We start from the raw sequence: 71,687 nt of genomic DNA, 5'->3' as shown, positions 1-71,687 counted from the left end.
GAAATGGTGTGTGGCTCATATAGGTTGAGAAGGCCCGAGCTGGCCCAAACATCTGCCAGAACAGGACAGGATCAGTGATGTGGCCAGGAGGGTCCCAGTCATGGCACTGGCAGACAGTGGACCCGAAGAGGCCTCGGGTTAGGATCTGCATGGACGCAGAACTGAAGACCAGATGGGAACAAGGACATCTCAGAAGGTGCCACCGTGATGGACCGGACACAGAGCACCCAAATCCAGCCCCTTTCCTCAAGGTCTTGATTCTATCTACACCCCCCTGAACTTCCTCAAGAAAAGGAAATCAGGCTGGGTATGAACAGAAATATCACTCACAGGAGCACCTGGGTGGCTCAGTCAGTTAAGTGTCTGCCTTCGGCTCTGGTCATGATCCCAGGTTCCTGGGATCGAGCCCCGCATTGGTCTCCCTGCTCAGCAGAGAGTCTGCTTCTCCCTCTCTCCTGCCCCTGCTCATGCTCATGCTCGCTCGCACGCTCTCAAATAAATAAAATCTTAAAAAAAAAGAAATATCACTCACATAAGCTATGAAATCATGTTTATCAAACCTCCATGCAACCTCCAAGCCAACATTCAAAACAAAAAATAAACAACAGATTGGGGGAAATATTCAACAAATAAAGACAAAGGACTACTATTTTTAATGGAAGGAGTCCACACAAATGGACTAGGAAAATTCAAAGACCCCAAACGGGAAGCGGGAGAGGAGAAATGGGCACCAAACAGGTGCAGTGAATATCTTGGGTGGTGGGGGTGGAATTATGGAAGATTTTTACATTTCTGTAATGTTCAAGTTATTACAAACTGTCACAATTTAGTTATAATCAAAGCCAGTCTTTGAGTGTTTACGGTCAGACATTACATTCTATTTGCATAAACTACATCAGCTTGTCTCAATGGTCTTTGGAAGCACATTCCATCTTTTCCCTGTGTGAGAAAAATGAAGCACAGGGCACCACAGTTAGTGGTAGAGTTAGAATTCAAACCCAGAACCGCACTCTAGCCTCTGTCTTGACCAGTATGTTACATTGGCATATATATGCCAAAGCAGCATACTCACCATTGTATATTTTATATATATGTTTTATATACATTTATCTATAAATATATTTATAAAACATTCTATGCACTGGAGGCATATATATAAACATGTGTTTTAATTTGCAGTTAAAATATTTAGGACAACTATAGACATTAAAAATGCCAATGACATATTACCTGAAAGGTGACCCACGAAATGTGTGTACATAGTGATATGTAATTTTCTACATACATAACATACATCTCTGAAGAGGCTCTCATCATGACATGGAAGACCGTGATCTTTTCTCTTTGTCAAAGTGCATAAAATAAGTACCACAAGCCAAGGGTTGAATCCGTTTATATGCAATCCCAGTGTCCAGCCTAGACCAGCTCCCTCTCCTTCCTATACCACCACCAACCACCGCCCCCCCCCCCCACCCTGCCGGCTCATCCCGCCATGCTATCATGGTCAGGGTCATTGTTCACTTCCCCCAAAGTCCACTAGGAATTTGTGAGGGAACTGAGTATCAGAGAGGTGAAGTATCTTGGCCAAGGCTGCACAGCTAGGAAGAAGCAAGCATGGACTTAAACCGAGCTTCTCCAGGTTTCACTCTAGTTTTTCTGACCCCTATTATAGTTGCGGTTTCCAGTTCATCATACCACTTCTTTCTCAGTCTAGGAATTGAGAGTTTTTGAGAGCGAGCGAGCAAGCTTGTGCACAAAGCATGCACAAGCAGCGGAGGGGCAGAAGGAGAGAGAGAGAGAATCTTAAGCAGACTCCATACCCAGCTCGGAGCCTGACGTGGGGCTCAGTCTCACGACTCTGAAATCATGACTTGAGCTGAAACCAAAAGTTGGTCACTTAACTGACTGAGCCATCCAGGTGCCTCGGAAGTTGTTTTTTTTTTTTAATATACTTTTTATTTTGGGATAAGTTTGGACCTCCAGGAAAGCTGCAAGGATAGCACAGGTTCTGTATACCCTTCACCCAGGTTACCTTAACGTTAGCATCTTTCGTAACCATGGCACATGTCAAATTTAAGAAATCGCTGTTACTATGATTATTAACCAAACTCCAGATTTTATCCAGATTTCACCAGTTTTCCTACCAAGATCCTTTTTCTGTTCTAGGATCCATTCCAAGATACTACATTTAGTTGAATTTTTTTTTTCTCTAATTTTTCTTTCATACACTAAAACCATCAAAACCCACTCTAATTCCAGTGGAAAAGACTACATGAACCTGCCTGTGGTTTCCCAAGTGTGCTCAAGGAAATTTTTGCTTTTTCAATAGCCATCTTCAAGAATATACAATCCAGTCAGCTCTTCCAAGTACAAGGAACAAAGAACCCCTCAGCTTAGCTCAAGGAAGGCTGTGGGGGAGAGCTCATGGGGGTTCATGGACAGGCAGCAAAGACTCAAGGCTGGGGATTGGAAGAGCACTCAGGAATGGAGTCCATTATTCCTGGTTTGTCTCTGAGTCTCTCTCTCCCCCCTGCTCCCCACCTCCCCATCTTTGCCTCCTTCCACCCCTCCCTTCTCTCTCCTAACCCACTTCCTCAGCTTCATTGTCCTACAAATGCCCACATTGGCCATCTGGGCCCACAATCCTCAGGATTCAGCCTGTGCCACCAACTGTAATTCACTCCAATTAAACCCCAGCTCATATATTCCAGCTAAACCCTGACTCTCATGGGTGCTGGTCAATGAAGGGTGGTAAAACTTGGGTCTCCTTTCCAACCTAATCAACCTTGTAAGACATTTATTACAATGTTCTGTTTACTGTGGCATAAAAAAAAACATTTTATAATGCAAGTTACCACTAATCTTCGACAATAGATCCATTAGAATCCACTCAAAAAATAGAGAAAAGGGATCAAAATGGAATTTTTAATTGAGGGTAAACTAGACAAGAATAAAATCTCTAGGGATTGTTAAATATAGCTTGCGGAGACTATCTCAAAGGATTTTGGGGAAACTGCATGGGATTCAAACATTTCTCAGAATTTCAGTGGAAACAGAATTGAGCTAATGTCCGAGAAAAGAAAGTCCACAGCTAATCCAAATCTGCTAATTAATCTAATAGAACATACTGGCTTTTGATGGTTTTCCCCTTTGGGAGAGGAAAAAATAACCCTGCTTATAAATCAATGTTTCCTAGAACAGACAGACTGAAATTTACTACAGTTCTTCAGGGATTTAAGGCTCCAATAAACCAACAAGAAAGTTCTTCATTGAATGTACTTACACGCCCTGTTCTGCCATTGACACTTTCCACACTTCCTGTCTCTCCCTCCCTCCTTCTCCTTCACTCCTACCTGAGGGCCTACCACATGCCACATACTCTTAGGTTTTGATGAAATACCAGCAAACAATAAGTAACAAAGGGGTTCAGAACAGACCACCTCAAGATATGCTGCTTTAGAATATTATTTTGAGCTGAAGTCACTTGAAAAACGACAGGTACAAGGAAAGCACTCTGACCTTTCCTTTTCTTCCTGAAAACAGGAGATGAAACTCCCAGTGTGAAAGATGCCCTCCTAATACCAGGAGGAAAAAGAAAATTTTTATCACCAAAGACGGCGTCGAGGTTGAGGGAAATTTGTACATACAGGACTTATAACTCTTATCTTCTTCTAGTCTCTCCATGTATTTGTTACTTTTCCACAATTGTCACTCTTTTTTCCAACTTAGTATATAAGTGCACTTGGGCCTAGATACTGCTTTGGGTCTGTGTTTTCCTGTGAAGACTCCTCTGTACAGGCAAATTTTTTTTTTTAAGATTTTATTTATTTGAGAGAGAGAATGAGAGAGAGAGAGCATGAGAGGGGGGAGGGTCAGAGGGAGAAGCAGACTCCCTGCTGAGCAGGGAGCCCGATGCGGGACTCGATCCCGGGACTCCAGGATCATGACCTGAGCCGAAGGCAGTCGCTTAACCAACTGAGCCACCCAGGGGCCCCAGGCAAACTTTTATTAAAATGAAATTTGTACGCTCTTCTCCTCTTAATCTATAAAAGACAATCCCAGCCGAAGCCCTAGGAGGATAGAAGAGAAATTTTACCCCCTACAGTAGTAAATAAACTAGAATATTAGATGTGTAACATGTTTGGGGAAATATAAAGCAAGGAAGGGGCCAGGGAGTGCTGGGGAGGGACACTGCTACTTTAAATAGAGGGTCAGGGAAGGCTCATAAGAAGGGGATACTTGAGCAAAGCCTGCAGCAGGTGAGGGAGAAAGGCTTGCCGGTGTTTGGGGCAAAAGCAAATGGGAAAGTGCTGGGAGTTTGAGAGCAACAAAGATCAGACCTGGCATTAGCAAGAGGCGGGCTGTACAAATGCAGGGTTGAATCCTGCCTTGTGTCCAAGTTTTTATACTTTGTGTACCATGGATTATTTTGCATTAATTTTGGTATTTCATTAAAATGTTCTTTATCTTGATTACTGAATTTTTTGGCACCTCAAGGCTGATGCCTCATGAGCTTCAGTCTGGTCCAGGCCCTGCAGTGGATGGAGGGGGTGAGGGGAGCCTGGGGGAGAGTAGTAGGAAATGAGGTCAGAGAGAAGGGGAGGTGGGGATTCTGAGGAGCTTGGTTTTTACAGAGTGGGACTGGAAGTTGCTGCCAAAACATATTACTACAAATCTAGTGGCTTAAACAACATACATTTGTATCTTACAGTTCTATAGATCAGAAGCCCAACACTGTCTTACCAGGATAAAACCAAGCTATCCTTACCCTGGAAGCTCTGTGGGAGATCCTGTTTCGTTGCTCTCTGAGGGGTGCTAGAGGAATTCAGTTCCATGAAGTTGTACACCTGAGGTCCCCTGTTCTTGCTGGGGGCTTGGTGGCCCCTTCCTGCATTTTCAAAGCCAGTATCGGAGGATCAAGTTCTCTCAGTCTTCGGCTTTCCTCTTCCACTTTTAAGGACCCATGTGATTAGATTGGGCCCACCTGGTAATCCAGGACCATTTCCCCGCCCCCATCCCGTAAACACACCTGCAAAGTCCCTTTTGTCATTCAAGATACCATACTCACAGGTACTGGGGATTAGGACGTGGACATCTTTGGGGTACCATCATTGTGCCCATCACCAGGGCTTTGAGCAATGGAGCAATGATCCCTCCAGCTACTCTGCTGAAAACAGTTGGGGGAGGGGGAAGGGCAGGGAGGATCAGAGCCGAAACAGGGAAACTGGTAAAGACGCTGACGCAGTGGTAATTCAGAGGAGAAATGATGGTGGCTTCGACAACGGGATGGCAGGTGTTACGGGTCAACTTAATTAGGCTACAGTCAGCAGTTATTCAATCAAACACTAATCTGGGTGTTGCTGTGAAGATATTTTGTAGATGTGATGAAAGTCCCTAGTGGGTTGACTTGAAGTAAGCGAAATTATCCTAGATTCAGGGTGGGCCTGATTCAATCAGTGAAGATCCCTCTGAGCAGACCTCAGAACCTGAGGAGGTTCTCGGATGAGGAACCAACTCTGCCGGTGGACAACAGCTTCACCTGGCGCCTCAGCATTCTTGCTTGCCTTGCCTGAGGGCCCACCCTGCGGACTTCAGACTCTCCTAACCAGCCCAACAATTATATAAGCTGACTCCTTGCAATGAATCTCTTACTATGCCTCTCCAACTGGTTCTATTTCTCTTATTGAACCACATATGGGTATAGATACTGACTTTTATGATTTAGATGGTTATCTATATAGATACCTACTGATACAGATACTGAAGAAATTTTGAATGTGGAGCCGACGGGACATGCTAGTGGACTGGAAGTAGGAAGGGAGAAAGAGAGGAATCAGGGATGATTCCAGGATTTCCTCCCTGAGCAGCTAGAAGGATGGCTCACTTGTCTCCTTCTAAGATAGGGAATCACTCCATCATGAAAGCCACTCCAAGAGCCCATTCAATTTCCCCCCAAGGCAGCCCCTTTCAGAGAGGGGACATGCACAGGCAGGAATGGGTAGGTGAACCTGGCCAGCCCTGAGGTAGGCAGGCTCCCATCCAAAGGGGGAAATAGAGAATAAAGTCACCGCTGTGCTCATGCCACTCATCTAGAAATATTGTGGTTTTCCATTGCATTCTGGAAGGGCAGGTCTCTTTACTGTTCTCTACTCTGAACCTCACCTCCCCCGCTGGTTTTTGCTCTGTGGGAACCAGTTAGCTAAACCCTGAGCCAAAAACAAGCAAGGAGAGCTGAATAGAGACTTTATGAATAAATGTTGCTCTGTGGGCTGCTTTTTTCCTTGTGAAGGAACAGGGTGTGCTTGAAAGTAAAAAGTGAGTTGTTGTGTTTTTTTTTTTAATCTTCCTGGAAGGCAGAAAAGAAAAAGATAAAAAGGAAAGAACAACATTTATTTGTCACTTGGTACTGCTCTGGTTAACACAATGGTTGAGTCCCTGACCCCTCTCCAGGCCTCCCAACCTGGCACTGAATAAAATTGAAGAAATGAAAAGAACTTTTCTAAGAGTCTGGCAGCTCAGACAGATACTGAGGTGGCAGAGCTGTGTGGTACCAGCCCACACGCAGAGGCCCCCATTTCCTCCTACCTTCCAGAACGCAGCAACCAGGGCTCCACGAATCTGCAATCCTGTTCAGCAAACCTCCACTGTGCATCAACCGTTCACAGAGAATCTGAACCCCCACCCCTGAAGGGGGCAGGGTGGGGTCAGTTTCTAGCCTAGTCATTGCCAATATAAATGTTTGAGGGGCTCTCTGATAAGTAAATCAATAGAGCATCTTTAATCCGAAGGAGGCCAAATATTGTGCTTCTTTGGTTTCATGCAAAAGGCAAAAGATTTCATGTCAGGAAGTACTTGGTTATGCCAGCTAGTTTCCAGAGCCTCTTCCTCCTTCTCCCTCTCTTCTGTATTGGCCCACCACTAGTCAGAACCTGATCCTTCCTCCCAGAGAAGTATCAGGCATTTGTTGTTCCTTCAAAAGCCAAGTTCTCGAGTTTCTGGTGGACTTCCGGTGATTCCTGCAGGGTCTTTGCTTTCTCTCTCCTCGAACGTTCACTGGCTGAGGTAAAACCAGATGAAGTCCTTATCACCTCAGACCCATACTGCAAAGAAAGTGAAAAATTTTTGTCCCATTGCCCCCTGCCCTTGATCTCTACAGGAAAAGGAAAAAGCCCCCAAGGAGTCAGGTTTGGAATGAAAACATGCACCACACAAGATTTTTGTGAGGATTAAGTAACTTGGGCCAAAATATTTTGGAAGCAGCCAAGGGCTCTACAGATTAGATATACAGAAGTATTGGCTGAAAGCCAACCTAGATGGACAAGCATAATGCAGATGTAAGAAGCTGAAGCAGACTCAGTCCCTGGTGGGTGGTAGCCAGACAAAGGATGTACAATCATGGTTTCATGGAAAAAGAAGTCTCCCAAGAGAAAGAGACAAGATGAGATTCTTGGCCCAGCAAACAAGCTCAAGAAGAGGAGAAATGGCAAGTAGCAAAGATATAAGATCTGTGGGTTTTTCTTTCTACTAGGGCTATAGATGTATGAGAGACACACTCCATGCTAAGGGCACACCCCAGGGGCCTGTGGGACAAGCAACCCCCAGAGTCCTTGCCACCTCTGTCTCAGTGCATAGGGTAAAGGACATCCAGAGCATGGGATCTTGGGAGTGAAGGGAATTTGGGCTTCTATATGGTGTTTCCAGACAAGATATTTGTTACTTTCTCTTAAACTCCTTTTCTGATGATCTTGTGATATGCGTGCTAACAAGAGGATTGAGCTGACTGTGTCTGTCCCACATTTCAGCTATTCCCAGAAATGCTTGGCAAAGGAAAATGTAGGTGGAAAGTGTGACAGCAAAATGCCTTGGAAACCTGGGGAAGGGCACATTGCTGGGAGGATGAAAACAAAGCTAATGTTTGATTGATGACTTGCTGTGGGCCAGGCACTGTTCTAAGTATTTTCAATGTATTAGCTCATTGGATCCAATTTTAGGAGGCAGGATGATTATTTTCCCATTTAATGGATGATGTAACTGAGGCATAGAGAAGTTAATTTGCCCAAGGTCACAGAGGTAAACCAGGTTTCAAATATGGATTACTTAACTGTATAATCTTCCATAAAGTGGGTATAGCATATTTCCCTAACCTGTCTCCAGTTAGAAAATGGGGAAGAACATGCTAGCAAGGGCGAGATACATTTGTTTTGACTAGGGTAACCTATAGCATTACAACTTTGAATGTTGAAATGTTTTTGGCCACTGCACCATTAAGGATGCTTTTGGTGACAAGTAATGGCATATCTAACCAAAATTAATTAAACAATAAAGATATTTATTACTTCATATACCAATAAGTTGGATTCAGTCCAATTTTAAAAGATTGGGTCAATGATGTCATCAGGAACCAGGTATCTTCCATCTCTTGGCTTTGTCCTTCTTCAGTATGTCAATCCTGTCTGCCTCATACTAACAAGATGGCTGCAGCAGTTCCAGGCACCCCATGTCAACAAGATTATATCCAGTGGAGAAAGAGTTTCCCATCAGACTCTTAGCAGACTTTACAGGTTAATTGGACTAAGCTAGGTCTCATATCTATGCTCCAACTACAAGGAATCTGAGAATGGGAGTAGCTAGAACTCACAGCTCTGGTGAAAGGACAAACTCTTCCAACAAGCAAGAAGGAGGTGGGATGAGGGGGTGTTGTGCCACTGATTTGGGCACCTACTTAGTGTTTTTATGTTTTACTTTCCTTCATTTCTTAGGTAGATGCACAAAGGACAGACCAAGGTCATGACTTAATGCAAATTGCTAAATCATAGCCAAAACAACCCATAGCTAGCTCCAGGCATGTTTCTGACCTGAGGCTGGACTTAAGATCTACACAGCTCGAAACAGCCACGTTATTCTCTGAAGAGACTGTGTCAACAGTGAAACCACATCTGCCCCAGCGTCCCTAGGGGGTTATGGTGACGGCAGCCTAGGGTCCCTGAGTTTAGTCCAATCCTGCCTCCTCCCCGCCTTTTTGGAAAGAATCTCTATGTTTCTCTCTCATTATTCTTCAATCTCATATCCTCCTGCTCACTCTAAAGAAAAGCTGACCAATGTAGGAAAGACTTAAATTGGGTTATTCCCTCCTAATAGAATTTTTTGAATACTAGAAATGAAGTTCCTAGCGGTCACTAGAGAGAAGTGCTGCTATTTCCAGCACCAGAGTGACAGCAATCGTGCCTGTTAGAATTAAGTTCAGCTGCAACAGGGATATTAAACATGGCTTACACGTGACTGGGGTGAGCTTCTCTCTCATGGAAAAGTCCTGATTCAGGGCTGGTGAGAAGGCTCCAGAGCTAGGGCAGAGCTAAGGCATGATCTATTACCTTATAGGGTTGTCATACAAATTAAATAAGGTAATTTATTTGGTGTCTAGCACATCATGCACTCTCTCTTTTGGTTCGATAATAAAAGTAATAACAAATAATAGTGATTGAGCTTTATCTATGTGCCAGGCCCTGGATAAGGGCTCTCTACATACCAGCTCATTAGTCTTCACAATAGCTCTATGAGGAAGGAACAGTCATTGTCCTAGTTTTATAGATGGGGACACTGAGAGATTAACTGTCTTGATAAAGATTGCCTAGTTAGGTAGTTAATGCAGAGCTGTGATTCAAACCCAGGCTGTCTGATTCCTGAGCCCAAAGGCCTAACCACCAGGCTATACCACCACCTCCCTGTCAAAACCCTCCCACCATCCATCTCCTTCACTCCCCTGGCTGTAAGGCAGTCACAAGGTACTTGGGAAAACAGAGCACGTACAAACAAAGAGCAAATTTATAATATAAGGCAGTGGGATCTAGGTGTCAAATGAGGGGTATAAGTCAGACAAAGGAGAAGATTGACTTCCCTGAAGTGGGCATGGAAGGTGTCACAGTGGAGAGGGTGGTCAAGTTGGGGTATAATGGACATACAGGATTTAGAAGAGTGGAGGAGGATGGGCCAGGCATGAGGAATGGAGTGGGTAAGACTTGGAGGTGGGAAAGGAAATAGCATGGTTAAGGAATAACAAGGCAACAATCTTGGCTAAATCATAGGATTCTTACAGAAGAATCCTGGGAGAGCAGTTTGGAAATAAAGATTGGAATTAGATTAAGAAGGAATTTGAAGGTCATTCTGAATAGCTGAACTACAGTCAGTAGACACTGGGTAATCACAGGGTGTGTGTGGCGGTGGCAGGGGTGGGGGGTTTGAGTGGTGAAATCATGTGATAGAAGCAGTTTCTTTAGGGATAATGTGGTGACTGCAGGAGGGGTGACTTAGAGACGTGGAGGCTGGGACTCTAGTTAAGAGGCTTTTGAAATGATCTAGACATGAAGTAATGAGAACTTGAAATGGAGTGTTAGCACAAAGCATGAATGGAATGGCAGGGATGTGAGAGACACCACTGGAACAGAATTGAGGGGCTTACTGACTAGGTCTGGGAGTGAGGGAACAGGAGGGGTCGGGGATGCCTGCCAAAGCTGGGGTGGTGGGAGAACATTGTTGTTAATAAGAGCTCTAACTCTTCTAGTTAGGCGGGAACTCCATTTGCCATCCATCCTCTGCAAGGTGTCTGTATCCACTTAGCATCTTCACATACTTGGCATTTAACAAAGGCACCTGGAGCAGATGGCATCTTCTCTTTCTTCTTTGCTGCCAAATGTTACTTCTACCAGGGAAGACTCTAAATCAGAGGGGAAAGCATAGACTTTGGGTCAAAGAGATAGGAATTTATTTTTAATTTATTTTTTTTAAATGAACGTACTTTCTCTTTTTTGGTTTAAGATTTTATTTATTTATTTGACAGAGAGAGATTGAGAACGAGCAGGGGGAGTGGCAGGCAGAGGGAGAGGGAGAAGCAGGCTCCCCGCTGAGCAGGGAGCCCGATGTGGGGTTCAATCCCAGGATCCTGGGATCATGACCTGAGCCGAAGGCCACCCAGGTGCCCCAGAGATAGGAATTTAAATCCGCTCTATCCATCACCAGCATGGTAACCTTTCTTAATTTCTTTGAGATTCAGTTCTCTTTAAAATAGGGGTGATAATACTTACTTGATGGGGTGCTGGGGGGATAAGATAACAGAAAGCATTTAGTACTGTGCCTGACACATGGTAGATGCTCAGTAATAATGGCTAATGTGCTGAGCTTACTATGGGCATGTTCTAACCACTTGACTTATCTTCACTGTTCATTACTCACAACAGTCCTATGAGGAGATACCACTATTACCTCCAACTCACAGAGAAAGAAATGAGGTATGGAGAAGATACAGAACGCAGTAAGGTCACAGGGACAAATATGAGGCTGAACCAGGGTTTGAACCCAAGCAGTCCAGCTTCAGAATCTGTATTCTTCACCACTACCCTGCCCTTAAAAGAATATTGTTTATGGGACGCCTGGGTGGCTCAGTCGATTAAGAATATTGTTTGCAATCGCTCGGCATCAGGGAAATCCAAATCAAAACCTCAATGAGATACCACCTCACACCAGTCAGAATGGCTAAAATTAACAAGTCAGGAAACGACAGATGTTGGCGGGGATGCGGAGAAAGGGGAACACTCCTACACTGTTGGTGGGAATGCAAGCTGGTGCAACCACTCTGGAAAACAGTATGGAGGTTCCTCAAAAAGTTGAAAATAGAGCTACCCTACGATCCAGCAATTGCACTACTGGGTATTTACCCCAAAGATACAAATGTAGGGATCTGAAAGGGTACGTGCACCCCGATGTATATAGCAGCAATGTCCACAATAGCCAAACTGTGGAAAGAGCCAAGATGTCCATCGACAGATGAATGGATAAAGAAGATGTGGCATATATACACAATGGAATATTATGCAGCCATCAAAAGGAATGAGATCTTGCCATTTGCAACGACGTGGATGGAACTGGAGGGTATTATGCTGAGCGAAATAAGTGAAACAGAGAAAGACATGTATCATATGACCTCACTGATATGAGGAACTCTTAATCTCAGGAAACAAACTGAGGGTTGCTGGAGTGGGGGGTGGAGTGGGAGGGATGGGGTGACTGGGTGATAGACACTGGGGAGGGTATGTGCTCTGGTAAGTGCTGTGAATTGTGCAAGACTGTTGAATCTCAGATCTGTACCTCTGATACAAATAATGCAATATATGTTAAGAAAAAAAAAGAAGAAGAAGATAGCAGGAGGGGAAGAATGAAGGGGGGGAAATCGGAGGGGGAGACAAACCATGAGAGACGATGGACTCTGAAAAACAAACTGAGGGTTCTAGAGGGGAGGAGGGTGGGAGGATGGGTTAGCCTGGTGATGGGTATTAAAGAGGGCACATTCAGCATGGAGCACTGGGTGTTATGCACAAACAATGAATCATGGAACACTACATCTAAAACTAATGTAATGTATGGTGATTAACATAACAATAAAAAATTTTTTTAAAAAAGAATATTGTTTGCAAAAAATTAGTGCGAAGCTATTGTTAGCACTAAAGGGATGCAAGAGTAGCAAAAACCTTCCCTCTAAGGGGAATATTAAAATACATAGCCAGAACGACAAGATTACCAACATGAGAGAATGGCAACTGGTCATAGTTTGGAGTTGGTCCTTTAGGGCCCCTTTGGTTGCTGGATCCTGGAGAAGGTGAATAAGGGAGAGGTTCCAGGGGAGGTGCAGAGTTCAGTGCCTGTGGTAGGTTCTCAGGAGGCTTAGGACAGTGGCTTTAAACAATTCATACAGAGATTTCAGTATCTTAACTTCCAGTATGGCAGTATGAGTGTGTCCAGCAAAATAACAGAACTGGTTATCTTTTACCAGTGTTCTCTAGTCAACCTGTGAACAAAACACAATGATTTTTTTAAAAAGATTTTATTTATTTATTTGACAGAGAGACACAGCGAGAGAGGGAACACAAGCAGTGGGAGTGGGGGAGGGAGAAGCAGGCTTTCCACTGAGCAGACAGCCCGAAGCAGAGCTTGATCCCAGGACCCAGGACCCCGGGATCACGACCCGAGCTGAAGGCAGACGCCCAACGACTGAGCTACCCAGGCACCCCAAAACACAATGATTTTTAAGGAAATTCTCAGTGTTGAATATTATGTGTTTTATTTATTATTAATACCATGTTCACATTATTAAAAAAAAAGATTTGAGGTGATTGTAGTAAAAACTCTTTAAAAATAAAATCATTAAGACATGTATAAATAATAAACATTGTGAATGTAAAAATTTTATACCTGAAAACCTAAACTAAGATGAACTGAGAAATGGGATGAGTTTCCTCGTATTGATTAGGAAAATAGACCTAAATGCTTAGATCCCTGTGCTTAGAATTCAGGTGTGCAGGACCAACATGGCATTTTGATATGAAGATGCGAAGCCTGAACTTATTTTCTTGCTTAGAAAGAGGTCCACATCATATGCTATTCCACCCGAGTATCCTACAATCAAAGCAAAATATACCTTACTAGCTATACTTCTGCCAAGTAAAGAGGCAATCACGGCTTTAAAGTGAGTGACTAAAGAGAAAAGAAGGGAAAGGGTATGCTTGGTACCTCGGCAGGGGAGCTTGTAATTTGCATTTGCTTTTTGCTTTAATGGCCTGCCTAAGAGTAAAATGCTGGTCTGGGTGGAGTCTTGAATTACCTTAAATAAGATAATTTGCATGCCACTAATTTTCCTGCACTCAAGTATAGGACCAGCCAGTGATATGCAATCTTCTCTCATCAGAGGAAAAACCAAGAACTCTGCAAATACTACAGAGTGTTATGGGGCCTACAAGTCTTCCTGGGGAAGCAGCCACATAAGATGTCTGGGAGTCTATCTGGCAGCACCTTCCTAATTTAGGAAAGACCGTAAAGTTTGCTATTATTGTTTGCTGGCTTAAGACTAGACCAAAGAATTTCAGAGGGCTTGTTTCCAGTGGAGTCTCTGATCAAGAAGATCACAGTTTTCTGAGACTAGAAGGAACACCTCCTATACCATTTTTAGTATTGATACATGTCCTGATTTTCCCAGACCTCACCACCCAGTGGGTAGAGATTGATTGCATTGGGATGCCCACCTGCTGATTGGGGCTTCATATCCCAAAGGTTCCTCTTCTGATTTCTGAGACTCTCCAGGGGGTGTTTTAGAAACACTGAGAACAGGCCTGCTTCCAGTGGTATCTGCTAGGCCTTGTCCTTGTTTGCTGGGCATCTGCTAATTCCTGCCTCATCTGCTGCTTCCCCAGTGACTGCAGAGCAGAGGGGAAAGTGGGCATCTGGCTTCTGGGAAGACGGGAAAGGGATGCAGTCGTGAGAATCTGTCCCTGGATTTGCACAAAATAAAGTTTTAGTTCATGACATGGCAGACACTTGGCTCTAGTCCTGATTTGTTATACCGCTTTTGCTCTACAGGTCACCTTGGTGCTTTTTGCTTCAAATTCCTTTACTAAAAATGGCAAGAATCCTCACATCTCATAAAGATGCAGCGGAAACTGGCTATTTAAGGCTTAGACGGTATTTTGAAAACATCAAGCACAAGATAAGTGCTTGGTCAGGAAAACCAAAGACGTGTGGCTTCCCTAATGAGGCAGCGGGAGGTGACTGTCTTTCTTTTTGCTCCCAACATCCAAAGGAAATACATTTTTAAATGTCTGCATAATATTAAGAGAGAACAATTTCACATTGCCCAAGTCAAGAAATTGTTCTTTGAGCCTCCTTAAATGAACTAAGTTGCTGCATAGATATGAGGCCCAGGTTCCAAAGAGGATAAGGTCTTGAAAAATCTTAGGCAATTTGAAGTTCTATAACTAGCGACATAGGATTATAGAGAATTTGGGAGGGAATGAGGTTCCATAACCAACATCTGATAATGACATTTAAAAATATTTATTTATTTATTTATGGACATTTTAATAAAAAACACCGTTAATCCTAAAATACTCTAATGACATCAATAGCTTTAATGAAAACCTTTCCTTAAAATTTGAAGGTGTTTAGGGACACCTGGGTGGCTCAGTCGGTTAAGCGTCTGCCTTCGGCTCAGGTCATGATCCCAGGGTCCTGGGATCGAGTCCTGCATCGGGCTCCCTGCTCCGTGGGGAGCCTGCTTCTCCCTCTGCCTCTGTCTCTCTCTCTGTCTCTCATGAATAAATAAATAAAATCTTAAAAAAAAAATTTGAAGGTGTTTAGGAGATAGGAGAGAATGGCAAGGGCCATGGAAAGAAGATAGAAAATTTGAAAATGTTACTTGCAGTTGGGTGCTACTCTCCCATTCATACTCTTAGAAACCAAATCAAAAGAAGCTCTTTCCTTCAGAAAATAAGAGACATGCTGTGGGTTGAATGCCCCCCCCTTCAAATTCACATGTCGAAGTCCTAACCCCAGTAGCTCAGCATGTAACCTTATTTGGAAATAAGGCCATTGCAGATATAATTAGTTAAGATGAGGTCACACTGGAGTAGGATGGGCCCCTAACCCAAAAGGACTGGTGTCCTTATAAAAAAGGGGAAATTTGGACAGAGACACATGCATCAGGGAGAATGCCATGTGAAGATGAAGGCAGAGATGGGAGGGATGCTTCCACAAGACAAGGGACAACAGAGAGTCCCAGCAAACTGCCAGAAACTAAAGGGGAGGCATGGATCAGTTGTTCTCTTACAGTTCTCAGGAAGAATCAACCCCACTGACACCGTTATCTGAGACTTCTAGCCTCCAGAACTGGGAGACATACATTTCTGTTGTATAAGCCCCCCAGTCTGTGGTACTTTGTTATGGGGGCCCCAACAAACTAATACATCACATTACACCCTATTGTTTGACCCTGAAGAATCAGAGGTAACGTGGAGAAGAAGGGGTCGAAGGTAGTGAACACTAGGTTTTTCAGTACATATTTCACTAATTTAGAGATCTATTGGGTTAACATCATTTTCTTAAAATACAAAAATTTCTTTTAAAGGTTAGGCTCATCAGTTATTCATATCTTATGGCGTATTGTATTTTCCAAAGATGGCCACAATATCTCCCACCCCACATCGCTCTTCTGGAAGCTTGCCATTTCTCTAGTAGGAATTAAGAATTCTCCACTAATTCCCCTTGAGTTAGGTGGCCTTGTGACTCACTTGTAACCAATGTGAGAATGTGATAGAAGTGATGCCACATGACTTCGAAGGCCGTGTCATAAAAGTTGATGCTGCTGCCTTGGGAGCTGAATTACTTGCACTGGTGCACTTGGCCGCCATGTTGTAAGGAAGCTCAACCAGCACTTGTGGAGAGACTGCATGGAGAGACCTTGAGACTACATGAGGGAGACCCCCAGTAAGACTGCAGCTTCTCCAGCTCCTCTGCTGTTCTAGCTCCAGCCACTGTCTGACTGCAATCATATGAGGGGCCCCAGAGCAGAATCTCCCCACTGAACCCTCCCTGCATTCCTGACCACAGAAACTGGAAGAGATAATAAAACGATTGTGGTTAATTTAAGTCACTAAGCTTTGGAGTGATTTATCATGCAGTACTAGTTAATGGTCATGGCTTAATGCATTACTCAGATAATCAAATTTCTTGACTTTTGAATTAATTCTTCCAGACTTTAATTTTCTTTAGAAAGGGGTGGGAAACACAGGAGAAAAATAACTTGGTAACCTAGAAACATCTACTTTGCAGGTTTCCCCAGTCTGGTGGACAGCTTTGTGTGCCACCGAAAGCCAGCAATATCGCTGTCCTTGGCATCCTGCCCCTCATTAATTTAGGATGTAAATATGAGGGAGGCACCATTGGATTTGAAACCAACGATTACACTAATATTTATGTAAATCAGTAAATTCCTTTCTTTTTTGCTTTTTTTAAAAAAAATTTTATTATGCTGTGTTAGTCACCATACAATACATCATTGGTTTTGTTTTGTTTTGTTTTTTAAAGATTTTTATTTATTTATTTGAGAGAGAGAATGAGATAGAGAGAGCATGAGAGGGGGGAGGGGGTGGGTCAGAGGGAGAAGTAGACCCCCTGCTGAGCAGGGAGCCCGATGCGGGACTCGATCCCGGGACTCCAGGATCATGACCTGAGCCGAAGGCAGTCGCTTAACCAACTGAGCCACCCAGGCGCCCTACATCATTGGTTTTTGATGTGGTGATCCATGATTCATTGTTTTCATATAATACCCAGTGCTCCATGTAGTATGTGCCCTCCTTAATACCCATCACCAGGCTAACCAATCACCCCTCCCCTCTCCCCTCTAAAACCCTGTTTGTTTCTCAGAGTCCATAGTCTCTCATGGTTCATCTCTCCCTCCAATCCACCCCCCCCGCATTTTTCCCTTCCTTCTCCTAATGTCCTCCATGCTATTCCTTATGTTCCACAAATAAGTGAAACCATATGATAATTGACTTTCTCTGCTTGACTTATTTCACTTAGCATAATCTCCTGCAGTCCCATCCATGTTGATGTAAAAGTTGGGTATTCATCCTTTCTGATGGCTGAATAATATTCCATTGTAGATATGGACCACATCTTCTTTATCCATTCATCTGTTGAAGGGCATCTCGGCTCTTTCCACAGTTTGGCTATTGGGGACGTTGCTGCTATGAACATTGGGGTGCATATGGCCCTTCTTTTCACTACATCTGTGTCTTTGGGGTAAATACCCAGGAGTGCAATTGCTGGGTCATAGGGTAGCTCTATTTTTAATTTTTTGAGGAACTTCCACACTGTTTTCCAAAGTGGCTGTACCAACTTGCATTCCCACCAACAGTGTAAGAGGGTTCCCCTTTCTCCACAACCTCTCCAACATTTGTTGTTTCTCTCCCTGTCCATTTCTGCCATTCTAACTGGTGTAAGGTGGTATCTCAATGTGGTTTTGATTTGGATTTCCCTGATGGCTAATGATGATGAACATTTTTTCATGTGTCTGTTAGTCATCTGTATGTCTTCTTCAGAGAAGTGTCTTTTCATATCTTCTGCCCACTTTTTGACTTGATTATTTGTTTTTTGGGTGTTGAGTTTGAGAAGTTCTTTATAGATCTTGGATACCAGCCCTTTATCTGTAGTGTCATTTGCAAATATCCTCTCCCATTCTGTGGGTTGCCTCTTTGTTTTGTTGACTGTTTCCTTTGCTGTGCAGAAGCTTTTTATCTTGATGAAGTCCCAAAAGTTCATTTTTGCTTTTGTTTCACTAGCTTTTGGAGATGTATCTTGAAAGAAGTTGCTGTGGGCCATGTCAAAGAGGTTACTGCCTATGTTCTCTTCTAGGATTTTGATGGATTCCTGTCTCACATTGAGGTCTTTCATCCACTTTGAGTTTATCTTTGTGAATGGTATTAGAGAATGGTCGAGTTTCATTCTTCTGCATGTGGCTGTCCAATTTTCCCAGCACCATTTATTGAAGAGACTGTCTTTTTTCCATTGCATGTTTTTTCCTGCTTTGTCAAAGATTATTTGACCATAGAGTTGAGAGTCAATATCTGGGTTCTCTATTTTGTTCCATTGGTCTATATGTCTGTTTTTGTGCCAGTACCATGCTATCTTGGTGATCACAGCTTTGTAATATAGCTTGAAATCAGGCAACGTGATGCCCCCAGCTTTGTTTTTCTTTTTCAACATTTCTTTGGCGATTCGGGGACTTTTCTGATTCCATACAAATTTTAGGATTGTTTGTTCCAGCACTTTGAAAAATGTCATTGGAATTTTGATCGGGATGGCATTGAAGGTATAGATTGCTCTGGGTAGCAAGACATTTTAACAATGTTTATTCTTCCGATCCATGAGCATGGAATATTTTTCCATCTTTTTGTGTCTTCTTCAATTTCTTTCATGAGTGTTCTGTAGTTCCTAGAGTATAGATCCTTTATCTCTTTGGTTAGGTTTATCCCAAGGTATCTTATGGTTTTTGGTGCTATTGTAAATGGAATTGTTTCTCTAATTTCTCTTTCTACAGTTGCGTTGTTACTGTATAAGAAAGCAACTGATTTCTGTGCATTGATTTTGTGCCATTGGTCTATATGGCCACATTACTGAATTGCTGTACAAGTTCTAGTAATTTGGGGGTGGAGTCTTTTGGGTTTTCCACATAAAGTATCATGTCGTCTGCGAAAAGAGAGAGTTTGACTTCTTCTTTGCCAATTTGAATACCTTTTATTTCTTTTTGCTGTCTGATTGCTGTTGCTAGGACTTCTAGTACTATGTTGAACAACAGTGGTGAGAGTGGGCATCCTTGACGTGTTCCTGATCTTAAGGGAAAGGCTCTCAGCTTTTCCCCATTGAGGATGATATTCGCTGTGGGTTTTTCATAGATGGATTTTATGAGCTTGAGGAATGTTCCCTCTATCCCTATACTCTGGAGAGTTTTAATCAGGAAAGGATGTTGTATTTTGTCAAATGCTTTTTCTGCATCAATTGAGAGGACCATATGGTTCTTCTCCCTCCTCTTATTAATGTGTTCTATCGCATTGATTGATTTACGAATGTTGAACCACCCTTGCATCCCGGGGATAAATCCCACTTGGTCGTGGTGGATGATCCTTTTAATGTATTGTTGGATCCTGTTAGCTAGGATTTTGTTGAGGATTTTGGAATCCATATTCATCAGGGATATCAGTCTGAAATTCTTTTTAATGGGGTCTTTCTCTGGTTTGGGGATTAAGGTAATGCCGGCCTCATAGAATGAGTTTGGAAGTTTTCCTTCTGTTTCTATTTTCTGAAACAGCTTCAGTAGAATAGGTATTATTTCTTCTATGAATGTTTGGTAGAATTCCCCAGGGAATCCATCAGGCCCTGGACTCTTGTTTTTTGGGAGGTTTTTGATCACTGCTTCAATCTCGTTACTGGTTATTGGCCTATTCAGGTTGTCAATTTCTTCCTGTTTCAGTCTTGGCAGCTTATAGGTTTCCAGGAAGGCCTCTGTTTCATCCAGATTGCTCAGTTTATTGGCATATCGTTGTTGATAATAATTTCTAATAATTGTTTCTATTTCCTTGGTGTTAGTCATGATCTCTCCCCTTTCATTCATAATTTTATTAATTTGGGTCCTTTCTCTTTTCTTTTGGATAAGTCTGGCCAGTGGTTTATCGATCTTATTAATTCTTTCAAAGAACCAACTTCTAGTTTCGTTGATCTGATCTACTGTGTTTCTGATTTCTAATTCATTGATTTCTGCTCTAATTTTAATTATTTCTCTTCTAATGCATGGCTTAGGCATCGTTTGTTGCTTTTTCTCTAGTTCTTTAAGGTGTAGAGTTAGTTGGTGAATTCGGAATTTTTCTATTTTTTTGAGTGAGGCTTGGATGGCTATGTATTTCCCCCTTAGCACTGCCTTTGCAGTAGCCCATAGGTTTTGGACCAATGTGTTTTCGTTCTCATTGATTTCCATGAATTGTTTAAGTTCTTCTTTGATTTCCTGGTTGACCCAAACATTCTTGAGCAGAGTGGTCTTTAGCTTCCAAGTGTTTGAATTTCTGCCAAATTTTTTCTTGTGATTGAGTTCCAGTTTTAAAGCATTGTGGTCTGAGAATATGCAGGGAATAATCTCAATCTTTTAGTATCAGTTGAGACCTGATTTGTGACCCAGTATGTGGTCTATTCTGGAGAAAGTTCCATGTGCACTTGAGAAGAATGAGTATTCTGTTGTTTTAGGGTGGAATGTTCTGTAAATATCTATGAGGTCCATCTGGTCCAATGTATCATTCAAAGTTCTTGTTTCCTTGTTGATTTTCTGCTTAGATGATCTGTCCATTTCTGAGAGTGGAGTCTCGAGGTCTCCTACAATTAACGTATGGTTATCAATATGACTCTTTATTTTGGTTAACAGTTGGCTTATGTAGATGGCTGCTCCCATGTTGGGGCATAGATATTTACAATTGTTAGATCTTCTTGTTGGATAGACCCTTTAAGAATGATATAGTGTCCTTCTGTTTCTCTAATTACAGACTTCAGTTTAAAATCTAATTTGTCTGATATAAGAATTGCTACCCCAGCTTTCTTTTGAGGTCTGCTGGCATGGAAGATAGATCTCCATCCCTTCACTTTCAGTCTGGATGTATCTTTAGGTTCAAAATGAGTCTCTTGTAGGCAGCATATGGATGGGTCCTGTCTTTTTATCCAATCTGCAACCCTGTGCCGTTTTATGGGAGCGTTTAGGCCATTCACGTCGAGAGTGATTATTGAAAGATATGAATTAATTGTCATCATGTTGCCTGTGAAGATGTTGTTTTTATAGATTGTCCCTGTAAATTTCTGTTATATATCACTCTTGGGGTCTTTCTCTTTTTATAGAACCCCCCTTAGTATTTCTTGCAGGGACAGCTTAGTGGTCACATATTCTTTCAGTTTCTGCTGGTCGTGGAAGCTCTGCATCTCTCCATCCATTCTAAATGAAAGCCTTGCCGGATAAAGTATTCTTGTCTGCATGTTCTTATCATTTAGTACCCTGCATATGTCTTGCCAGGCCTTTCTGGCTCACCAGGTTTCTGTGGATAGGTCTGACGTTATTCTCATGTTCCTCCCTCTGTATGTAAGGAATCTCTTCCCCCTAACTGCCCTTAAGATGGTTTCCTTGGTTCTAAGATTTGCAAGTTTTACTATTACATGCCGGAGTATTGGTCTGTTTTCCTTGATCTTGGGAGGGGTCCTCTCTGCCTCTAGGACACGAATGTTTGTTTCATTCCCCAGATTAGGGAAGTTCTCAGCTACGATTTGCTCAAATACATCTTCTAGTCCGCTCTCTCTCTCCACTCCCTCCGGGATTCCAATTATTCTGACATTGGAACGCTTCATGGTGTCACTTATTTCTCTGATTCTATTTTCACGGATTCTGAGTTGTTTTTCCCTGGCCTCCTCTTTTCCCTTTTTATCTATTATATTGTCTCCAGGTTGCTTATTCGCTCTTTTGCCTCAGTTACCCTAGCTGTTAGATTATCTAGATTGGATTGGATCTCATTGATAGCATTTTTAAGTTCTGCCAATTCACCTTTCATTTCTGCCCTTAGAGACTCTATGTTGCCATTAATTGATTTCTCCATTCTAGCCATTGTCTTCACAATTGCTAGCCTGAATTCCATCTCTGACATCTTGGTTATATCTGCATCCATTTGTAAATCTGCAGCATAAGTCATAGTCTCTGAGTCTTTTCTATTTTGGGGGTTCCTCCTCCTAGTCATTCTGTTGATGGGTGTTTGAGGGAATGTATAGAGTCCAAATTATTGACCAGAACCCAAGCAAGATACACCTGTTTTCTTGGGATCTTAGGGTTGCTGGCCTCTTGTTTTCCCAGCCTGTCTTCTGCGGGAGGGGCCTGCCGCGCTGTTACTCAGGCAACCCTGTTTGGGTGGAGTTGCCCTGCGCCCATGTGGCAGGGGATGGGCTCAGCGGGAATCAGTTTTTGGGGCTTTTGTTCTCTGGCGCCTTTCCCTGGCGGCTTTCCATGTCTTTTCCGTGAGTCAGAGCAGAAGAGACTGTTTCCAACCCCCTGCCTCAGAGCAGAGAGACCGCAGTCTGTCCTTCAGTGAGCCCTCCAGGCCACACCATCTCCGTTTCTGTCCGTGCTGCTATAAACTGCAGCGGCCTGGGTTGTGCGCCCCTCCGCAGCACCCCCAGTCCTGCCTCCAGGTCGGGGCATGTCTCTGCCCTTTGTGCTTCTGAAACCGCCAGCTGCACCCAGTTAGCAGGGGCGACCCCACCGCTCCGGGTTTCTGCCCCGGGGGCTGCAGTTCGCAGGCGCGACCCCGCAGCTTTGGGTTTCCGACCCGGGGACTGCCCTAAAGTCCTTTCCCCGCTGCTACTGGTCTGCAAGTCTGTGCCCATCCGCAGTGCGCGAGGCTGTCACTCACCGGCGGTGCAGGATCCCCACGTCCAGGCACCCTCCCGCTGCCGTTTATCCTTCGATATCTGCCCACAGAATCAGTGCTCCCCACTTCATACCTCCAAACCAACCTCTTGTGATATTCTGTTTGTAGAGACCCAGATCTTTTTACATCTCAGGCTGGTTTCGTGGGTGCTCAGAGTGGTCTGGTAGATATCCAGCTCAATTCCGGGGACCAGTTGAAAGGGTCCCCTACTCCTCCACCGTCTTTCCCCCCTCCCTAAATCAGTAAATTCCTGATTGGAGAGTTCTTTTTTTCTCCTCCCAAATGTGTCCTAATTACGCAAAATTGTGCCATCCACTGCCTTGGACTAGTTAGTTATCCCAGGTGCCAGAGTCTTGCATGTTGAGTTTTCCACTTCTGCAAAATTCTATTTTCAATCAGGATCTGGCACTAATTCTGATGTTTCTGACTTCATTTGTGGTGGGGGTGGGAGGGCTGGGATGGTAAAGACGATCACACTTTGAATAATCTCCAACCCTTGGCACCTTCCTAATAGGAGCCCCCTCGTGTTGTTAGTGCTGACATAGCTCTGCTCAACTAGGAAGGACCATTTTCCTCATTTTGTTCTGTTCAGAATAAGCCTGGATCCCTTTGACACCGTCATGTTCCAAATACTCCCTATCAGCCTGCGGCTTGTTTTCTATGGTGTCTTTGATTAAAGCCTTCTTCTATCAGGACATTTGAATATATAATTCCCTTGCCTCTCTTCTGTTGTGGGAGTTCTTGCTTGCTGCTTCTGGTCTCCAAGACAGCCCTCAGCCTCTACTGCCGGGGATCAAGACGCCTGTGAAATTCACTCTTGGGCTGCAAAAGGCTTGCAAGGGAGTCTTTGGAAAACATTAACTTCTTTCCTTTTTCAGCCCTGAAACAGTAGTTACTGGGAAATAGTCACTCAGAACACAGCTATTAGTTAAGAATCTCTGCGCACAATAGCTGAGGGGCAACAAGGATGCTGAAAAGAAAAGGCTTCATAATCCCTTATCTGTGACTCCTAAGTGGTGGCTGCTAAAAGTGACTTCTGCAAGCAGGCAGCAGCCTCTGCCATTTACACTTAGTCAGATAATCACAGGGCTGGGAGAGACCTTAACCCAGCTTTCTGCGTTAGCCAGGGCCTGCAAGGTTCTGGATTGTTCCAGAATCCTCAAGTGCTGTGCTCACACCTACACTTGGAAAGGTCAAAACACATGGGGGAGAGGAGCCCTCTCCTCCTTGGAACAGAGGCACAAACACATTACTTTTGTCACCCAATCCTCTCTTTTCTTCCTGAACAATCTGTGGGTGGATATCAACCCTACTCCTCAAATATCACATGAGGTGGTGATCATTATCTTCATTTCACATATGAGGAAACTAAGGTTCAAAGAGGTTAAATTACTGGGGTGCCTGGGTGGCTCAGTCGGTTAAGTGTCACTCTTGGTTTCGGCTCCAGTCGTGATCTCAGGGTTGTGAGATCCAGCCCCACATTGGGGTCTGTGCTCAGTGTGGAGTCTGCTTAAGACTCTCTCTCCCTCTGTCTCAGCCCCTTCCCCTTCAAATAAATAAATAAATCTTTAAAAAAAAAAAGAGTTTAAATTACTGACTACGATGTAAGAAAACTAGGACAGGGTGACAAACCATCCCAGTTTGCCCAGGACTGGGGGGTTTTCTAGGACATGGGATATCCAGTGCTAACCCAGGACAGTTCTGGGAAAACCAGGACCATTGGTCACCATAGGTCTGAGCCAGGTCCACACTGTCTCCAGAGCCTTCCCTCTGAATCCTGGTACCACCCTAAATTCTCTTCAGCCTGAGATTTGGCCTTGGGACAGATGGGGTAACTACGGGCAGCATCATGAAAAATGCAGAGTTTATTTCCATTTGAGTCAGGGAACAGAGTCAGTGGTATTGATGTGAAATGTGAACGAACAGTCAAGAAAATTCTGGAGACATCTTCAGTGCTAAAAGGTAAAAGGTAGTTTTATTATGACACAGGGACAGGACCTATGGGCAGAAAGACCTGGCTGGGGTTGTGAGGAGTGACTGATCATATAAGGTTTTCTATCCTATGGAGGGGAAGGTGATGTTAGGTCCTCAGGAAATTCTGTAAGTTTCTGGAGGTCTGGCTGTTGGTAAGACTGCTTTTTTTTTTTTTTCCCCCTTGTAAATCATTAAGACTGTTGTAAAGTGTTGGAGGCTCATATCCTGCGTGACTGTGATCTCTATTAGTTGACCATTGGTTTTTCCCCTTCCTTTGTTCTTAGGCAGTCAGGAGTGTCTGCAGAATGTCACAAATATCCCACCTGGGAGGGGTGTGTGGGGTGTTCTCTTGTGCTTTGCCCTCAGCCTGCCTTTTGCTCCCTCATCAGTTCATCTTTGGGAAGTCAACTCAGGACACCAGGCCCTCTTGTAGGTTATTCAGAACCCACTGGAAAGACTAGTCTGGGAGCTGACTCTCCAGAGAGGTAAAAGTCGTATGCGAGAGTGTGCACCACCATTTATGTAATTCACCACAACAGAAGCCGTTGTACAAGAGACCTTAAATCATTGCCCACTGCCCTGCCAAGGCCTCGTTACAGAAACCTCAGAGAAGGCCATAGTGGAGGGAGGTTTTTGCTGAAATGTGCAGAGCAGAATTGCGCTGAATTAGTTAACAAAATCAGACCAGAGCATATTTTTGCCAAAAGCAGAAAGTAAGAACTTTAGACATTTTTTTCAGGGATGATGTATGTACGGTGCTCCCTCCCTCCCTTCTTCACCCACAACCCCCCCAATCCCATCCTCCTAAAGTCCCCCACCTCGGGGGTTTCTCTTTTAAGATGTCTCTCTAGACTGTAGTGGAAAGTCAGGCACTGACCAAACACATGCTTGAAGCATGGTAACTGGAGCTGAGTCCTGGTTGTTCTCTCTGCTACACACACACACACACACACACACGCATGAATGCACACAGGCGCACGCTCACGTATGCGCACATATACACACAGCCAGGTGTTATCTCTAATTACTGGATCCCGGGAGGTTTGGGGAGGCCCAGGTTGTTGAGGAGGGGGACTAGGGAGCCTCAGGGAGTGGATCCTTACCAATGGTAGTGAGTGGAGGGTTTCAGTGTCACAATAGTTGCTCACATTGTACCTGATGCTTCCTCTCATTTCTCTCAGCCCTAAGTGGGGGGTCCATCCTCCCCGGTGGCTGCTGGGGGGTCCCTCCTCTCCACCCAGTGGCCCCTGACCCTCTCCCCTTGGAGGGCAGAAGATTAAAATGGAAAGGACCTCAGAGGGATCATCTAGTTCAACTCCCTCCTCATGCAGACTGAGGCATGGAGAGGGCATGGGAGTTTCTGGAGTCACATGCTGAGTCCACCTTGTGGCCTTGGAGGTGGAGGGGAAGAGACAGGAAGGAAAAGGTCTGTAGCTGTTAATCAAAACTTTTCTCTCCCTTCAGCTGATCCACAATTTTAGCCCAAAATATGTGCAACCCTTTTCCCACAGTATCAGACATACATTTTGTTTGTTTGTTTTTTGGTTTGTCTGCAAGCTTTATATTTCTGTTAGCTCCCCTTTTTCCTTTCTTCTTCCTCTGTGTTTCCAGGCAAAATCACTCCCAGAAGAAGTCAAGTATCTTAAATAGAGGGAGCTTGGGAGGGCGTACCCCTGGGGAGGAGGTGGGACCTGCTCTTGCTCTCCTCCTTGGAGCTCCAGTGAGTCACCCTGACAAGTGGCCGCAAAGGTCATGCTGTGTGGTGATTGGTAGCATGGACTGGGCCTGGGTTTGACACCCAGTCAGGCAAGTTTTTACCAAAGGATTTTGTTTTTCTTCACCCCAGCTCCCCACCTGCTGCTTTCTAAAAGCACAGGGCCCATCCCTGAAATTTCATGGGTGTGGGGACTCTCTTTCCTCACCCTGTGTATTAGGGGATGACAGTCAGGCTGAGGTGGCCCCAACCTGCAATACCTTCCTGTCACTCATGGAAGGTTAGCCTCTTAGGTGAGGCTCCACCCCTCTTGAGAATGTCACCCCACAGCTCCTGCTGCCAGCCGTGAGTCCTCATGCTGAGGGAGAGCAGTGGACGCGTTTGGAGGTGTTTGTGGGTGAAGACAGATGCCCCCTCCCTCCTTCCACAGATGGCTGATGCTCCCCATTACCAAGGGCCTTCCCCTCCTCTGATCAACAGCATGAATGGGGTTTCTAGGGAAAACGATGCTTTGTGACCTCCCCGTTCATTAGACTCTGGATGAAACAAAATGGAATGAGAGGAGACTATGACTTTTAAGTCAAGGAGCAATGGCGACATGGACCACACCAGTCAGAACAGCCCTTCCCCAGGCACCTTCCACAGTGGGCGCTGGGCATGGGCCACAGCATCCTAACTCCTAGTCATCCACTGACTCAGGAATCCACCGGGACAGCGGATGGATTAGGTAAGATGATGGAATCCACACTTGGAAATAAATACCTGCAGTTCACAGGAAGAATGACCTAATCACTGCCAGTTCACAACAAGCTAGAGTGTGGTTCTGTTATAACTCTCAGTCCCTCCTCCCCAGGGAGCGTGTGAAACCCTCTGCCAGGAGCAGCCAAGGGAAACATCTCCAACCCAGGTTAGCTGACATCCTTTTCTGCATCCAGGTTCTCTGTCATTGCTGATCCTCTGCTACTGGCCACGCTGGTTTGCCTCCCAGCCAGGCTGGGCCCAGGAAGGGCCCGCTGGGAGTCAGCACTTCCACACTATCTCTGCAAGTTCACACCTTGGGGGGGTAGAACTTTTGGCTGGTATATGCTTCTATACTCTGGTCACCCTTCTTCCTAATTTGCTTTTGCCCAAGTCAGAGTTTGGCCCTGGGGAGGTTTATATCCCTCATGAGAACTTTTCTTAAACGTCTTTGGCAGTTTTCTGTTCCCCAGGGAATGGCTTTTCTCCCCCTTCACCATTGCATGCTCCTTATACATAAAGTGGCCTCCTGCACTTCAGTGATCTCTGGCTTAGAGCAAGAAAGAAACTGCTGCCCACGGTCCAGATATCACCACCTTCTATGTAGCTCTTCCAAACACTCCCATTTGCTGTAGCACCCTGGGCTTTAGGTTCACTATTTTGTGCCCACCATGTGTGGGCTCCACAAAGATGACTAAGGAAAATTGGGCTTATTGTTGTAACTATTAGCAGCAACTACCATTTATTGAGCATATACTATGTTCTAGGCATTATGCTAAGTGCTTTACATATATTATCTCTAGTCCTTTTGGCAAACCTATTTTATAGATGAGGAAACTGAATCTGAGAGAAGTTGTGTAACTTGCCTTGGCTCACATCGAAGGGAAGTGGCAGAGGTGGGACATGAATGCAAGCCTGCATGATTCAGAAGTCCATACTCTTTCCTTTCCACCATTCTTCCAGGCACTCAACACACACTTATTGAGCACCCAGATACTGCTCTTTTTTTTTTTTCCTTAGAGAGGGAGAGAAAGCATGAGCAGGGGGAGAGGTGGATGGAGAGAGAGAACCTGACTCCCCGCTGAGCAGGGAGCCGGATGTGGGACTCAATTCCAGGACCCCGGGATCACAACCCGAGCCGAAGGCAGACGCCTAACTGAACCACCCAGGTGTCCCCCAGATACTGTTCTTTCCACCACATCTTTCATCCTAATTCTCTTGATCTGTGACTATGGAGAGGAGAGTTCCTGAAGCCCACCACAAGGAAAAGGTCTAGAACAGTGAAGAGAAGGAAAACAAAATTGCCTATCTGCGTGTTAATTTGAAGTTTGCTCATCACCAGGAGAAAATACAAACTAGGTGAGAATTACTGTATCAGCCATCTGTTTCCAGTTTACAAATCCGAAGCAGTAGCTGGAGCTCCCAGATGCAAACATGGGAATACGGGATTCCACTGAAATATAAGAGACAAGAAGAGGAGCAGGAAAATGAGTCTTAAACCCTTAGAGACTGTTTGGCAACCTTTTTATGCTTAGTTGCAGTATTAGGCTTGATGTTTCTGAGAACTAACAGCATCATCAATCCCATCAGACATAGGAGAAGATAAGAGGCTGCTAGATTATATGCTATTCCTTGGATATGCAGAAAATCAGTGGTGATACAGACTTATAATCTAAGCCCATAGACAAAAAAATCATTGTAGCCAGCTACTTCCCTTATTTGTGGGTTGTTGAAATAGTTTTAGTTTTGCTGAGAGTTGAAGTAAGCTTTTTTTTCATTTAAAAACAAAAAAACAAAAAACATGTGCCACAGCCAAAGAGAGCTGCTAGAGTGAAGCAAAATTCTCATGGCCTGGAGTGGCCATGAGGGATTTAGCCAGTGTGGTGGCCATTTGACCCCGTTCTCTGCAAGGAGACATAACTGGAAGTCTGCTGATGGCTTCTGGAAAGACTTTTCTAACATAGAGGGATACTAAGGAGAAAGCCCATCTCCCCTCCTACTTGTCTTTGATTTTTTTCATTTAAGGATGGGATATACCAAGCTACCGCATCAACCTTGCCGCCATGACAGGAGGCAATGCTATCACACTGAAGACTTCAAAATGGAACACAGAAAATACCTGCGTTCTTGGTAACCTCATTGCACCACTGAGCAACCTGAAACCACATACCTGCAGAGTTTTTAAGTGATGTCAAGCTGCCCTGTGATTTCTGCCACTTTCAGTTTCATCTCCATGACACACTGGATAAAGAGGAATCGCTTGAAGCCAACGCATTATGCAAGAGTGAAAGAAACATGTGTGAACCAAGATGGGACTACTGATTCCAGAACTTCTGTCGGTTGGGTTGCACATGCTTCAAAGGAATTTAGAAACTAAGCAAACAGCACATATCTGTTGAACACCTACTATGGGCCAGACACTGTGCTGGGTGTTGGGGTTACAAGAGTGGGCAAGGTGGGCAAGGTCACTGAGGTCGTGGAAGTCACATTCCAGAAGACAGATGATAAATAAACAAATAAGAATAGTTGAAAACAGGGGCTCCTGGGTAGCTCAGTCGGTTAAGCGACTGCCTTCGGCTCAGGTCATGATCCTGGAGTCCCGGGATCGAGTCCCGCATCGGGCTCCCTGCTCGGCAGGGAGTCTGCTTCTCCCTCTGACCCTCCTCCCTCTCATGCTCTCTCTCTCTCTCTCATTCTCTCTCTCAAATAAATAAATAAAATCTTAAAAAAAAAAAAAGAATAGTTGAAAACATTCTGAAGCAACTTTCTAAATATTGATTCCAATCAGTCCTGAGTGTAAACCCAGACATCATCATCACCATCGTCATTGTCATTGTCCTCATCATTTGTGCCAGGCTCTGTAGGTGTCAAATGATAAACAAGACATAGACCCTGCATTCAAGAACTCTGAGAGGCAAGAATCCAGATTTGGCCATAGAACAGTCAAAAGTTAGGCAATGAATTAGGCAACAAAAGAATTCTTCTGGTAACCAGGGTTGGGATAGGCCAGCCCCCTGTCTCTACAATTCTCCCACACATGTTTTATAACCATTCCCCCCCTTTCTCAAGAGAGAAAGAAATATTCTTAATGATTGCTCTTCTTTCATATATAGCCACTGTTCCCGAGAGAATCAAGTGGGCTTTTTCTTTGTCCAGTGAAGTGAAGAATATAGGCTGTGTAATCTGGGTGGAACTTACCAGTCTGCACTATGTACCAGCAAATACACACAGATACTCCCATAAATGATCTCACCAAACCCTGTCTCTCTTCCTTCATCCTCTCAAAATCATACCCAGCTAATGTGTTTAGCAATGCTGCAATTGACTATTAACTGCCATATCTAGCTATAAAAAACAGATAAACATCGGCTAACTGGGTCCCCACACCCACACACATACCCTCACCCTCAGAAACGTTTCCACTGACGATCACATGAACCACGGAACACTTCTCACGTTTGGAGTGCATCTTCCCACAGGCTGGCTCACACACTGGCTTTTTATTTGAGCTTTCATGGGGAATCTTTCAACTCTTAGATAGGAATTTCATTAACAAAGGAAGGGGAGGGGAAGTCAGGAGGAAAGTACAGACACAGAAGAAAGAAACTAAAATCGTTTTTGAAGGGGACCTAAAATTGTATCATCCTAGCCTGGACCTCCCCTATAACTGTTCTTTATTTGTACGTTCTGTGCCTGGAAAAAAAAAAAAAAAACCCACACACACATACACCACAACTTTTCATTGATTGGGCAACTGTCCAGGCGCTTAACTTGGCATCCAGCCCACAGAGCTGTGAAATCAACCTCACCAAGCCTAGGGTTTAAAATACGGCAACATCTAGCTGGAAGCCCATTCAAAATAAGGAACTTGGTGCAACGGTCAGGGTCCTTTGTTCCTTCCTCTCCCAGCTGCATCTCTCATGTTATCTTGGTGAAGAGTCTTGGCCTGGCAAAGAAAGAGATCAGGGACAAGAAGGTGGTGCCGAGAAACTTCCATGAAACTCAGAAGTCACCGCCTGCCTATCAGACTCGAAGAACCGGGAGAGATGTAACCTGGGCATACTTTCAGCTGTTCCCCTGCTGCCCACACTGCAGGTTTTTCAGGTCCTTGCTTGAGCGTGCACTCATAGGCGTAAATAAACGTGCTATCAACAACCCGCGTCAGCCAACCCAGCTATTTAAGTGGGCTGGCATCAGCAGACTCGGCTTCCAAATCCAGAGCTTGCCTTTGCCACTTCCACGTAAGTAACTTTCAGAGGCTTGCCTTTATTGCAGAAGAATGAAATCGTGTAGACACTGGACTGCAGTGCTGTAGTTGCTGTATGTGCTAATCTGCTGGGGAAAAGGCAGGGCTGAAAGGAAGAATAAAAGTGAAGAGTGGGGCGCCTGGGTGGCTCAGTTGTTAAGCGTCTGCCTTCGGCTGGGGTCATGATCCCGGGGTCCTGGGATCGAGCCCCACATCGGGCTCCCTGCTGGGTGGGAAGCCTGCTTCTCCCTCCTCCACTCCCTCTGCTTGTGTTCCCTCTCTCGCTGTCTCTCCCTCTCTGTCAAATAAATAGATAAAATCTTAAAAAAAAAAAAAAAAAAGTGAAGAGCTGGTCCCGAGCAGGGAGCCAGACAGCCGGGCCGGGTGGAAGATAACAGACCCTTGCAAACATGCAAGGGGTTAGGGGGACTGGGGGCAAGGTGGAGCCCATTTAGGCCTTTTGGCCAGCAGATGAGATGTCTTTCTTGCTCTCTCCTCTCTCTGGAAGACACTTTGAAACCCGTGTTTATGTGACTGTGCCAGACGCGTATGAATCTATCATTTAGAAGCTGATGTTGCTATTACTCATCTCGGTCTCAAATCAGACATCGTATTATTTTTTTAAATATTTTTTGTGTTTGGTAGAGGGGAGTAAGAGGAGGCATCTCTGGATGAAGCAGAGGCTGCTCAGTGGAGAATCTGCAGTGCTATTTCTTGTTATGTCTGGTTCTTATAATACTTATTTACAACAATGCAAACGTTGATCTTGTTTAAGATAAAAAGGAATCCCATGCTCCGGGGTTTTGAGGCAATGGAACACAGTGGTATCCAGGTATTTAGGTGAAGTGTTAGGTAAGGTGGGATAGGAATCATTGAATAAAGAGGCACAGCACTCCACATAACTTAGGTGAGAAGGTCTTGAAGAGAAGAGGAATGCGAAAATTTCCCCGGGGCCTTTAGTAGAGCAGGGAGAGAACAAAATAAAGGTACTGAGGAGAGGGGGAGGGAGGAGGAGAGGGAGCAGACAGTAGAGGAATTACAGTTGGGCATCATATTAATAAAATACATGTAGGATATAATAGGAATAAAGCACGACATAAATTCCATAGTTCCTCCTTTGGGGTCAAGAACCTGGTTTTTAAGAATCTGGAGAAAGCCAAGGACATTTCCCAGGTAGTTCGCCCTGCTCCCAACATATACCTTGACACTCATTTTCTGGAGCCCTAGAACTCCACGGACCCCCAATGGATGCATTTAAGCTAACGTATTATTTTTAAACTGAGCTGAAACTGCTGGCTAGGAACCTGCAGAGGAGTGGGGAGTAGGCCACCCAACTGAAGCTCGCTTGCAAGGTCACCAAGGTCTGATTCCCATCAAGCAAAAAATGATTAAGGGGTTTCTCTGGGCAAAGATAAGTTGGGGGCCTGGAGGAAGAGAAAAGAAATACAAGGTGGGCTCCTGTTCTCAAAGAGCTTGATATCTAAAGTTTAAGGACATAATAAGAAGCCAGGTGGAAAATAGAACATACTGTATGATTCCATTGGTATAAAGTGATAGAAAATGCAAACTATAGTAACAGGAAGCAGATCAGTGGTTACCTGGGGAAGAGGAGAGGGGAGAAAGGGGGCGGGGGGTTATCAAGGGGCATGGGACATTTTGGGGGTGATGGATATGTTCACTATTGCGACTGTGGTAACCATTTTTCTTACGGGTGAAAATTTATCCGATCGTACACTTTAGACACATGCAGTATTCTATGCCAATTATGCTCCAACAAACAATACTTTAACAATCCATCTTTTCTATATAATTAAAGGCATTTCTAAACGTCAGCCTATGCAACATACTGAAAATAAAAAGTAGGTTTGGAAAAAAATTAATTCAATAAATAAAATGGAGGATCAGACTGTCAGGATTGCGGGCTTGTATAGAACCTCGAAGGTTCCAGAGATCATCTAGCTCAGCAACTGCCGATCTGGAAAACTGTTTTTAAAAATACCCAGGACTGGCCCCGCCCTGACCAATTAAATAAGGATCCTGGCATTGTTTTTTAAAGCTCCCCGGGGATTCTAACACACCGCCAGGGATGAGAACCAGTGAAACCCCAACCTCTCCCTTGACACATGAGGCTAGGGAAGCCCAGAGAGAAGGTGGGTCTGCCCCTGACCATACAGCCACCATGTCCCATGGCCCGGGGAAGACAGCAGCAGGATCTCAGAGGAAGAGGAACCCCTGAGACCATGCTACTGGGTCCTCCAAACCACATGTGTGGCTCTAGCTAGGACAAGGCATCTGGCGCATTTCAAGCAAATTCTTGGAACCCAGACACGCTCGGGGCAGCCAGCGGGAAGAATTACTCAGAACCTCAAAGGTGCATTTGTCAGAGAGAACACAAGCATGAACCTCAAAGGTGCATTATTGAAGGATTGTGCTAACACGTGAGAAGGGATGTTTCAAAACGAAGGCTTCCTTTTGTTCCCTCCAAAAATATCTGGGATAAGCCAGAGGATTATATGCCTTGGGAGAATGGCAGCAGACACACCAGGCTCTCTGCTGAGATGCCAGGGACGGCCAAGTTGTTCTTGCAGGATTGAGCGCAAGTTCTCAGCCCTGGAATGAGTCGATTTGGCACCGCGGGGGCTTTTCCTTGTGAGTTCTAGGTCGGTCCTGGGCAGCAGTGTGACGGGGTGACGTTTGTTTCTGTGGCTACTGCTGTTCCTGTCTGCCCCTCACTGTGGCCCCTGTCTGGGGGCAGGGGTGCCCACGGGACCACCCACCTCCCCTGCCCTGCCTGTGCCGGCTCCACGTGTTAGGTGGTTTCTCAGCTCCCTTCCAGTCTAAAACGCATCTGATTTTCAGGGTCTCATCCCCTCAGGGCTTTGCTTCTCCATCTCTGGAAAACTCATTAAAGTTATGGTGTTAATAGACAATAATTGTTTAATGAGTTATGTCCCAGGATATTAAATAGGTTCCAGCAAGATAACGTATCTGGGAATTCTTTGAAATGTTATCTAAATAGGAATTACCATTTGGGGCAATCAGGAGGATCAAAGTTTTAGGCCAAATGTATAATCCCAACTGGTAAAAATTCCAAGCAACTTGCTGGGGGAAAATATACCAGGATTGGGGGTTTGGAGTAGAATTCCTCAAATCCCATCCCTCAGGGAATTCCCTATGGACTGTGGGGCCTGACAGAATGCTTTGTCTGAATTGGTCTATTTTGTGTTAAATGCATTTGTACTTATTGGAGACCGCTGCATTTATCTTTGTGAAAAAACGGAGCGCCACCTTAAGAACACTACAGTGGAGATAAAACGTCAAGAAATTCTGCTCACAGGGCTTTAGAGAAATTACCTGGTTCCCCCTCCTGTGTGGACGCTGGCACTGGCAGGGCAGCCGGCCTAGCCTCCGTGACAAGGAGCCTCCTTCCTCAGGGACCCAGGCCTGCAGCCGGGGACAAGGAGCCCCCTCAGTTCCTGGGACTCTGGGTCCTTGACAGCCCTGTCTCCGTCCGAAGGCTGAGATTGCTGCAGCCGTTGGTCGTTGGCAAGTGGCAGTTGCGTGTCGCGCGTCCTGCCTGTGAAGAGGGGTGTGGCCAGGTGTGTGATTAACGCCCCCCCCACCCCCATTAAGGAAGCAGAGTCTGCAGGCGGCCGGGAGCCCAGAGCAGCTGGGCAGCCCAAGGGCACAGAGTCTTCCCTGCTGAGCATAGCATTGAGGAGAGGAGGGAGAAAGTAAACACCGTCCTGGCTCAGGGGAGACAGGCCCTCAAGTCCCTCAAGTTCAGAGGAAAGGATTAGGCTGTTGGCATCAGGTGGCCAGCCCACACTGGTTTAGAGCTGCTGTCGGGAAGCCTGATTCTTCCTCTGGCCATTCAGAGTGTCACCACAAATAATTTTTTGAAAAATGAGTGGCGTGATTGCGGGCGCCTGGGTGGCTCAGTTGGTTAAGCGACTGCCTTCGGCTCAGGTCATGATCCTGGAGTCCCGGGATCGAGTCCCGCATCGGGCTCCCTGCTCGGCGGGGAGTCTGCTTCTCCCTCTGACCCTCTTCCCTCTTGTGCTGTCTCTCATTCTCTCTCACACAAATAAATAAATAAAATCTTTAAAAAAAAAAATGATTGGCGTGATTGCACAGCTGATAAAGTAGATTTGTCGAACAGTGACAATTTCTGCCTTCTTTGGACGGCTTTTCTTTGACCATGTCCCCCTCCCCTTTGTTTTCTTTCTTTTTTTTTTTTTTTAAGATTTTATTTATTTGACGGGGGTGGGGGGAGGGAGAGAACACAAGCAGGGGGAGTGGGAGAGGGAGAAGCAGGCCTCCTGTTGAGCAGGGAGCCCGATGTGGGACTCGATCCCAGGACCCCGGGATCATGACCTGAGCCGAAGGCAGACGCTTAACTGATTGAGCTACTCAGGTGCCCCATGTTTTCAAATTCTCTTAGTATGGAATGGTTTAGTTCACTTGGACATTTTTAAAAAATTTTTTTTATTGTTATATTAATCACCATACATTACATCATTAGTTTTTGATGTAGTGTTCCATGATTCATTGTTTGTGCATAACACCCAGTGCTCCATGCAGAATGTGCCCTCTCTACTACCCATCACCAGGCTAACTCATCCTTCCACCCCCCTCCCCTCTAGAACCTTCAGTTTGTTTTTCAGAGTCCATCGTCTCTCATGGTTTGTCTCCCCCTCCGATTTCCCCTCCTTCATTCTTCCTCTCCTGCTATCTTCTTTTTTTTTTTTTCTTAACATATATTGCATTATTGGTTTCAGAGGTACAGGTCTGTGATTCAACAGTCTTGCACAATTCACAGCGCTCACCATAGCACATACCCTCCCCAGTGTCTATCACCCAGCCACCCCATCCCTCCCACCCCACCCCCCACTCCAGCAACCCTCAGTTTGTTTCCTGAAATTAAGAATTCCTCATATCAGTGAGGTCATATGATACATGTCTTTCTCTGATTGACTTATTTTGCTCAGCATAACACCCTCCAGTTCCATCCACGTTGTTGCAAATGGCAAGATCTCACTCCTTTTGATGGCTGCATAATATTCCATTATATATGTATATATATATATATACACCACATCTTCTTTTTTTTTTTTAAAGATGTTATTTATTTATTTATTTGAGAGAGAGAGAATGAGAGAGAGCACATGAGAGGGGGGAGGGTCGGAGGGAGAAGCAGACTCCCCGCCAAGCAGGGAGCCTGATGCGGGACTCGATCCAGGGACTCCAGGATCATGACCTGAGCCGAAGGCAGTCGCTTAACCAACTGAACCACCCAGGCGCCCACACCACATCTTCTTTATCCATTCATCTGTTGATGGACATCTTGGCTCTTTCCATAGTTTGGCTATTGTGGACATTGCTGCTATAAATATCAGGGTGCACATACCCCTTTGGATCCCTATATTTGTATCTTTGAGGTGAATACCCAGTAGTGCAATTGCTGGATTGTATGGTAGCTCTATTTTCAACTTTTTGAGGAACCTCCATACTGTTTTCCAGAGTGGTTGCACCAGCTTGCATTCCCACCAACAGTGTAGGAGGGTTCCCCTTTCTCCGCATACCCGCCAACATCTGTCCTTTCCTGACTTGTTAATTTTAGCCATTCTGACTGGTGTGAGGTGGTATCTCATTGAGGTTTGGATTTGGATTTCCCTGATGCTGAGCGATGTTGAGCAATTTTTCATGTGTCTGTTGGCCATTTGGATGTCTTCTTTGGAAAAATGTCTGTTCATGTCTTCTGCCCATTTCTTGATTGGATTCTTTGTTCTTTGGGTGTTGAGTTTGATAAGTTCTTTATAGATTTTGGATACTAGCCCTTTATCTGATATGTCATTTGCAAATATCTTCTCCCATTCTGTCAGTTGTCTTTTGGTTTTGTTGACTGTTTCTTTTGCTGTGCAAAAGCTTTTTATCTTGATGAAGTCCCAATAGTTCATTTTTGCCCTTGCTTCCCTTGCCTTTGGCGATGTTTCTAGGAAGAAGTTGCTGCGGCTGAGGTCAAAAAGGTTGCTGCCTGTGTTCTCCTTTAGGATTTTGATGGACTCCTGTCTCAGATTTAGGTCTTTCAACCATTTGGAGTCTATTTTTTGTATGGTGTAAGGAAATGGTCCAGTTTCATTCTTCTGCATGTGGCTGTCACTTGGACATTTTTTTAAGGCTGTGTCCTGACCTAACCTAGATTAATTTTTAGATGTTGTCAATGGCTCCCTCAAACTTTTACAAAGCCAAGTGAATGGGGATGGACAACAGAACTATGCAAAGATGAAACTGTTGGCAGAAGGATGGCATATGGCCCACAGTAATTTATAAAGTACTTACCTGCCCATTTAAAAGCCAGCACCTGAGGATCCCAAGGCAGCCAGCCCCTGGACCACAGCCATCCTGTCTGCTCACCCTGGGCAGGCTGGTGGAGAACTGGCTTGAGGCTGCAAATATAAGGGATTCTCCTGATGCAGGGTGTGTGTGTACCTGCCCTCTTCCTGGCCCTGGCTCCCTTGACCGCCCCACCTTTCAATGACCCCAATGTGGATTTGGCATTCCAGTGCTGTTGATTTTGAACACACGTGGGGTTTGGCTGTGTGGATACGTGACCAAACAGGTACAGGTCATGCTGTCCTTTCTATTTGCTGGGAAACTCCCTTCATCAATCTTCAAGTGATATGTTAAACACTCTTCCACAGAATCCCAGTGTAGATAAGTCCCAGCAGACAGCAGTCTAGCCTAGGGAGCAGAGTACGGGTCTAATGTTCAGGAACCTGGGTCCTATTTTCAGTTCTCCTTCAGCTGTAATGGAATTTTATTATTTTTTTTAAAGATTTTTTATTTATTTATTTGACAGAGAGAGACACAGTGAGAGAGGGAACACAAGCAGGGGGAGTGGGAGAGGGAGAAGCAGGCTTCCCGCCGAGCAGGGAGCCCGATGCGGGGCTCGATCCCAGGAGCCTGGGATCATGACCTGAGCTGAAGGCAGATGCTTAACCGACTGAGCCAGGCACCCCTGTAATGGAATTTTAAAGCAGAGGAAGCCCAAAATATCAGTTGTCCCGGTAGATTATTGTTAGCACCCCCTTTCATTTTAAAAAATACTTGGCCTGAGCCATAAGCTACACGGTTTATGAATACCATACAATACATAAAGGTTCAAGAGTAAAGTGAATTGTCTTGCATCTTAGGATTAGTTGGTCGCTGAGCTCTGGAACTAAGGCCTCCCCACCCTTTATTCCAGTCTCTCTGCCAAGTCACTCACTCCCTCTGTGACTCAGGTTCCTAGTGGGAAGCATTGTATCTGTATAGCCCAGTTGGAGAGCTGGTATATTTATACTGGCTTGCCAAACAGAAGTTCAACGTGAATGCTAGGGGTTCAAGGACAAGGTCAAATTACTCTATTTGCTTCAGGTTCTAATGTTAGCTTATGGCCATGTTTGGATAATGATAGAAACTCTTTTAAAAGTAGAGAAGTGGGGTTCCTTCATGGCTCAGTTGGTTGGGCGTCTACCTTTGGCTCAGGTCTCGATCCCCCAGTCCTGGGATCGAGCCTCACATTGGGCTCCCTCCTTGGTGGGAAGTCTGCTTCTCCCTCTGCCCCTCACCCAACTCGTGCTCTCTCCCACTCAGGTGAATAAATAAAATCTTTTTTAAAAAAAGTAGAGAAGTTAATTTTTACCCATCCTCATATAATTTCTTTTAATTTGCTTCTGGTAGTTTTGATAAAATGTGGCCAAACATGAAAACCCTCCAGATCTTTCAGAACTACTCTGTTCTTTGATGTTGAAAACAAAACCAGAAACAATCTAAGGCAGACATTGATCAGTCCTAATCTCTTAGTGTGTCCTGGGCAGTAAACTAATGGCTGCCATTGTAGCCACTAGATCTAGAGGATCACAATGGAATTTTCCTGGAATTCTTGAGGACATGATGGATCTGCTTTGGATAGTCTAGTCTTCACTGCTGTATTTTTGTCTCCTTCTTGTGTGGTTTCTCCCTAAGAAAATTTATATAAACAAGTCCCTAGCTCTTATGCCCCTCACTCCTTTCCAGATTTCTAGTCTACTGGTGCCCAGGAGTGAAATCTATTTTAGAAAATACTCTAATTCGATAACTTTTGCTTGGAAGTGTCTGTCCCTTTATTATGTGTTCTTCATGCTCTTCCTGGGGAGTAGAATGGCATCCTTTGGAGGTGTCTGGCATTGGGGTGAATGAAGCAGGACTAAAGAAAGGGGGATGTCGGCGCCTGGGTGGCTCAGTCCTTAAGTGTCTGCCTTCGGCTCAGGTCATGATCCCAGGGTCCTGGGATCGAGCCCCATATCGGGCTCCCTGCTCAGCGGGAAGCCTGCTTCTCCCTCTCCCACTCCCCCTGCTTGTGTTCCTGCTCTCGCTATCTCTCTCTCTGTCAAATAAATAAATAAAATCTTAAAAAAAAAAAAAAAAAGAAAGGGGGATGTCATCTCCTCTTTCATTAGTATTATACCTGGTTCAGGTTTCACAATTTAAAAGAGTCTTCTAGTCCTTGGAACTAGCTCAGAAGAGCTCCTAGATGACTGAATAATAATAAAACCATATATAGTGTTTATAATTTATAGTGCTATTCATAAACATAATCCATCTTATCAAATCCTATGACAACCCTGTGAGATAGGTGGGGGTAGGATTACTGTAGCAGGTGGGGGTAACTTCAATGGTAGATGAAGAAATGGAGGTTCAAAGCAATTAAGTTGTCCAAGGTCACTTGGAGATTTAAATGACATCGCTAGAAGCAAAGTGAGGGTCTTCTGAGGCTCCATCCAGCCTTTCTTTTCTTTTCTTTTTTAAGACTTTTTTGAGAGAGAGAGAGAGAGAGTGCACTCGCAAAAGAGCATGAGTCAGGGGGAGGGGCAGAAGCAGACTCCCCGGCTGAGCAGGGAGCCCTCCGAGGGGCTGGATCCCAGGACCCTGGGATCATGACCTGAGCCAAAGGCACACGCTTAACTGACTGAGCCCCCCCATCCAGCCTTTCTGCAACATCTCTCTAATGCTCAGAGAAACGACCTATCGTAAGTTCAGAGTTATCCCCTGAGCTGGACTTTGTAAAGTATCTGTCCTTTTCAATTATTGTGTGATGTTAATAAGAAGGATCTAGCTGCACAGCCTCGGTATATCCCATTAGTTGAACACCTGTTCATAAAGACAACTGGGTAAAAAAATAAGGCCCATATAACTGAGTCTCATGGCAACAAGCAGCATGCCTGGTTGGACTTTGGCATCATTTGGAGTACTACAAAGTACCAGGTGCATGTCATTTTATTCATTACCTAATTACAGTCATAAAATAAGAATGGTGGCTGGACCATAAAAAGTAATAATTCATTCAAATATATTTGTGTAGAGATAATTCCATTCTTCAAAGAGTCTTTTCTGGACATTTCAAAATGCACTAACAGTCTGAGGAGATCATGCCTGCTTGCATTAGGTTACAACGGCCTACAAACAGGCAGCCTAACCATCTACCCGTCACACATGCACAGTACCAGGACAGTCCCTAACTCCTGTTCCTTACTGTGTAATTAGGGCTCAGGCAAAAATATCATAGAACCCACTATACAGTTTTTAAAAAATAAATCCTGATGAAATGTCCCCAGAATGACAAATGAACAGCCTTTTTCAGAGCCAGGCACTGAGAATACGAACATCTTCAGAAAAAAACTCTAATTTTTTTTTTGACGTCCCAAAGTGAATAAATGGCTACAGCGCACTATGACAGTTCTACTTGACTCTTGGTTATCTGTGTGTGGCTTCACTGGACTCGATTTTTAAAATACCAGACTGATTTCTATCATCAGTGTTTAAGTTTTGAAGGTCCCCTTCTCTTCTAAGAAAGAAACCTATTTCTCCCTACCCTGCAGCCTATTGATCTAATTTAATTAATGTTCTCCTAAGTCAAGCAGAATTAGGACACTAAATGGGTTACCCAAAATGAATTAACTTAAAACATAGGATATTTATAGGGGTGCCTGGGTGGCTCAGTCGGTTAAGCATCTGACTCTTGATTCTGGCTCAGGTCATGATCTCAGGGTCCTGGGATTAAGCCTGGAGTTGTGCTCCTCAATCAGCTGGAGATTCTCTCTCCCTCTTCCTCTGCCCCCCCCCACCTCTCTCTCTCTAAAATAAATGAATAAATCTCTTTTTATAAAAGGATATTGGGGCACCTGGGTGACTCAGTCAGTTAAGCGTCTGCCTTCAGCTCAGGTCATGATCCCAGGGGCCTGGGATCAAGCCCCATGTCGGGCTCCCACCTTAGCAGGGACCCTGCTTCTCCCTCTCCTCTCTGCTTGTGCTCTCTTTCACTATCTCTGTCTCTGTCTCTCAAATAAATAAATAAAATCTTTTTTAAAAATTTAAAAAATAAAAAAGGGTATTTATAACCTGCCATTTTGACTTGTGCCATTTTTCCTCTCCATAAACTATTTAGAAAGTTGGTCTTTATGTTATTTGCTTCTAGCCTTAGTAGTGCGAATTTTTCTTTGTGTTCAATGGTTTTCTTTAGAAAATACTACGATTTTTCCCCCATAGCAGAAATCTGCTTGTCTGATTTCTTTGTGTATTAGGGCATGAGACATTTTCAGAGAGATCTGATCATTCAATTTACTTCACAAGTCTCACCCCTCCTGGATTATCTGGTTTGAAAGGCCCTGAGCACATGGCTGGGCCTGTGGAAATCTCTAGTACAAGCCGTTTTTGTTCCTTTGTTTATATTTGATCATAGGACCAAACTCTGTTTGAGATGTAATGAATATTCACACTTACTAAGCATTAGCACAACCATGCTAACAATACCCAAAGCAGGCAGAGACCCAAGCACATTCACCCCATCGGACAAATTTCTATCCTACCTATTCAAAGTGGAATAAAAAATGAAAGGTCAGGAGATTTGAAGCTATACTGTATTCTCTGATCTGTAACCACAAAGCTGCAACTATATGATTTCTTAAGAGCAAAAAGCAGCCTCCCGTTCACTACCAAGGTTAGGAGTATGAGTTTCTGTCCTCCAAGATTCTTTATTTTTTTTTTTTAAGATTTTATTTATTTATTTATTTGACAGAGAGAGACACAGCGAAAGAGGGAACACAAGCAGGGGGAGTGGGAGAGGGAGAAGCAGGCTTGCCGCTGAGCAGAGAGCCCGATGTGGGGCTCGATCCCAGCACCCTGGGATCATGACCTGAGCCGAAGGCAGACGCTTAACAACTGAGCCACCCAGGCGCCCCCTGTCCTCCAAGATTCTAACAGAACTGCGTCTTGCTAATCTGTAACAGCAGTACGGATACCTAAATCCAACAGGAATATTTTTACTATCCCACATGTAAGTGAGAAGTTGAATGTTTTACCTATAATAAGGGGACCAGATATCCAGGTTTGCCTGGGATGCTTCTGATGTATGCTGTTATCTTGGTGTAATTAATCATAGCACCCCCTTTACACATAGATGTTCCAGGTTAGATGGCAAATTATTTGGTCACATTAACAGACAGGCTGAAATTAAAAAGCACCTTGGTTCAAAATGTTTCATGGGCTCCTTAGGGGTCCTTTGAAGTAGAAACTAGGAACAAAGTGTTCATCAAACCTGGAATAGGCCCCTGTGTTTCCCTTTCTCAGGCCAGTGACATTAGTAAGCTGTTGTCGAGGAACAGCATGATCATTTAAACCCAGGCCAAGCTGAGCGTTAGAATTTTAGAGGAGAAATGATCTCAGAGGTCATCTGGCCCAACATCTTCACTTTTCTGGATGAATAAATTATTACACTCCTGGAAACGTGAATGTCATTTTATAGTTTTCTAAGTTATTTCCTGAGCAAAATCTCACTGGATCACAATTAAAGTAGGCAAGGAAGGTTTTAGCCACATCTTATAGAGAAGAAAACTCAGTTTCAAATAAGTTAAAACGAACAAACAAACAAAAAACTAAACACCTCAGCCAAGGTCATGTGACTATAAAGTAGAGGAGCTAAAATTGAAATGCAGGTCTGACTCTTTGCCCAGTGCTCTTTCCAATATCCCATACCAGTTTAATATTTTCATTCATTAATGAGGATTTAAAATATGTCCCCTCCATATAATCCAATAAAGATACACAACACTCCCTCTGTAACTAATGCTGTACACTCAAAATAATTTTATTTCTGCTTCTCTCTTTCTCCTCCCACCTGCAAAGAGCTCTGGCCAGCAACTGAACTGTTCCGGCCTGACAGCGCCTCTTGGTGGCTGGCCCAGGAAATGCAAGGCCCAAAACCTTTCCTCTCTCCTTCTTCCTTGGCCCTTGGGTAGAAGAATGAGGAGGTGAGGACTGTGCCAAGTAATCTCTGGCTTTTTCTTTATCGTTCATTAATTATGTCTCAGACAGCTTGCTTCTCACATCAGTGCTTCTCAGCATTCCCCTTCTCCCTCCTTCCCCCTCTTTATTTCATCTCTGACCCGAAGACAGCTCTAATGATTATGCCTTTATACAATATGGCGAAGTCCTACTTCTTGAAGTGAAAATAAAGTTCAATCACCCTGCATCCAATATATATTCACTGCACATCCCACAGTGTGTCAGGGACTGTTCCTGACTCTTGGGATACATTAGACTTGGGCTTTAAACCTTTAGCCTCCTCCAAGTTTCCTGAACCCCCTTCAATATCTGCACCAGAACCTCATTTCCCTGAGCCAAGGCTTAATTAAAACTGCTGTTTCTTAAGCATTTGCCTTCAAAGTGAAATGATAGCTTATTAAATTTCCCTAGGATACTTCAACAGGATGATTTTTCTACTTCTTTTTGTTCTGTAACAAATACATAGCATTTTAGATACATTCCCTCCTGTGGGTTAGCTTAGTATTCTATCTACAATGTATAATGTTGTGTCTAGAGAAAACTTTTTCTGAATTCGTAACAATCACTATAGAGACAGCCTTTTGGAAAAGCAACCTGAACAATAGGTAGATCTCCCATGAGGAGATTATGGAAGTGGGGTTGCCTTCTTTCATTTGCCCATTTACTTCTAAGGAGGTTGACTAAATCCTCCACTTATTTCATAGCACAAAGGTGCCCAAGGTTTTATTATTGTCTTTAATCATTTCCCCCATGTTTCTACGTACAAAGTTTCGACTTTGAGCATGAGTTGGGCTACCAATGAAAAGAACTCAGCCAGTATACAAAGAATTTTATGTCCAGGGTTAATTAATGATTAATTCACTCCTGGAAGTCCTTCCCAGACACCATCCCCTCCCTTTTCATATCTTGCTCTTTTCTGTAAGTAGCCATAGAAAGTCTAGACCACTGAGGGACCTGGTTCAACAACTGTCTCAGGAGATTGCTTAATCAATTCGACAAAACTCTGTAAATCTAGGGAGTAAGTAGCAACCATAATCACTAAGATCCAGCTGATCTGGTTGAAGCCAATCTTTCTGTTCCATTCTGTCAGATGCTGACACCTTTTCTCATTTGTCCACTATATTATTCACATAATGTCATCATTCAATTATGTCTGTACCAATTAAAGAAGAGGGTGTGGGGAAAAGAAAGCCAGCCCGGCTGATGGTGTTGGTAGTATTCACTGAAATCACTAGCTAATCCATTTTGCCGGGTCAGAGCCATGTCTGGTCACCATGTTTCTGTTTTGAAACATGCTACAGGGAGGGAGACATTGCGGTCAGACTGGCTCCGCCCGGCAGGGACGCAGAACACTGCCTTCCTTTTGTCCCAGGAGGCATCATCAGGCTTTACTTCTCTTTCCACAACCACCCTTCAAGGCTCTTGGGTCTACATGGCTACTTCATGCAAAGAGGAAATCTAGTGTAGTGGCTAAGAACATGGATGCAGAAGCTAGACTTCATGGGTTTGAATCCCTGCTCTACCACTCACTGGGTTTGTATTTGGGGAAAGTTATATACATCGCCTGGGGAAAGGTATATAAGTTTCCATTTACATCATTTACTATGTGTATAAAATGGAGACAAGAAGAGTGCCTGTCCCATAATGCTGCTTCCTCTGATGGTTACATGAGCTAACTCGTCTAAGACGAAGAACTGTGCCAGGCACAGAGTAATTGCTCAATAAATATGTTGTTATTGTGCTAGCAGGGATGAGGTTTCTGTATGCAATTCAGAAATAGGAATCAGCTCTGTGCTGTTTCAGGCAGTGGGGACTAAAACATATTAGAAGGCTGGAAAGTTATTTTTTCCAGTGTAATGTTTTGGTTTTGAACTTAGTCCTGGTTGTTGAAAACAATGCCTTTCCAACTTATCAAGTCATGCCAGATGCCGTTGGTTAATTTCAGTTCAACACATTAGTTATGAGCACTTATTCAGTGCCAGATACTCCTAATGAATGCTGGTGAGATATAAATGTATAAGACCTATCCCCCACAGAAGAGCATATCACTTAGTGGGGAAGACAGGCTCAGGGAACAAATTATTTTAAAACAATTTCAATTTGGTCATTATTCTCATAGGCCAAGACCACCTAGAAAAATCTACTCACCAACTCGTAGAGTATCTGTTCCTGCTTATTTTTAACTCCTCACTACTCATCTTCTGCCCTATTAATGCTTCCTCATTAATAGATGAAAGGATAAATTGAGAAGAAATGAGAAAAAAAATACCAACAACTAAATTCAAGTCAACACACAGTGTAGAAGTGCTAACGAGAAAACATGCTAAAGATAGGACATCCTCACCCCCACCCATCCCCACCTCATTAGTTTTTGGGTTTTTTTAAAGACTTTATTTATTTGACAGAGAGAGACACAGTGAGAGAGGGAACACAAGCAGGGGGAGCGGGAGAGGGAGAAGCAGACTTCCCATCCCGCCGAGCAGGGAGCCCGATGCGGGGCTCGATCCCAGGACCCTGGGACCATGACCTGAGCTGAAGGCAGACGCTTAATGACTGAGCCACCCAGGCGCCCCCCCACCTCATTAGTTTTGAGAAATTCCATCCAGGGATACATCTTATGACAAAGCAACACAGGCAGCATTTGATTTTTTTTTAAAAAGGTTCTGATTTAAACCTCATACTTTACCATTCCAGAAAAAAAATTTTTTTTAATAAATTGCAGCCCAGAAAGACTGAAACTATAAACTATTCTTAACAGTTTGCCACCCAGGAGACGCCCAGCTGAATGCCTGGCTCACAGTCATTGAAAGAACAATAATATCTTCTGTAAGCAAGCACATTACTGTTTAGAAATACTTCCCTACAATAATATCATATGAACTTTACCACAAAGCTGTGAGCTAGGTGAAGGTGTGTATTGTATCCCTTCTTCCCATTGAGAGAAATGGAGGCTTGGCAACGTGATGTTTTCTGTTGTTTTTTTAAAAATTTTAAAAGATTTTATTATATTTAGGGGCAACTGGGTGGCTCAGATGGTGAAGCGTCTGCCTTTGGCTTAGGTCATGATCCCAGGGTCCTGGGATCGAGCCCCACATCGGGCTCCTGGCTCAGCGGGGAGACTGCTTCTCCCTCTCCCTCTGCTTCTTCCTTTGCTCATGCTCTCTCTCTCTCTGTATCTCTATGTCTCAAATGAATATAATAAAATCTTTTTTTTAAAGATTTTATTATATTCATTTGAGAGAGAGAGAGAGCACAAGCAGGGGGAGAGGCAGGGAGAGGGAGAGGGACAAGCAACCTCCCTGCCGAGCAGGAAGCCTGATGTGGGGCTCGATCCCAGGACCCTGAGATCACGATCTGAGTCGAAGGCAGACGCTTTACCAACTGAGCCACCCAGGCGCCCCCAAAGTGATATCTTGAATAATCAGTACTTGGGACATCTAATTGTTTGTACTCAGGACTATATTAACTCAAATTTCATTTTGCTCTTAATTCTGCTGGGTTTCCTGGAATAGAGGGACTTCTAAGGCAAGAGGAAAGCAAACTGAAAGAGGAATGCCTGGGAAGCAGTGCGCTGAATTAGCAACTCCACACAGCACACCTAACAGCGCACATCAGATATGCAGAACTTAAAAGAAGGCAGCACTTCATATTTTTAAGCCTTGGATTTCCAACTACCAAGAGAGATGCCATCCCAGAACGGGGCTGAAGCCTCGAAAACCAAACCTGATGACACCTGTGCCTGACAAAACCCTGGGGGCACGAGAGGTCCTTGGGATGGCGTGGGCACTGGCAGCCGGCTGGGCTGGCACGTATTCAAGGACGAGCTGGCCTCTCAGTCTTCCTGCCTCGTTGAGTCAGGTGCAGCATGTTATGGGAGGACAGGTGCTTGTCGTTGTGAGTTGCCAGGGGCTTCTGCATGCGCCTGAAGCTGTTACACTGAGTCCAAAATTAAGAGCTCAGATCTTACCGGACAAACTTGAACAAATCTCCCCAATTTATCAGGACCTCAAACGATGGAGTCAGAACAAAACTTTAGAGGGGCAAGTCCATTATCCCTGTGACCTTGGTGTCAAGCAGATACCAGGCTTTTCCAGGAGACATGGGGAGGTCTGCAAGAAGACTGCAGAAGCAGCTAAGGGAATGAGGCTGGAGAGGTCAGCAATGCCTGCCCCACACTGGGAAAGACTGGCTGCCACCAGAGCCAGCCCTTCACTAAAATAATGGACAACTCCAATTAGAGCTCAACAATCCAAACAGGTGATCCAGTGATATCTTAGAATCTCTGACATCAGTAGAGCATAAGGAGAATATATATTTTTTAAAGATTTTATTTATTTGAGAGAGAGAGAGAATGAACAAGCACAAGCAAGTGAGGGGAAAAGCAGAGGGAGAGGGACAAGCAGACTCCACGCTGAGCTTGGAGCCCGATGCAGGGCTTGATCTCATGACCCTGAGATCATGACCTGAGCCCAAATCAAGTCAGATGCTTAACCCGCTGAGCCACCCAGGTGCCCCGAGGAGAATATATTTTAAAGGTATAAATTAATCTTGTTGCTCAAGGTACCACAAACTGCCTTTACTGCTAATTCCAGAATAAAAGGTAAGATTCTGAGTCTTCCTGTGATGCTACAGACAAGTTAGTTAACCTTTCTCAACCGTAAAACAGGACCAGTTCCATTCTGATTACTTTGAGAGGATTGTGAGAGACCCAAAGAACTAATAGCAACCTGCTTCTGAACTGGAATTCAGCACCCCGTGCTCATGTGCAAACACTTGAGCACATTATTTGGTTTTACATGTTTATACCCTGTTTTAAACCCACAACCTAATAGTCTCTTTTACACTTCCTGTCTATCCCTACATCCTTTCTTCTTCTTTTACTCAGTCATTTTAAATCCATACCTGTTGTTTTCATTCAAAGACTTTGATATTCACTTTGCAGGGGTGGGGATGAGAGGGTAGAAAATTGATATGGTTAACATGTTATTTTTTTTAACTTTTTTTTTTTTTTTGAGTGCAGAATCAAGTCCTGACTTCCAGGAATTCTGTAAAAGGGAAAATAGGAACATTTTTAGCATCAGACAGACAAAAGATCGACTAAAATTGGTTTTCCATACATCTTTTGTATTGTTTTTGGTGACCCATGGAAAGAACAAGCTAGCCTAGAGACAGGCCCTAAACTCTAAAAAAATACCTCAAATCTCCTGCTGGGCTGGAACAGGAAATACTTTCATACAGTAAATAGTAAACATATGGAATCTTTTAGCCCCCAAAACTTATGCAAGCTGAATATATAAATAGCTGAAAGAGGTTTAGGTATTACTCATGAATGAAAAGAATACATAACAATTTTGGCAAAAATTAAAAAGTTTGACAGTATTGATGAGGATGTGGGGCAAAGGAAATGATATACATTGTTTGTATAGTTTTGTTCAACAACTTTGGAAAAGAAGTTGATATTATGTGGTAAAGTTAAAAGCCGCGTATCTTGGGGCACCTGGGTGACTCAGTTGGTTAAGCAGCTGACGATTTTTGGCTCAGGTCATGATCTCAGAGTTTGAGATCGAGCCCCAAGTAGGGCTTCCTGCTCAGCAGGGATTCTGCTTGAGATTCTCTCTCCCTCTGCCCCTTTCCCCACTCACACACACTCTCTCTATATATAAAATAAATAAATCTTTAAAAAAAAATCACATATCTTATGAACCTGTTCCACTCGTGTATACCCTAGAGAAACCCTCCTAGATGCACTTCAGAAGGCAAAATGTTCCAGGACACCTGGGTGGCTTAGTCGGTTAAGCATCTGTCTTCGGCTCAGGTCATGATCCCAGGGTCCTGGGATCGAGCCCCGTGGCAGGCTCTCTGCTCAGCGGGAAGCCTGCTTCTCCCTCTCCTTCTGCCCCTGTTCATGCTCTCTCTCTCTCAAATAAATAAAATCTTTAAAAAAAAAAAATGTTCCAAGAGGCAATGTTCATAATAGCAAAAACCTGAAAACAATCCAAATATCCACCAGCAGGAAAAGACATAAATAAATTATAGTATATTCACAAAATGGAAACAGCACTGAATATGAATGAACTTCTCTATATGCAGAAATATGGTTGAATCTTGGAAACATGTTGATAGAAAAAAAAGCAATTCACAGAATAATTACATATAATACTACTTTTACACAATTCAAAAATATACAAAGCTAAAATAATAAGTTCTTTTAGGGATCCATACATATGTGATAGAACTAATTTAAAAATCAAAGGAATGATTAATACAAAAGTCAGAATCTTGATTTCTTCTGGGAGCAAATAAGCTGTAAGGGTGGGATTGGGAAAGAAATACAAGTAGCTTCCATAGTCTTGGTAATGATTTAATTTTTAACTTGGGTGGGGTTCACTAGTGTTAATTTATTCTTCATAACTTACATGTATATTACAAATATCCTTTTAATACCTAATGATCTTTGAAAATGAAAGTGCGTACTTCCCTAATCTTCTAGGTGGACTTGATGGAAAACAACTTCCATGCTTTCCCTGAAAATGTAATTTGGTCCCAATAATCAGATGAAACTCTGGGCAAGATGGATCATTGGTCTGATCAGGGATATCTTTTTAAGAAAAAATAAACTTCCTAATTTCAAAATAATAAATGCTCTTTATAGAAAATGGAGAAAACCAGAAAAAATATAAAGAAAAAAGTTTACATCATCTGTAGTCCCCTAATTTAGATATAATCACTGTTAGCATTTTGTTGTATTTTTCTTTAGTTTTTTAAATATGTAAAGCTGGAGTTGACAATAGCATTTAAAAATATATTTTTCTATTTCTATTTGGAATCTTCTTTCCCTGAAGACAGTAATGATGCTATGTGTATATGGTGTATTTATAGTCTAATGTTCAGTTTTAAGTTCTATTATACAAGTTGCCCATATAAATAACTTAAATTTTAGCAGTTCTCTCACTGGAGACTTTAAGAAATAGGAGAAGGGCAATCATTTGTCAAGTTTGCCAAATATTTTCCACTATAATTTTTGACTTCTAAATCAATTACAGGTATTTGTACGAAGAAGTGGAGTTTTTCTTCTGATGTCCTGCTTTCTTAAACTCTGATTTCAATATAAAAATACATTTTTCTGAAAGATTTTTAAAGGGTTTTATATTATTTCTAAATTTTTGAAAGCAGGGGAAAATTTCTCTTGATAATTCATAATTTTATTAAGATTTTATTTATTTGTGTGTGAGAGAGAGAGAGAGCACAGCAGGGGAAGGGGCAGAGGGAGAGACAGAGGGACAAGCAGACTCCCCGCTGAGCATGGAGCCCAAGGTGGGGCTTGATCCCAGGACCCTGAGATCACAACCTGAGCCAAAGTCAGAAACTTAACCGACTGAGCCACCTAGGTGCCCCAATAATTCATAATTTTAAGGGCAATTTCCCCATTCCTGACCATTCATACAAAAAGATTAATAACATGGTGTCTAAATGGTTTTTTTTTTTCTGGTGTGTATTTGTATATTTTAAAAACTTTATTCCTTTAAGGGCACCTACGTGGCTCAGTTCATTAAGCATCTAACTCGGTTTTGGCTCAGGTCATGATCTCAGGGTTGTGGGATCGAGCCCAGCATCAGGCTCCACGCTCAGCAAGGAGTCTGCTTGGGATTCTCTCTCTCCCTCTCCCTCTGCACCTGCCCCCAATCTCTCTCTCTCAAGTAAATAAATAAAATATTTTTTTTAAAAAAACACCTTTATTCCTTTAAAACCCTCAACCTACCATCTACTCAATGTTGAGAGGATATACAGCATCAGAGGTAGAAGATATTTTAACACATTTTTACAGGTATAAAGTATAAGAAGTTCTAAACATTTATCATTGATTTTAATGATTAAATTACAAAATCTTGTAAGAGCTGAGATACTTTTTATATCCCTTCCCCACTGGATTCCTAAAGTGGATTCTGATTCAGGGGGATTGTGGGGGGCCTGGGCATTTCTACAGGTGATTCTGAGGCCCAGCCAGGCATGAGAGCTACTGCTCTAAGCTTAAGGACATTAATCAAACAAAAACAAAAACACACAAATAAAAAACACATACAAACAAAGCTCTCTTTTGAAAACAGACCTCCTGTTAGCCTAGAGAGGCAGATCAATATTCCACTCCTAGTTGTTAATTTTTTTTTAAGATTTATTCATTTTTTTGAGAGAGAGAAAGAGAGAGGGTAGGGCAGAGGCAGAGGGAAAGGGAGAAAGAATCCCAAGCAGACTCTGCGCTGAGTGTGGAGCCAGATCCCAGGATCCTGAGATCATGACCGGAGGGGAAATCAAGAGTCAGACGTTCAACCCACTGAGCCATCCAGGCGCCCCCTATTTGTCAATTCTGAGACACACTGACAGCTTGGGCGGTGCCCCTTGCACCCTGTCCAGAGTAGTTCAGTAAGTGATGAATGAAGAGCCTCCACTTCTCTTGAGGATAAGGAAGCACAGTATTTTCCTCCCTTAAGAAAATACAATGCTTCAAGAGCCCATTGCTTCGTGGAAGTCCGGAGTGAGCATGAAGGAAATTTGGACTAAAGAAAACTGGGAGATGGCCCTAAAAAAGGATTCCACTGCTTTTTTCTCTTTTGGCCAGCTCACCATGGGACTGTTTTTTTGTTTTGTTTTGTTTTTTAAAGATTTTATTTATTTATTTGACAGAGACAGCGAGAGCAGGAACACAAGCAAGGGGAGTGGGGGAGGGAGAAGCAGGCTCCCCACAGAGCAGGGAGCCTGATGCGGGGCTCGATCCCAGGACACTGGGATCATGACCTGAGCTGAAGGCAGCTGCTTAACAACTGAGCCACCCAGGCGCCCCTCATCACGGAACTGTTGATGAGGAGTATCTACCACCGATAACCATTTGGTTTGATACTAGAGGTCAGATGGCTGGGAGAGGGAGAAGATAGTAAATGTGAGCTCATAGCAATCTCTGCAGCTTACTAGTTTGTAGCACTCTCCATGAGCTAGTTCATACAGGGAAATACCTTTAAAATAACTCTAGGGTTAGGGGACAAGGGTGAAACTGCCCAGCCAGGTATTGGGTTTAATTTAGGAAAAAGACAGCTGTTTTCATTTAACCTCTTGAAAAGGTTTATGCATTGTCTTCCCCCAACCACAAAAGAAAACACAACCACAGGACAAATTACTCTTTGAATGTTCCGTAAGTTATGAATATAAACACAGGAACAACAGAACTTGTGCTGAGATTAAAGTTTAAGGAGCTTTAAAATATTTTTAGTTCTTTTCATCTAAAAGTGTTTACCTTCAGAGAGGCTTTTCAACAGTTTCCTTACTGGAAAGATTTGGTTTTTAAATTTCCTCGAAAAGAGAGCGAAGGAGAGAAGAAATGAAGCAACAACTGTAAACACCTGTCAACCGAAGAGGGCTGAAAGAACAGAAACTGAGTTTTGTGAAGAAACAACAGATAGTTCTCACTCTAGAGGTCAGGTCTTTCATCCTCATGTCTAGAAATCAAGCTTGTTTGTTTGGTGTACCTTGGAGAAGTAGGTACTTTCGAATGGACCTCCCACAAGTCTCCTTAGCAGCCAAACGAGTCCAGTGGCCGTCAGCCAACTAACCCAAGGAGGACTTTAAAGGCAACCGGAAGCTACCCGTGAAACCTCAAAGTCCTGTAACAGGAAGCCACACGAATAGAAAAGAAAATGCACCTAATTAAATGTAAGGACAGTAGTAGCCCTTGAGTTATGTAATAGTAAGTATGTAACAAAAAGAGATAAAGAAGTACATGCAGAACAGTCCTTGAATCTGAGTCCAGTTTAGAAATCTACCCACTTGGTTAATATTTCTGAAGGACTGAGAATTCTACAAAGCAAAAATTTTCACTGAAAAGAGGCAGCATAACTGTGTCCATGGAATTAGATGGAAACTTTCCAAAAAATAAAATCAGCAGTAGTAGTGTCCCCTCCTATATTCTTTTAGGCAAAATGAGCAGTGGCGGGTGGTTCCAGGGGGCAGCTTTGGCTGGAGTTGGTATCCTATGAGGACAATCAGTGCTCATTCAAAAGTCCCTGCCTTTATAAACTGTTGCCCTCCTGATCTTTTCTGCCAAACTAAAGACAGAAAGGCCTGCTGAGAAGGGTCCTGCCGAGCACAGGACCGAAACCAAAGCTAAGGCTTTCCCTTCTAGGGTGCTGGTCATTAACTGGGCAATGCTGGGACAGTAAGTCTTCCTGCGCCTCATTCTTCTGGACTGTTCCAGGAGAGGACTGAAAACGTTCATCGCCAAGGTTCTTTCCGGCTCTGAACTTCTGGGTCAAAGAAAAGGGGAGAAAGGTGTCAAGAGGAGAGGAGGCGTTTCTGTCCTGGCCCGATCTTGTGAGCACTGCGATAGGAATCACTGGTACAGATTTTTAAATGGGGGAGGGGGCATATAACTCACCTAAAAACAGAGATTTCCTGATGACCTGACAAGTGCCTTGAGCCCAAGACTCCCTCGCAGTAGAATGGCTTCTTGGTCTCCCCGCAAGCCCCTTCAAGTGACTCAGAGAGGTAAAGACATTTGTTAGGGAGCACGGGAGGCAGGTCACAGTAGAAAAAGTCCTAACAGCATCAGGGACATTATGCAGGCTCATCGGTGGAGTGTGGCTCCTCCCCAGGCACAAACCACATCAAAACCTACTCAGGATTATGCCTGATGATTTTGCAATTGTTTGTTTCAACAACAAACCAACCTGATTCCCACACTTGTGCTTCTCTTTTACTGTCAGCCAAGTCGAGTCCTCACCTGTCTATGCCAAATCCTCCACCAGGATCTTCAAGACTGTAACTTCGGATACCTCAATACATCTTAAATTGGAGGACGGATGCACATCTGCCTTTTTTTTTTTTTTTTTTTTTTTAGATTTTATTGATTTATTTGACAGAGAGACAGCGAGAGAGGGAACACAAGCGGGGGAGTGGGAGAGGGAGAAGCAGACTTCCCGCGGAGCAGGGAGCCCGATGCGGGGCTCGATCCCAGGATCCTGGGATCATGACCTGAGCCGAAGGCAGACGCTTAGCGACTGAGCCACCCAGGCGCCCCAGACTTTTTTTTTTTTTTTTGCCCAGTTCCGAGGCTATTTAGATATGGAGAGGATGCAGCAGGAAGTCATGTTACCCAAAATCTGCTAGAGCGATGTTTAGCTCTGAAGTAAGGAAATACAAGAGACCTTGAAGCTGGTAGTGAAGTGGGCTCTCTGCGGTAGCGACGCAACAATGTCCAGACAACGCAGGGCGGCGACGAGCCGCGCTGACTGGAGGCTGTGGATTCTGGGCTTCGGAAAAATGGGGGTGGCGGGGCGGGAGGGATGGCAGAGGAGCTTGCAGATTGCAGAGTGACTCGCACCAGCCCTCCGGTGGACACTGCTCCTGATGCTCAGTTCCCGGTCTTAGCAACTCCAGGAGTAACCGACAGCTCGGTGGACGCTATCTCCACCTCTGTAAAAGGGAGAGATGAAAAGTGCCGCTGCAGTTCCCCAACTTTAAAAAGTAACTTCCGTCCTTGGGGTCATTTCTTTGAAGTGGGGGTGGGGGGTTCTGCCCTCCTTGGCTATAAACCACTTTAGAGGCAGAACGACGCGCGGACCGGTCAGGTGTGTCCGCACCCCCGCGACCTGTCGGGACTGTCCCAGGACAGCTCCCTCTCCCGGGGGTGGGGGGAAGCTTTGAAGGCGATTTTCCAAAATCGCCGCCGCGCTTCCTGCACTCCTTCCTTAGAGCCTCGGGGCCAGGAGGGCGCGCCGCGTCCTCTTCCTCCCGCCGCCGCCCCGGGCCCGGCCCCAGCGGGAGAGCTACCGCGAGAACCGGCCCCGGGCAGGCCCGGAGGCCCGGAGACGCGCGGCTCAGCCGTGAGACCCTGCGGAGCGCTCGGCCGGGAGCTCGGGGAGGCGCCCGCCGCCGTCTGCAGCCGCCGGGGACTCGCGCGACCGTGCGCCCGCGGGAGGGACGGCCCCGCGCACGGAGGTGCTCGGCCGGCCGCGCCCCGATCTCTCCGTCCCTCCCCGCCCGCCGCCGCGCTCACGGCCGCCGCTGCTTTCTTCCCCGCAGCCGCCCGGAGACCATGTCGGCGGACACCGCGAGCGGCCCCACCCAGGACCAGGTGGAGATCCTGGAGTACAACTTCAACAAGGTCAACAAGCACCCGGACCCCACCACGCTGTGCCTCATCGCGGCCGAGGCCGGCCTGTCCGAGGAGGAGACCCAGGTGAGCCCGGCACGCCGCCCCACCCCCCAGTCCGACCCCTGTGGCCGGGGCCGTCTCCCGCACGCGGGGTCCCGCTCGCCCTCCCGCGATCTTCCGTCGCTCCTGCCCGCACCCCGGGAGCCCGGACGCCGCGGCGCTCCCACCGCCGCATCCCAGCGTCCCGGCTCCGCGCCCCCGTCTGCGCCTCCAGCCCCAGCCCGCGGTGGCTCCCCCAGGGACTATTCAGAACCCTCACGATCACCCTTCCTTCTCCGCGCTAAGGTGCTCTCGCCGTGGCCCGGGAGAAGCGCGCTATCCTCCCTCCGGCTCGGGAGCCGCGACCCTGGTCCGCCCTCGCCTCGCTGCCTCCTCCTTCCCGGGCTCAATTTCTCCCCTGGGCTGTGAGCGAAACCTTCGGAAGAGGTGCCTTGTGCGCTCTCTGAGCCCCCCGCTCCAATCTTTTCTCGAGGGAGAGTGTCAGGGCTGGAAGGGACTTTAGCGATCAGTTGTAAATTCAGTCCTCGGTTTGTCAAACGAGGAGCCTGAGGCCAAGAGGGAGAGAGTTGCCAGGACAGCAAGGGTATATAGCTTGCTCCTTGATAGCTTGCTCTTCCCACCATAGCACGCTGCAGCTTCCCCTTAGCTGCAGACAGCCAGGGAGATTTCACATTTTAAAAAATTCCCGGGCTCTAAGATGTAGTCTTTTTTTTTGGAGTTTTCCAAGAAGGAAATCATCTGACATCACAACTGAAGGGAGTGGAAGCAGATGTCCCCTTAAGTGCGCTGATTTTTTAAAAGCTCCTATGTTATTCCGAATATTGTTTAGGGTAGAGAATGCAACACTGCCCATGATTATTAACCTCCAGGTGCAATGTTGACTCCTTCAGCTGACTTAAAACAAACAAACAAACCCTATCCAGAGTTTACTCTGACTTCTATTTTCCCCTTGGTCGTTGAAAGACAATTAGTTATGCACAGGAGCCCAAAGCGCTTCCACACCTCTAGTCTCAGCTCTAAAGCAGAGATGTTCTCATTTTTCCCATGTTATAGACCAGAGCATCAGGCACTTTGGCCTCTCCTCACCTTGAACCATACTCAGCTGAGGCTTACGAGCTTGTAATGGGTGCTCCAGGATATCCTAGAACCAAGACCCTGGACCCCAAGCCTAAAATGATTTTTACTAATTAAGCCAGATGCACTTTGGAGACTTTGCCCATAGAAAATCCTCTCATTCCTAGGTCAAATAGAAAGTCAGGCATATCTGGTTTTAGCAAAGGGAACAGCTGTCAGACTAACTAGAACCAGAACTTAATGGAAGGTGATTTAATGTAACCCAAGTCCAGCAGTTCATGTTTCTTGGAACCCCCTGAGGAGGCAGCTTGCTGAAGTTTTCTCACTTAAAAGCCCACACTATATTTAGAAAAGAGGAGTGATCAGATAATAATAACTTGCATTTAAAAAGGCTGTGGGTTTACTGTGGGCACAGTACCAGCTAGGGGTCTAAGCTCCTCTCAGCCTCTGCTTCTCCCACGGTGAATCCCCCTTACCTGTGAGGCAGAATACTTATGTCACCCTCTGTGATGGCCGATACTTGCCAGGTATTGTGCAGGGCACCCTCCAAGTAAATCATTTGTCACACCAGGGCTATGCGGTAGGTAGCATTAGCCCAGTTGGACAGATAAGAGAACCAAGGCACAGAAAGGTTGAATAACTGGCCCAAGGCCACAACTAGGAAGTAGCAGAGCTAGGATTTGAACCATGGCAGTCTGGGTCACAATGCAGACTCCTCTCACTACCTTGTTGTCTTCATAGAGAGAAAGAATGGGAACAACTAGGGGATGGAGGGGACGACTGAACATTCCATTTCTGTTGTATTTTTTCCCAGAAAAAAAAATACATTTATTACATGACAGCATCCCAGCTATTTAATCTTTTCTTGAGATTCACCTTCTATTAAAGAACTGGAATGAAATCAGGTGAGGGGCAGGAAGAAAGGGCGCCTGATTCTTTTTGTGATTGAGGTCCACCAATTCAGACTTCTGACAGCAGGTTCACCTGCCCCCCTCCCCCTGGCAGGCTCTTCCCATTGCCCCTCTGCCATCGTCCTCAGATGAACAAATGCTGGATGCAATCCTGAAATGAGTGGGTGTAGGGGTGAGTCAGCCTCAGAGCAGGGCCCCTGGCTTCCTTTTTCTGCCATGGGGCCAACACCTTCCTCTCTGAGGCTGGCATAGTTCTGCTTGCCCCTCTGCCTTCCTGTGTAGGCCTGCAGGGAAGCGTCAGAGACCCCAGAGCTCAGAGGGAGGCCAGGTTTAGCAAGTTCAGGGGAAGGAGCTGCCTCAGGGTGTCACCCCTTACTTGGTTGGGTCCCATTTTCCAACTTCCCATCCTTTACACCCAAACTCTTTTCCAGCTCACCCCACCCCCATGTACACTGCTTCGTAAGAATGGTTTCTTCTTTAATCTTCTCAAGCAACATATATCTATTTTAGAGAGCGGGAGGGGCAGAAGGACAGGGAAAGGAAGAGAATCGTAAGCAGGCTCCATGCCCAGCGAGGAGCCCAATGTGGGGCTCGATCTCACAACCCTGAGATCATGACCTGAACTGAAATCAAGAGTTGGATGCTTACTCGACTGAGCCACCCAGGCGCCCCCTTAAATAACATTTATATTTTTGAAAGTATCTTCTGGAGATCTAATGGACAATGGTGAACTTTCAGGCATAAATAAAATTATTTTAATTTATAGTAGGCTTTGCAGGGCATCTTCAAATAACTCCAGGAAGGCCAGGGTCTGCTGGACCTGCGTAGAAGCTGTGCCTGGTATCAGCACATCCCGTTTCTAGTCTCTATCTGTGGTGCCCCTTTTTCACAGGGAGAGATCTCCAAAGCCAAAATAATATTTATTTCTTATGCCTGATCCCTCACCCCTAACACCACCCACCTCCAGGATTGGAGTGATATTCTTCATTGTCCTAGAACAAGTAATACTTTAGTAGAAAAAAATAAGCACGAGATGCTCCTTTGAGATAATGAACAAGAGCTGATTCACATTGCTGATACTTTGGCAGGGGCAGGAGGGACTGGAAGTTTGAAACATTCTCTGGGGGCTTTGATCTCTTTGTGACTGTCCCACAGTAGGACAGTGTTCTCTGCTATTGGGGGGACACCTGTAGGAACCGGGAGTGAGGGGATCAGAGCTTTAATGTTAACTTTCTAAGTTGCATTTGCTGGGATCCTAGAATGAGTTCTTTTTTTTTTTTTTTCTCTCGTGACAGTAATAAGCTATCTCCTACATTTGCATTAGATAAACCTAGATATAGATAGACCCAACCCCTGTGTCTTTTAGTATTTTGAAGTCAGTGTTAGAAGGGGCTGGGAAAGGTCTTTTATCAATCCCTGGGGAGGTTGGGCAGATCTGGCATTTTCTAGAATCACAAACTCAAGCCCCGTGTAGCCAGTGTTGGTTCCCAGTATCTTTATCTCTTCTTAATGCCCTGGGACTATTCCCAGAACTCCGTGGTTTTAGTTGTTGGACGTTTTATCAGTGGAATAAAGACCTCTAAAGGTCTCCCCCTGAAAAGAATAAAATGTTAGCTACTAGAGAAAAGGACAGGAACAATGTTATTTTGCCTCCAGCCCTCCCCATCACAGTGTCTAATTATCATCCGTTCACTCAGAGTAAATAAATCTCCATCAATGGGGTGAGGTAATGAGGGCATTCATTTATAAGCCAGTGAGGGATGAATGTCTTTCTCAGGGGATGACTGAAACAAGGAAGAGAAGAATAAAGCCAGGTGGAAAATTCGTACTGATGTGAGTGAGATGTGATAAGATTCAGCTCTGGAGGGGGAAAGAAGCAAGCAAGGTGTTTAATGGTTTTTGTTGGACAGCACCTGGTTTGCCAAACTGTCATATATACATACCTGATTTAAAATATGTATCTTTAGAAAATCGTTCTGCTTTTCTTGAATTTCGTCCCACCCCCCAGCACTAGGGCTCACCATGTTAGGCATTTGGACGCCAACTCTCCAGTTCACAAATGTGGTCCTCGCTGAAGTTATTTTTGGTAACTGTACATTAATATTCATTACTAGTATAAAGATATGGGTGGCTCTTCTGAATGAGGCCGGCTCAAGCATTTTGTCTTAAATGAATCCTGGTAGAAAATGAGACTTTCCTCCTCCAAGTTTTAATTAGTCAGTCTTTAAAACTTTGCCATGTATTCAGCTCTAGTAACTGGAAGTCCTATTGAATCAGACCTTATAGTCTCAAAACCCCCTCAGAGCTACCTCGTTAGTGAAACTGGAACCACGCTGCTCTCACACCAGACTCCAGAGTTACCGAGACACACACGGATTACAGAAGAAAATGCACCTGCCTTTAGCAGTGGAACTTTGGTTAAAGCCACCGAAGTTAACGTGAGCTCTCTTCTCCTTAGGGCTAGTGATTTCCAGGAGTAGAATATGGCACCTGGAGATCCACTACCCCAGACAGGTAGTCTGCTGCCCTTGGCTTTAGGTTATTGTCTCTGTTGCCACCTCACAGTACAAGACAACTGACCTTGACAGCCACGTAAGGCATTTCAGTGTGGAAACTCTGTTACAGTTACGGCAAGTTGTAGGTATGGTCCCATGCTCTTTAGCCAGCTTGGCATTGGTGCAGAGCCCTAAATGGCCCTTTGGCCCCACTCCCTTCTGGCTCTACAGACCTCGATCCCTAGAAGCACTCCTTCCCTGTGGTTCTCACCCTTTCTTCTGATCTTGGGCTTAGGCTGCACTGCCTGTCATCTCCCTAGATCTCTGCAGAGATGAGACCTTCCCCAGCAGGACCCTAGAGTCCACCCTCTTTGTCCCCAGGTTGAATCTGCAGCTGGCCATACTAAAGTCAGAGCCCTCTGGATGTTTCTAACCATCTCCATCAGCACATCCCAGGTCTGGGGTCCATCCCATAGCTGTGTTCTTTCTGCTGCTTTTCTGCCCCCATCATGTGCTTAGCTCTGGAATAGGTGAATTATAAAAACTCCAGAAGGGACAGTAAAGACCCCCTAAGCTTTCCTTTTCAGGTACAGTTGAGCTGACTAGTGCTGTATTTAAGGGGTTTCTTCAAGTTCCTGTAGCCAACTGATCACCATAGAGCTTTCTACTGGCAGGGCCCAGGACTGCAGAGTCCCTGGTGGTCACCTACCCAAGCAACTTGCCTGTTTGTCCCAGTGTGACATGAAAATATCATCATTCCCAATGTTTGCCATGATGTGTGAAAGGCTGGGAAACACAGGAGAATAAAGCCTGAGGTCTGACTTCCCACAGGGCCCTCTGACTCATCTTCTCCCATGAGGATCAGTGCCTGCCTCTTCTGTTTTCTCACCAGTCCCTCTTCAACATTGTTTTTTAAAATCCCCAGTTTCCTCCTGGCCGACCTGATCCACACCCCAGCCTATTCACCAGCGTGGGTCTCCTTGTCTCCCGTGTGCAGAATCCCCACCCCTCGTAGCATAGTAAGGGCAGCCCCATGACATATGAAAAGCCCACATGAAAAGTGTTTTAGCCCTCACAAGGTGCCATGTCTAGAAGCATCCCATCTGGGGCCTTCCCTAAATCCATGGTCTCTTTTGTGGGATGTGACTATTTGGGGCATAGAGAGCTAGAAGATTCTGAGTAAGCTGGAAGGCCCACTGTTTCTTCTCTCACTGCTCAGCAGCCCTGCAGCAGGAGAGTTTGGGCTAGCGTGCCCCATAGATTCCCAGGAAGGAGTGCCTGGAGGTTGTCCAGGCTCAGTTTTCCATTCATTTTACTTAACAAATACTTACTAAGCACTACCAATGACCAGGGCCCTTAATGAGATCACCACACATTGGTGAGACATAGTAGCCATAGAGCTTTATCTGGGGCATCAGGGAGATGCTTCAATTTCTTTCATTCATTCAACAAACGTTGATTAATCTATGTTATCCCTTGTGCGAGGGGCAAAGGATGCAATCAGTGATGATAAGATGAATACAGTCTCTGCTTTCATGGATCTTATATTCTAGAAAGAAATGTAGACTAAAAGCAAGTGAATAAACATAGTAATTACAGATAGTAAAAGTTCTGTGACGGTAACAAAGTATTAAAATAGAGACTAAGGAGTTGGATGGAGAACCTACTTTAGGTTCTCACAAAGTGGTTAGGGAAGACTTGATTGAGAAACTTCTATTTAAGCTGAGACCTGAGCATGAGAGGGAGATCATCAGATAAAGAATGAAGACAGAACATGCTAAGCATAGGAAATAGCATGTGCAAAGGTCCTGGGGCAGGGAAGGTAAGTGTCACTGTGAGAAAAACCATCCCCGTGGACACATTCCTTTCCGGTTGGGCCACAGGGGCTACCTTTTAGAAAAGGAAGGGATGTTCCAGTTTGCCAGTATGTGACAGGTAATTTTGCACATTTCCCTCCTCCAGAAATGGTTTAAGCAGCGTCTGGCTCAGTGGCGGCAGTCGGAAGGCCTACCCTCAGAGTGCAGATCCGTGACAGACTGAGGAGATGGTGGATGCTGGCAGCTTCCCTCCATGAAGACTGTCCGCCATTTCTCTCCTCGGCTTAACCAAGCTTTTTGGTTTTTCAGTGTAGTGCTGTGTGTTTCATTGTTAGCTGTCCTGCTATTTAACACAATGTTGTATTTTTTTAATGTACATAACCAGAAAAGAAAGTAACCCTAGGAAGCTATATGTGGCTTCTGTATAAAGCAGTGGCTTGGCTGGCTTGCCTTTCCTTTTGGGTCTTGATAATAGATGGTGTGAAAATCATCTAAGTTTGCTTTTGACCATCACCTCCCAGTACCAGTTCATTTTTACCATCCATTTCAGAGTGGCCAAGGCCTCTGTTGAAAAGATAACACGAGGGGGAAGCATTTCCTTCTGATTCTACTTCCCTAAGTTGTTTTCCTTATGTTGCAGTAATACACTGAGATTGAGTGAGAATACAGAGGTAATATTTGAGTCCGATTTCATAAAGCAGTTTCTTGGATTATTAGCTGCATTCACTTGGAAAGAACCCAGTTAGGCTGGGAGACAGAAACTCCAACTGGCAGAAAACCAAGTAACTAAGAAAAAGATCCACAGAAGTCTTCAATTTACCTTATTTAAATGTATTTGTTAAATTTATTTTACTAAACAAAATGAACTGCTTTTTGTCTCTGAAATGATATTCTAAATAAAAACCTTTTTTGTTGAAAATGCACTGGGTCCTGTGCAGATTTTTAACTGAATAATACATGTACCAAAGAAAAACAGAATAGCTCCAACATAAGAACAGACTGACAAAAGAGCTGTCATTTTTCAAATCCTTGCTACCAAAGTGTGGTCCCGGACTGGCATCTGAGAAAGGCAGAATCTCAGACTCCAGTCCAGACCGACTGAATCAGAATCTGCATTTTTAACAAGGTCCCCAAGTGTTATATAGGGAAGTGTGAGCAGCACTGTTGTCTTACAGACCCGATAGGCAGTTTGCATCCATCTTCTATTATAGCACATTATTTTTTTAAGAAAGATTTTATTTATTTATTTGACAGAGCGAGACACAGCGCGAGAGGGAACACAAGCCAGGGGAGTGGGAGAGGGAGAAGAAGGCTTCCCGCAGAGCAGGGAGCCCGATGCGGGGCTCGGGGCTCGATCCCAGGACCCTGGGGTCATGACCTGAGCCGAAGGCAGACGCTTAACCGACTGAGCCACCCGGGCATCCCCTATTATAGCACATTAAATGTCTTAATGGTCTTACTAGTTAAAACTGTGTTTGGGGCACCTGGGTGGCTTGGTCAGTTGAGCGTCCGACTCTGGGTTTTGGCTCCGGTCATGGTCTCACAGGTCAGAGACAGAACCCCGAGTCAGGCTCTGCACTCAGTGGGGGGGAGTCTGCTGGATGATTCTCCCTCTACTCCTCCCGCCCCCCCAAATAAACAAATAAATCTTTCCTTAAAAATTGTGTTTCACTGCATGGGACAATAACTTGATCATAATGGATTAACCAAACAGGCTTTTTGTTTCTTTAATTGGCTAATTGTTTTTACTTGAGGCATCAGCAGGTAAGTGTCTCTCGAATGTTGTCAAGGACCTATGGTCATTCTGTCTCTTACTTTGCGATCTTTAACTTGTAGCTTTTGTGTTCATGGATACAAGGTGGATGATTGGCCATTGAGTCTACATTTCAAGCAAAAAAAAAGGGGGTAGGGGAAAATGCCAGCAAAGTCTCTGACCTTCAAAAAAAGTTTCCTGGAGTCCCTCACCTGGTTACTGTCAACCTACATCTCATTGGCCAGAACTGAGTCCCATTACTATTCCTAACTGCAAGGGAGCCTAGGAAAATGAATATTTTTAATTGGGCATATTGCTGCCTTGAGCAAAATCAGGGTTCTGTTGGTAAGAAAGAAGGGGAGAGGAGCACCTGGATGGCTCAGTTGCTTAAGTGTCTGCCTTTGGCTCAGGTCATGATCCTGGGGTCCTGGGATCGAGCCCCACGTTGGGCTCCCCACTCAGTGGGGAGTCTGCTTCTCCCTCTCCCTCTGTCCCTCCTCACCCCCACCCCCATGCCCCACTCATGCTCTCTCTCTGGCACTCTCTCTCAAATAAGTAAAATTTAAAAAAAAAGGGGGGGGGAGGATGGGTATTAGAAAGGCCACAAGCAGTGTCTGTCAACCCAGCCTGGAATGACACTGTCTACACTTTTTTTTTTTTTAAGTGGTCTCCACACCCAGCATGGAGCCCAACATGGAGCCCAACATGGAGCCCAATGTGGGGCTTGAACTCAGGACCCTGAGATCAAGACCTGAGTTGAGATCAAGAGTCCGACGCTTAACTGACTGAGCCACCCAGGCACCCCATCACTGGTCTACAGTTCTGAACTCTGACCTACAATGCAGGCACAATTTTTTTTAGATCTTTAAAATAAAGAGTCCAGAATAAGAAACACTAACAGGTTATTCAGAATACAAATGTTTACAAGAACCCATTAAACATCATTGGCAAGCTTCCTCTCCCTATACCTTAAAACATTTCTTCTGTAAACAACACACAGTGACCCAGGGACTGAAAGAATAACCTCGTTGGGCATGCTCCCCTGCAACCTAATTAGAGGTGCCCTGAGCATCTCTCAGCACCCAGGGCTGGATGCTGACATCACTTTCTGGAAAGAAAGAAGGGAAAAGGTGAGACGAGGAAGGAATGTGTGCCCATAATAAATATGTGCATAGAGAGAACGTTCTTTACCTTTCAAAGCACTTTCATAGACACTGGCTAACAGGGAGAAAATAACTGGGCAAGGCAGATGGCAGAGCACAGTAATTTACCCATATCAGGCCCTGAGAGAGATGGTAAACCAGGTCTAAGACCCACGTCAGATGTCTTACGAGCACACCAGAGACATGTTTCAGGAACAATCCATCCAGGACAAGAAGAGTTAACCAGCTGGGCAGAGAGTCTGCCTTGGGACCAAGAAACACCGTTTGTGACAGAAGGATCACTTCCTGAGCTCGTCAGGCCGAAGAGTCAAGAGTCCTTGATTGGCACACGCTGGGAGAAAATGAGATTCTGTGTCCTTTTAATTAATTAACTGGTTTGTTTAAACAAGTGCCAAGTTTTGTATTTATTCATTTCTTGCATTTGAAGTACTCCTTAATGACGTCCTTGGCTTGAGAGTCTTTGCTGTCGTCCTTAACTACCACCCAACCACAACCCCCCATTTTCCGGTTTTCCCCAACAGTTTCACAGAAGCCTAGCCATTCCCCTAGTGTGGTGTTGTCATCAGCCTTAATTAGGTGCAAAGGGCCACCACCAACCTGACACACACAGGCTCATCACAGTCAGATGCCAGCACACAAAGATGGACGGGCTTGGCGTTCGCCTTGGACTTTGGCAGCTCAGGCATCCCTGTGGTAGGCCTTCACAGAGGAGGCAGGTCTTCAGCACTCCTGGTACAGCTGACTTAACCGCTATTACATGGCCAGCTGCAGGGCCTTCCTTGCCCCTGCTGGCGGGGGACGGGGTGAAGGCGAATCTCGAAGGCTCAGCAATGGCAAGGAAGGAGCCGGTGGCCTTTTCAGTGTGGATGTGTTCACAATACTAACCTTCCTGAGTTGACTTTTTCAACTGTAATATTAACGAGGATGACAATACTCCACCTCGAAAAAAGCTCTTCGTAAACAGGAATAATAATGACTACTGCTCAAAGTAGTAATGAGAATGGGACAAGGATCATTGTGATGCCTGAGAGAAGTCTTAAGGAGAACGCAGAGCCCTACGTTTTATGGGATCAGGAGTCTCTTCTGGACACCCAGGGCCACACACCAGAGTAGTAACACCCACCCCAGACCGAGAACAGCTGCCCAATCCCTCTTTCTTCCTTTGTGTCCCAGTTCTGCTGTTGCAGATGGTACTGACTGCTTGGATTGATCACTATGCCCAGCCCCTTTCTCTCTTGCCACCTTTCTCTAGCAAGGCTGTAGAGGCTAAAAAACGGAAATACTACCTTTTCCATCCTCACTGGAAACTGTGGTGGTCTGGTGACATGGTTCTGCCACAGAGGCTTAGGATGAAGACCTGGGTGGGTGTGGGGAGGTGGGAGGCTTTGGGAAGGGGGTTCGCATTTCTTGGTAAAGAGGACGAGGGCAGCAGGCTCTGTCTGTTTTTCCTTGCTTACCTTGAACCAGTTTCATTTGTTAATTGTAGAACTAGAGATAAGCAAAAAAGGGAAACAGTAAAACCAACAAAATCCATAACAATTACCCATGATCCCACTACCCAGAGGTAACCAGTATAATATATTGAGGGGATGCACGTTTTTGATGTTTTATATCAAAAGTTCCCAGGACCCCCTCCTTGGGTGTGATTAATTGGCTAGAACAGTTCACAGAATTCAGGAAAACAGTTTACTCACAGGATGACCAGTCTATTATAAAGGATATAGCTCATGGAAGATATGAGGGTAGGGGTGCTGAGCTTCCACGCCCGTTCTGGGCACACCACACTTCCCAGCACCTCCTGGGAGCTCTGTGAATCCTGTACTTTGGGGCTTTATGGAGGCTTCCTTATGTAGGCACGATTGATGAAATCGTCAACCTTCAGGAAAGCTGTAGTCCACAATGGCCTTGCCTTGGTGATCCTTCAGGGGATGGGGAAGGAACTGCTGGAGCCATGTTTGTGGCACATAGTGGACTGCAGAAATGTTTGTTTCTGTCTGCTCTCTTCTTGTAAAGGGGTGACAGCACCCCTTTACGTTTGGGGAGCTCCTCCCACTTTGTGTGATCTTGGTAGAACAGTTACAACACCACACATTCTCCACCCCGCTCAGAATGAGACCAGGACCCAGGCTGGCTGATCACAATGCCACACTGCACATACTGGGACTGAAACAAGGTGCGGGCTCTTGACCTCATGTGGGCCAAAGTCCTTCACCAACGTTTTCCCAGTTGGAACTGGAGGGGTAATTCTCTATTGTGCGCTTGCATGGAGAGTTAGGAGGATAGAGGCCTGAGGGTGCAGGCAGCCATCTACCCAACCACATAGAGAAGGGCTCTCTGTTGTGGAAGAGAATGAAGCCAGGCAGAGATGGGAGTTTCAAAGAGAAGAGAAAGAGAGGTCAGGTCCTGAGGCTCCGGTTCCCACTCTTCCCTTGGGCTAGCCCAGCCTTCCTGGCTCTGTAAACTAAGGAATGCTCTTCTTGCTGTGTATCTGTCATTTGCAGCCAAAGGAGCCCTGACTAATGTCAGAGTAAAGAAAGGAAGAGAGGAATGCATGGAAGGAGGACTTTTAGCTACTAGAGTAATTAAGAATCCAGGAGAAGCAGGGAATCCAAGCAAAAAAAAAAAAAAAAAAACAACCAGGAATTTATAGGCCAACAAACCTTGGAAATAGTTGGGCAGAGTACCAGATTTTTCTCAATTGATGGAGACTAGAGAAAAAACTTAGTTTTGCATATTAAAGGACAAGATGACAAGGAGATAATTTATGGACATCAAGGACATACTTCTTTGAACTGACAGAATGTCATGGGTGACATTTTGCTACTCTCTCTTAACCCTTGCCACCTCCACGTAGAATTTTGCTGTCCACTAAAAGGTCATTTTAAAACCTGATACCAACTCTTTCAAATGTATCCCTGCCCAAATTCAATGCCAAAGTATCTAGCCATAACAATGGAAATACAAAAAATAATTTGAACCTTCACATTCTTTTCCCATGATGGAAGTACTGAGAGGTAGTGAAGTGGACATAAGTCAGGCAAAGATCTGGGACATGAGCCACTGCTTCTGTTGGCAGGAAAGCAGAAGATTTGGGGGTTTGATGAAGCCCAGTGCTATGTTGCTGTGCCCTACATAAACATTATAGGCAGGAAGAAGTAGAGGCTTCTAGAGATTTTCTCCCTTCTCCTTCACCGTCATTTGTACACTTTAAAGTATTTAAGTGCTGTCACACTGGGGAAATGCTCCTGTAAATATAGATTTCGATGTGGTTTCGTATAAGAGTTTACCACCTTAACTTAGAAAAACATAAGAAACAGTAGATTTGAATCTCAACTTATGTAACTCATCCAGCTACTTACATACAATGGTAAAATGACTCATAGTTCATATGACTCATCCTTGGAGTTCCAGATTAGCAATGTAGAAGGATTTATTTTTCTTCTTCTTTTTTAATACACAGAGAGAGAGAAAGAACATGAGCAGGGAGAGGGAGAGAGAGAATCCCAAGCAGACTCCCTGCTGAGCAGGGAGCCCAACATGGGGCTCTATCTCACGACCCTGAGATCATGACCTGAGCTGAAATCAAGAGTTAGTTACTTAACTGACTGAACCACCCAGGTGCCCCGAGAAGGATTTTCTTATTCTTTCTTCCAGTTGGAAGCTCCCTTTCCCCACTCCTTTCTTAAAAAGCTTTTTATGTGGGAATTTGGCATTGTCTGGGAGGGAAGAAGGCAAGTTTCTGGGGATAGTGACCCTAAGGATGAGAATCCTCGGGCACAGCTGTGAACTACAATTCAGAAGCCTAGAATCTTTTTAGGATATATAGGAATGTATATTCATGTATGAGAAGGAGAGTGCCCAGGTATATGTGTGTGGCTAGACACCAGAGCAGAGAATTCTGTATGTCTCCTTAGCCCTTCTCCCCTTCTTCCTATAGTTTTATCCGAGGAGATGGCTGCCCAGCTAAAGACTAGCTTTTCTCACCTCTCTTCTAGTTAGGTTTTTTAGCCAGCCTCCTGGATGCCTCTAGTGATCTCTACCTCCTGGTATTCACACCTTTGCATAGTCCCTTCCCACATTGTACCAGGGTTGGTCTGTGTGACTAGTAAAGAAGCAGAAATGATGATGTGTCACTTCTGAGATTAGGTTAAAAGACACTGCAGCTTCTCGGTGTCTGTCTCTCTTTGGGGTTGTCTTCCCTCTGGGGGAAGCCAGCTGCCATGTGGAGCAGCCCTATGGAGACGCCCACACAGCAAGCAACCAAGGCCTCCTGACAGCAGCTAGTCGGGACAGAGGTCTGCCAGCAACCATGTGAGCTCGGAAGTGCATCCACTAGCTCCCGTCAAGCCTTCAGCTAACAGCAGCCCTTGAGATACAACCTACCCAGCTAAGCTGTTTGTTGTTCTAATCGGCTGAGCTTTGGGACAATTGGTCATGGAGCAACAGATAACTAAAGCACTAGGTGTGGCTAAGGAAGTGATGTGTGCCTCTAAAAAGAATAATGCGCCCTCTTGTTCCTCTTCCCACTTCCTCTGAACTAGAATAGGACTACGTGAACGAGCTGTCTCAGATCATGTAGATCATGTAGATGACAGTAATACCTGAGGGTTTGGAGGGCAACAAAACGGAAAGGGCCTAGGTCTCTGTATTATTCAGAAATATCAGGTTTAGCTGCATTAACAACCAACCTCCAATCAGTGGCTTAAAAGCAATGCTTTATTTCTCCCACAAATCTGCTGCAGCTCTGAGAAGTTTTTCAGGATGGCTATCCTTCATATTCATAGTGCTTCCACGCAAATATCAGTGAAAGGGAAAATGTGGGCAACTAAATGCTTCTCACATTTCACTGACCAAAGCAAATTGCATGACCCTGTCTAACCCCAATAGGGCAGAGACATACAATCCTCCCTTATTTCCAGAGAAAGAAGACTGGAGATATTTTTTTCAACAGAACTAATATCTACCAAGGCACTGAACACCATCAAGTCATCACGTCAGCCCTGGACTCCTAACCAGGAGGGAGCCTAATAGAGAAATAAACTTCTATTTTGGTGAAGTCACAGCGTTTGAGCCTAGCCTGTTTCCTAGAGCCTAGCCTGTTTCCTAAACAATAAAAGCATATAGCTATTAAAGAATGGATCTAGGACCTGCCTATCTATTAACTGGTTTTAAAGTTATTGACAAGGAAAGTGAAGGCACACAAATGGATAATCCTATTTGCTCTTCCAGATCCACTCTCCATCCTTTTCTATCCTATTCTGTGGCCAACGAGGGTGACATTTACAGTCTCAACCAAGCTCCCTTCCCTCTGACTGCTGGTTGAGTTTACCCAATGATACTCACTAGCGGGAAGATCAGAGGATAAGAGTAGAGTAAAGTCAGTGTATTTTTGCCGTCTATGTCTATCCAGAGTCATGATTTGACAGTGACAATGTTCTTCTAGCCAAGGCCATAGCTTCTGCCAGGAGGCCCTCCCCAAAGCTATCAATCTCTTCAGTTTCCAATAACATCTCCCTTCCCTTGGCCCATTCCAAGCCTAGAAGTAGTAATTGATATTAGCCTTAATGTTTCACTATCCCTCGTTGGTTTCCCATAATACTCTCACATCTTTGTAGACTCCTTTCTCTTTTTTTTTTTTTTTTAAAGATTTTATCCATTCATTTGACAGAGAGAGACACAGCGAGAGAGGGAACACAAGCAGGGGGAGTGAGAGAGGGAGAAGCAGGCTCCCTGCAGAGCAGGGAGCTCGATGCGGGACTCAATCCCAGGACCCCGGGATCATGACCTGAGCCAAAGGCAGTCGCTTAACCGACTGAGCCACCCAGGTGCCCTGTAGAGCCCTTTCATTAATCATCTGCAATGACCTCTGCCATCTATTTCCTGTCAGTACCCTACCAATACAATACTTCTCCCTCAAATTATAGCTATTAGTCAAAACAACCAATGACATAAAAAAATGGGCAGACATGAAAGTCTCAAAACGATGATGATGACCTTGTGGATCAACAACGTAATAATCAAAGCAAACAGGTATTAGCACCCAAATCTCATGGTGCATGGGAAAGCTATCCCATTATTGGCATCATCAACATGGTGAGAAGCCAAGTGACATCTTAAATATTTGTGACTCTATCCCAAGTCATTCTAGCAAAAAGCTATCTGACATACCTATTCCAAAATTAAAGCTGATCCCCAAATATCTCCATTATTCATTTCAAATATCACTGGCTTACCAACTTAATTCTTTAGCTGGAGTTCCATTGAGTTCAGCCAGGAAGCTCTGAATTAGGATGGAATTTGCCAGGTTTCTCTTTGAACAAGATTCAGGGAGCCTCCAAAAATCCCACAGGCCACAAAGAATACTGTTTGCAGCCCAACTCATTCCATGGTGAGAGAAGAAAGAGAGAGAGAGAGAATGAG

At 44.7% G+C, this 71,687-nt stretch overlaps 1 protein-coding gene and 1 pseudogene across 5 annotated transcripts; one reads left to right on the top strand and one right to left on the bottom strand.

The window, feature by feature from the left end:
• The first annotated feature begins 31,114 nt into the window (after positions 1-31,114).
• On the top strand, positions 31,115-63,270 carry HOPX (HOP homeobox). 5 transcript variants are annotated; one of them, XM_064584542.1, is made up of 3 exons: positions 31,115-31,487; positions 55,922-56,078; positions 62,497-63,270. In XM_064584542.1, exons 2-3 carry the CDS (start codon positions 55,935-55,937, stop codon positions 62,572-62,574), a joined length of 222 nt encoding a protein of 73 aa, XP_064440612.1. In that variant the 5' UTR covers positions 31,115-31,487; positions 55,922-55,934; the 3' UTR covers positions 62,575-63,270. The 5 variants fall into 5 exon arrangements, with proteins under 5 accessions (XP_064440612.1, XP_064440613.1, XP_045737048.1 ...); XM_064584543.1 differs by lacking the exon at positions 31,115-31,487 and adding an exon at positions 54,041-55,025; XM_045881092.3 differs by lacking the exon at positions 31,115-31,487 and adding an exon at positions 55,077-55,363.
• Positions 63,271-65,675: 2,405 nt separating this feature from the next.
• LOC123848952 (small ribosomal subunit protein eS12-like) lies at positions 65,676-70,683 on the bottom strand (annotated as a pseudogene).
• Between the last annotated feature and the right edge of the window lie 1,004 nt (positions 70,684-71,687).

This window comes from Mirounga angustirostris, unplaced genomic scaffold (assembly GCF_029215605.1).
Source record: "Mirounga angustirostris isolate CCGP_5_RB_7025 unplaced genomic scaffold, mMirAng1.0.hap1 SCAF_2, whole genome shotgun sequence".
NCBI lineage: Eukaryota > Metazoa > Chordata > Mammalia > Carnivora > Phocidae > Mirounga > Mirounga angustirostris.
This window is presented reverse-complemented; position numbering and strand designations above follow the sequence as displayed.

What these genes read in the sequence shown, in the direction of transcription:
- HOPX (XM_064584542.1), top strand. Translation starts at nt 55,935, where the DNA reads ATGTCGGCGGACACCGCGAGCGGCCCCACCCAGGACCAGGTGGAGATC. An exon ending in TGTCCGAGGAGGAGACCCAG is followed by an intron (nt 56,079 to 62,496) that starts GTGAGCCCGGCA and finishes TCCCTCCTCCAG; the next exon opens with AAATGGTTTAAGCAGCGTCT.